This window comes from Eriocheir sinensis, unplaced genomic scaffold, assembly GCF_024679095.1.
Source record: "Eriocheir sinensis breed Jianghai 21 unplaced genomic scaffold, ASM2467909v1 Scaffold700, whole genome shotgun sequence".
NCBI lineage: Eukaryota > Metazoa > Arthropoda > Malacostraca > Decapoda > Varunidae > Eriocheir > Eriocheir sinensis.
Genome location: NW_026112055.1, coordinates 1 through 71075, shown reverse-complemented (window position 1 = coordinate 71075; position 71075 = coordinate 1). Strand labels below are relative to the sequence as shown.

General features: G+C 43.5%; 3 protein-coding genes and 1 long non-coding RNA gene across 5 annotated transcripts; 3 read left to right on the top strand and 1 right to left on the bottom strand.

Moving 5' to 3' along the window:
• The first annotated feature begins 13199 nt into the window (after positions 1-13199).
• LOC126993984 (probable 28S ribosomal protein S26, mitochondrial) lies at positions 13200-25936 on the top strand. The gene is made up of 5 exons (XM_050853210.1): positions 13200-13416; positions 16372-16509; positions 20832-20978; positions 21403-21517; positions 25482-25936. The coding sequence occupies exons 1-5, from the start codon at positions 13322-13324 to the stop codon at positions 25665-25667; spliced, it is 681 nt and encodes a 226-aa protein (XP_050709167.1). The 5' UTR covers positions 13200-13321; the 3' UTR covers positions 25668-25936.
• A 4021-nt stretch (positions 25937-29957) lies between these two features.
• LOC126993982 (serine protease nudel-like) lies at positions 29958-53621 on the top strand. Of its 2 annotated transcripts, none has more exons than XM_050853209.1 (26): positions 29958-30515; positions 31144-31338; positions 31872-32020; positions 33454-33590; positions 33931-34112; positions 34265-34580; positions 35523-35696; positions 35991-36091; positions 37460-37610; positions 38319-38440; positions 38611-38732; positions 39172-39257; positions 39748-40008; positions 40438-40607; positions 40798-40908; positions 41649-41817; positions 42929-43262; positions 43549-43682; positions 44119-44316; positions 44609-44768; positions 45706-45871; positions 46165-46347; positions 47630-47748; positions 48258-48373; positions 51796-51924; positions 52315-53166. In XM_050853209.1, exons 1-26 carry the CDS (start codon positions 30281-30283, stop codon positions 52325-52327), a joined length of 4233 nt encoding a protein of 1410 aa, XP_050709166.1. In that variant the 5' UTR covers positions 29958-30280; the 3' UTR covers positions 52328-53166. The 2 variants fall into 2 exon arrangements, with proteins under 2 accessions (XP_050709166.1, XP_050709165.1); XM_050853208.1 differs by having other exon boundaries at positions 29959-30515; positions 53029-53621.
• On the bottom strand, positions 33403-46156 carry LOC126993983 (uncharacterized). The gene is made up of 8 exons (XR_007748612.1): positions 45995-46156; positions 45672-45846; positions 44583-44728; positions 44089-44312; positions 35985-36069; positions 35470-35613; positions 33998-34127; positions 33403-33549 (listed from the first exon to the last, which is right to left on the bottom strand). It is a non-coding gene; the product is annotated as an uncharacterized LOC126993983 (long non-coding RNA).
• Positions 53622-64110: 10489 nt separating the features above from the next.
• LOC126993985 (fibrinogen C domain-containing protein 1-like) lies at positions 64111-69804 on the top strand. The gene is made up of 5 exons (XM_050853211.1): positions 64111-65114; positions 67442-67570; positions 68255-68367; positions 69001-69165; positions 69465-69804. Exons 1-5 carry the CDS (start codon positions 64425-64427, stop codon positions 69802-69804), a joined length of 1437 nt encoding a protein of 478 aa, XP_050709168.1. The 5' UTR covers positions 64111-64424.
• Positions 69805-71075: the final 1271 nt, after the last annotated feature.

The following is a 71075-nucleotide window of genomic DNA, read 5'->3' as shown; positions in this document are numbered from 1 at the left end:
GGAAGGATGGAAACTGGAGGGGGAAGGGGGCGGGGGGAGGGAAAGGGCCAAGGGAAGGGAAGGAGAGGGAGAGTGAAAGGAAAGGAAAAGGAGGTGAGGAAGGCGAGGAGGGAGTGATGGGAAGGGAGGAGAAGGGGATAAGGGAAGGAAAAAGAGAGAACAAAGGGAAGGAAGGGAAGGAGACGGGACGAGGAGGGAGGGGCGAGGGAGAGGAAGGGAGGAGGAGGAAAGGGAATGGGAAGGAGAAGGGGCGAAGGGAAGGAAGGAAAGGAGGGAAGAAGGGAAGGAGAAGGGGGGAAGGAGTGGAAGAGGAGAGGAATGGGAGGGAGAAGGGGAGGAAGGGAGTGGAAGAGGAGGAGGAAGGAATGGGAGGGAGAAGGTGGGGAAGGGAGTGGAAGAGGAGGAGGGAAGGGAATGGGAGGGAGAAGGGGAGGAAGGGAGTGGAAGAGGAGGAGGGAAGGGAATGGGAGGGAGAAGGGGGGAAGGGAGTGGAAGAGGAGGAGGAGGGAAGGGAAGGGGAGGGAGAAGGAGGGGAAGGGAGTGGAAGAGGAACACAACACAAAGGAACACAAAGGAAGAACAAACAACAGCAGACCTGCTGGTCCTTACGAGGCTGTTTGTGACAAGCTACACTAACTATCTAATCAAAAGTGGAAGATGAAGGACAGCAAGGGCGAAGGCTCCTCCCCACCCCCCATCCCTCCAGCCAAAGCTGGCAGGAAAGGAAAAAGAACCATGCAGCATGGAAAAACTGCATGGAAATTATATAGGAAAGAGGAAAGAACTACCATTACTGCTACCACTTAACGTTATTACGACAACGAGTAATATCTTAGTTGCTGGTTGGATTCAAAATACTTGTCTAACCTATTCTTGAAGGCCGTAACTGGTGTACTATCAACGACATCACAAGGTAGAGAGTTCCAAATATTAACAACTCGATTGAAGAAGAAGTGTTAAGCTTTGTGCGACGAGAATCTTTTACCACTTTTCTTCAAATTGTGATTTCTTCTTGTTCTATTTGATCGATCAATTGTAAAGTAATCTTCCGCATTAATATCACTGAATCCTTTAAACATTTTAAACACGTCTATTAGATCGCCTCGCATTCTTCGTTTTGATAGGCTGAATAAATTTACTTCTTTAAGCCTTTGTTCATATGATAAATTTCTCAACCAAGGAATCATCTTTGTTACTCTTCGTCGAACCCGTTCCAACTTTTCTATGTCTTTTCTGTAATAGGGAGACCAAAACTGTACACAGTACTCTAGACGGGGTCGAACCAACGAATTATACAGTTTTAATATTACTTTTTCCTATTTATTATTAAAGACTCGTCCGATGAAGCCAACCAATTTGTTTGCAGTTTTAACTACCTTTGAACAATGCTGACCGGGCTTTAAATCGCTTGATATAGTGATTCCAAGATCCTTTTCTTTACTTACTGCAGAAAGTTGTTGGCCATTCATTACGTACCGAACGCGATTGTTATTTTTTCCGATATGCAACACTTTACATTTGTCAACGTTAAATTTCATTTGCCATTGATTGGCCCAACGTGCAAGTCGATCTAGATCTGATTGTAAAGCTTCTTCGTCGAGTGTCGCAGTTACTTTACTAGCAATTTTTGTGTCATCAGCAAATTTTGATACTTTGCAAGTGAGCCCATCATCGATATCATTAACATAAATTAAGAAGAGCATGGGGCCAAGCACTGATCCTTGAGGCACGCCGCTTCTGACGTCGAGCCAGTTAGATGTAACACCGTTTAAAACTACTCTCTGTTTCCGCTCAGAGAGCCAGTCCGCAAGCCAATTGTGAATGTTACCCGAGATACCGTGCGCCAATAGTTTGCTGAGCAATCGTTGGTGGGGGACCTTATCAAATGCCTTTTGAAAATCCAGATATATGATATCTACTGATCTGCTTTCATCGAACACCTCAAAAATATAATGAAAAAAATTAAGTAAGTTAAACACGAACGTTTACTACGGAAGCCATGTTGCGAATTATTTATTATATTATTTTCTTCGAAGAATTTCACCATATTGTCGCGAATGATAGTCTCCATTAACTTACAAACAATCGATGTCAGGCTAATTGGTCGATAGTTTCCTGGATGAGACTTGTCCCCCTTTTTGAAAATTGGTGTGACATTTGCAAGTTTCGAATCCGACGGAACTTTTCCAGCTGTTAAAGATTTTTTTAATATGATGGAGAGCGGTTTACAAATTTGATGGTTGATTTCTTTTAAGACCCTAGGGGTAATTTTGTCTGGACCAGTAGCTTTGCTAACTTTAATCTTTTCAATTGTGCGTAAAATGTCACTTTCTACGATGAGCACGCCACTTAACATCTTTTCGGTCCTTCTAACCTCCGGCGGTTGAGGTGATAAACAATCTTCGTCGGTAAATACGAATGCGAAAAAGTTATTTAGGATTGTAGCCATTTCATTTTCATCGTTCGTGTGGTTACCATTATCATTATCAAGCGGTCCGATACTACAAGTGAGTGACTTTTTATTATTTACATAGCTAAAAAATTCTTTAGGATTAGATTTACTCGTTTCCGCTATATATTCTTCAAGATTTTTCTTGCTTCGTTTTATTAATTTCTTGGTTTCGCGGCGAATTCTGTCCAACTCTAGTTTGTCAGCCTCACTCTGAGTTGATATGTATTTACTGTATACGCGTTTTTTAAGAGATAGGCTATTTTGAATTTCGTTATTCCACCATTTGGGTTTCTTCTTTAAAGCTGAACGTCTGTTACGATAGGTATGCATATGCTTATGGCATTGTTCAATATTGTGGTGAAGGCCCCCCAAGATTTATCAATATCTGTTTCCGCCGAGATTTCAGTCCAGTCAGAATTATTTAGAATTGATCGGAGTCTTACGAAATTCGCTCTCTGATAATCAGGCACCTTTTCTTTACTAAGAGTTACTTTACTTTCTTTCATACTGATGCTGAATGTGATTGTTCGGTGATCGCTAGAACTAAAAATTGGACCAACATTTACTTCGTTAACTATCAGCTGTCGTTGAAAAGATAAGGTCAAGTATATTATTTTCCCGAGTCGGTTCTTGAACGTGTTGAAATCACTTTCTAGTAAATTTGTGTACAGGTCGAGCCCTGTATGACAGTTCAGCGGTTCACCCCATCTTTTCACTGGCAAGTTAAAGTCCCCAGCAATTACTGCCTCGCAACTGCTACTTGTTTCTAATAATAATTCACTTAATGCGTGGTCGATATCAAGAGTCTGCCTTGGCGGTCTGTAGATAAGTCCAATTACTATTTTACGAGATTTATTTTTAATTTCAATGAAGACCGTGTCTACATTGGTTATAATATCTGTTTTCACGGATACTGGATGGAGAGAGTTGTGGATATAAAAGATAATGCCTCTACCCTGTCTGTTCTCTCTTTCATGACTAAAGATGGTATAACCCGGTAATCTATATTCCGCAATGAAATCTCTATTTGAAGTGTCTATCCAAGATTCTGTGACTCCGATTATGTGATAATGATTTGTAGCTGCGAGGACTTCTAAGTCTTCAAATTTGTTACGTAGGCTGCGAGCGTTTACATAGCAAGCTTTAATGTGATTCGAGTCGGGGGTTTTGCGGGTTGAGTGCTCCCTTACGGTGGAGCTGCTGGTGTTCTCGCCTCCGCGTTTTTTGGCTTTCGAAGAGCCACTTGGTCACAGAGCAGCCTCCCGAAACGGGCTGCTCCAACAGGGTTTAAGTGGATGCCATCAGCAAGGAACAAGTCTGAATCGTAGTAAAAACTGTTCCACAAGTTAGTGAACTGGACGTTTCCTTGTGAGCAAAGGGACTGAAGTCTGTTGTTTGTACTGAAGGCCTTACTGTAAAAGCTAGATTCGGCACCGACCCTCGGGAGGATTCCTGAGATTATGATGTTACTGGCATCCGTTTTACGTTTATACTGCTTGATCATGCGGCGGCATTTCTCAAGCAGTTCCTCAGAACGGGTTGTCTTTACGTCATTTGTCCCCGCGTGAATGACAAAGAGGGTGTTTCGGTCGGCATTTCTCGTGGCATCATCGCACGCTGCGGTGATGTCGTCCAGTCTGGCACCTGGATAGCAGTAACGTTTTCTCCGGCCGTTTGATGAACGACCACATAACTCAACCAGCTGGCCACGCACCATGGAGTCCCCAACTAGGCGAGTCACAAACTCATCCTCCATGGTGTCTGCCAGCACCTGGAACCTATTGAAGGTAGTGGGGGTCAGTAAATTCTTGGTTGCCTGCTTCGGTTTGGCTCCATTCCTTACAGGTTGGAACCCGACATCCTGTGATGCAGGAAGAGAAGCGTTAAGTGGGGCAGGCTGGAAGGTGTCCTGTGAGGCAGTCTGGGAGTTAGCCTGTGAAGCAGGCTGGGGGTTAGCCTGTGAAGCAGGCTGGGGGTCAGCCTGTGAAGCAGGCTGGGGGTCAGCCTGTGAGGCAGGCTGGCGGTTTGTCCTGTAAGGCAGGCTGGGGGTTAGCCTGTGAGGGTGAGGCAGGCTGGGGGTTAGCCTGTGAGGCAGGCTGGGAGTTAGCCTGTGAGGCAGGCTGGGAGTCAACCTGTGAGGCAGGTAACACGTCCTCCCGTGAAGCAGGAGATTCGTCTGGAGAGGGCACAGTCTCGGTGGAGGGCCTCTCCACCAGCGATGGTGGAGTCACTGCCACATTATTTGAAACAAATTCCTGAAGGGAGGAGGAGGGAAGTGAAAGGGGAGGAGGAGTGAAGGGAAGGGAAGGAGGAGGGAAGGGAAGGGAGTGGAAGAGGAGGAGGGAAGGGAATGGGAGGGAGAGGGGGGGGAAGGGAGTGGAAGAGAAGGAGGGAAGGGAATGGGATTGAGAAGAGGACGAGGGGAGTGAAAGGGAAGGGAATGGGAGGAGAAGGGGGGAAGGGAGTGGAAGAGAAGGAGGGAAGGGAATTGGAGGAGAAGGGGGCGAAGGGAGTGGAAGAGGAGGAGGAAGGGCAGGGAAGGGAAGGAGAAAGGGGTGAAGAGAGAGGAAGAGGAGGAGGGAAGGGAATGGGATGGAGAAGGGGGGGAAGGGAGTGGAAGAGGAGGAGGGAAGGGAATGGGAGGGAAGGGAAGGAGAAGGGGCGAAGGAAGAGGAGGAGGAGGGAAGGGAATGGGAGTGGAAGAAGAGGAGGGAAGGGAATGGGAGGGAGAAGAGGACGAGGGGAGGGAAAGGGAGGGAGAAGGGGGTGAAGGGAGTGGAAGAGGAGGAGGGAAGGGCAGGGAAGGGAAGGAGGAGGGAAGTGAAAGGTGAGGAGGAGGGAAGGTAATGGGAAGGAGAAGGGGGCGAAGGGAATGGAAGAGGAGGAGGGAAAGGCAGGGAAGGGAAGGCGGAGCGTAATAACAATATATATATTTCTCTCTCTTGCTACATTAGACTGATCCGAAACGAGCCAATTATAGCAGGAGCCTCCCCGTGATCCCGCCTAATGACTGATCAAATTCCGGCAATCGCGCGGCCATTTTCAGAACTTTCGATGTTATTATTATTATTTTTTTTTTTTTTTTAGTTTAGTTTGTTTCTAGTTTTTCTTTGAGTTTCCCTTTGATTTTCTCGGGGCTCGGTTTTCTGTTACTTGTCAGGAAAGAGACCACGAGTATGTATTTGCTAGCGAGTAATTAATTATGATAGTATAGAGTTAAGTATTGGTAGTATGCCTTCCCCAAGTAGGCCTACCTGATTTACTATACAACAATAACTACAGCTACTACTACTACTACTACTACTAATAATAATAATAATAATAATAATAATAATAATAATAATAATAATGATAACAATAGTAATAAAAGTGATTTCATATAGGTAAAGTCCCCATTACTGTATTATAACAACTTTTTCGTCGCCTCTGTACCCTTTCCACCACCACTACCACCACCACCACCACTACCACCACATATGCAACCACAAAAAAAAGACACAGCCACACCCACCATCACCAACCCCCTCACACCACCACCACCACCACCGCCGCCGCCAGAGCAGGGACAAGGATGGGGTTCCAGTCAGCAATATAATCCTCGTTAGAGATAACAACCACCACACCGACTCAAGTTCCATCATCAGCGGCCCAGAGGCGACACCGACTGCTGGATATTTCGACGCCGGGGGTGTGAAGTCCGCGGGGGGAGGGGAGGGAAGAGGGAGGAGGGGGACATGGAGGAAGAAGGGGAGAGATGGAGAAAAAGAGGGGAAGATTAATGAAGTGGAAGAGGAGACTAGCGAAGGGAAAGAAAGAGAAGGAAAGAGACAGAGGGTAGGAGAGGAAAAGGGTAGGAAGAGAGAAGAAGGGGGACAAGGAGGAAGAAGGGGAGAGAGGGAGAAAAAGAGGGGAAGATAAAGTGGTAGAGGAGAATAGCGAAGGGAAAGGAAGAGAGGGAAAGAGACAGAGGGTAGGAGAGGAAAAGGGTAAGGAGAGAGAAGAGGGAGGAGAGAGAGGCAGAATAAAGGAGAGATAAATGAATTGGTAAAGGAGAATAGCAAAAAAAGACAAAATAGAAGAGGGAAAGGGGAAATAAAGGGCGTGAATAGGAAAAGGGTGAAGATATGTGGTGGTAATGGAGACTAGCGAAGGGAGAGGAAGAGAGGGAAAGAGATAGAGGGAGGGAGAGAAAAAGAGCAAGGGAGAGGAAGGGAGAAGAGGGGGGAGAGAGAGAAAGGCAGAAAAGAAGGAAAGATAAATAAAGTGATAAACGAGACTAGCAAAGATGACAGTAAAATAAGAGAGAAAGGAGAGAGAAAGAGGGAGGGAGGGAAAAGAAAGGAGAAGGGGAGAGTGGCAAAGGAAGAAAGGATAGAAGAAAGGGGAAAGATAATTGAAGTTGTGAAGGAAACTAGCAAAGAGGATACGAAATGAGGAGATGAAAATGAAAGAGAGAGGGGAGAGAGGGAGAGGGAGAGAGAATAGGAAAAAGGGGGAAAGATAAATGAAATGTTGAACAAGACTAGCGAAGAAGAAAAATAGGAAAAAGAAAAGGAAGAGCACAGGAAGAGGGAGATAGATTGACGGTAGTTTGATATAGAAATAAAGAAGAGAAAGAAAGGAAAAGAGGGTGAGAATGAGAGGGAAAGCAGAAGAAAGGGGAGCAAAGAGGGTAGAAGATAAGGAAGATAGGAAAAGGGAGATGGAAGATAATACGTTGCACTAAAGAAAAATGGGAAGGAATGAAGGAAGGCAGAAAGGAAGGGAGGAAAGAGAAAGGGAGGTGAAGAGGAAATCAGAAAAGAGGGAGAGAATAATATATGTAGGAAGGAGAAAAAGGGAGAAAGAAAGGAAAAAGAGAAAGAGACTAAGAGGGAAATAAAATAACGTAGGGAAAGAAGGAATAAGAGGGTAAAATAATGAATGTAGGAAGGAGGAATTGAAGAGCTTAAGGAGAATGAAGATAAATGTGAGAAAAGATGAAAAGCGGAAAGGAGGAAAGAGAGAAAGGAGGAAAGGAAGTCACGTATATGTGTGTGTGTGTGTGTGTGTGTGTGTGTGTGTGTGTGTGTGTGTGTGTGTGTGTGTGTTCATGTTTCCTCTTATTCATTTGTTTTCTCTCCTCTTCGATGTCTTGTTTCGTTGTCTCTTGTTTGTGCCTTTGTTTGTTTGTTTGTTTTCTTAAGTGGTTGAGTGGCTGTTGTTTTTGTTGTTTGGTTGTCGTTGTTGTTACTGCTCTTTGCTTCTTCTTTTTCTTCTTCTTCTTCTTCTTCTTCTTCGTAACCATTCACTCTTCACCATTACCACCTTTTCCATCCCTATCATCCCTTCTCGTTCTTGTTATTGCTGCTGTTTCTTCTTCTTCTTCTTCTTCTTCTTCTTCTTCTTCTTCTCCTGTTCTTTTATTTCAATTCATCTGGCATCGTCTTTATAACACTTCTTTTTCACTTATTCATTTCGTTGCTGTTTTTGTTTAACCTTCTCCTCCTCTTCTTCTTCTAATTCTTTTTCTTCTTCTTTTTTTCTTTTTTTCTTCTCCTTCTCCTATTCTTTTATTTCAATTCATCTGGTATCGTTTTTATAACACTTATTTTTCACTTATTCATCTGTTGCAGTTTTTGTTTAGCCTTCTCCTCCTCTTCTTCTTCTAATTCTTCTTCTTCTTCTTCTTTTATCTTCTTCTTCTTCATTACCATCACCCCTACCATACTCCCGCCTCGCCTCCCGTCTCCTATATCTTCCTCTTCTTTTTTATTGCTTCATCATCTTCATCTTCATCCTTCCTCTTCTTCTTTTCTTCTGCTTCCTCTTCTTCTTCCTAACCATCACCACCACCACCACCTTCCCACCTCGCCCCTCCCGCCGCCTCCCACCCTCGCTAATAAAGCCTCCCCACCACCTCCTCATCGGGCGCCGGACACACAACAATATCGCCGCGGCAGACTCTTCGTTTCCCTGTTTGCCTGTGAGTTTACGTGCTGTTTGCTCTATGGCGCCTTCGGGGTAAACACACACACACACACACACACACATACACACACACGCGCGCTGTAACATTGAGCAACCTTCGAAGTATTCATTTTAGTGGACCTTTTTTTACGACAGTGGCAGGTCAGTGAATAAACTCTAAGGGGATCAAACCTGCAATTCGCTTATCGTACAAAGATAGGGGAAACTTAGATTAGAGAGATGAATTGATGCCCCACACACACACACACACACACCACACACACACACACACACACACACACACACACACACACACACTTGAAAGAGCTTGAGACATAGAAAAGAGAATGTGTAGGCGAAGAAATGTTGCTCCAGAGTATACTAGTGAAAGGGATGAAAGAGTGAAGATAGGTGTTAACTCTGGCGTTAGGAAGGTTGGACTGTGAACTGCATAGGAAGGAGAAAGTACAAGCGAAAAAGTGTTGTTCCAGAGCGAAGTAGTGAAAGGGATGAAGGAGTAAAAATTGATGTTAACTCTTGCATTAGGAAGTTCCGACAACATAGGAAGGAAGAAATACAGAGGCAGAAATGTTTTTTTTGTTTTCCGGACTGTACTGGTGAAAGATATGAAAGAATAAAGACAGGAGTTAACTCTCGCATTAGGAAGGTTGGAGAGCAAAGGAATGAGCGTAATTAGAAGAAAGCCTTGTTCAGTGAGGCCGCGAGAGAGGTGGCGCCAAGAAGATATAGCAAGTTCAGAGGAGCTATTTTTTTCGGTAAAGGAAAGAGAACAAGAACAAGAACATGAAGTACAAGAACAAGAAAACAGTAATAACAACAAGGGCAGTAAACAACGAAAAAAAAACGCTAATCGCTGTTCCTGCAAAAACAAACAGGAGCGCCCAAAAGAGAGGTCGATTTCGGAAGGAGGAAGGCGCGATTGTAGCGATGAAAGATAACAAAGGAACCAGAGATGGGCAAGTGCGGTACTTTGTGCGGTAATGCGGTAGTACCGCATCACAAAAAAAGTACAGCACTACCGCACTACGCAAAATTTCTGAAAATACCGCACCACCGCGGACCGCACTAAAAAATCCTGCAGTACTTTTTTTGCGGTACTTTGAAAACTATCGAAGATGACATTTGCAGGGCGGCATGCTCACAGAAATGGGTTTTATTGTACAGTGAATTGAACTCAATCAGGCAATCGGTATCAGTCATCAGAATCAGTGATTCAATCATTCTGACTTTTCAGTTATTGTTCAAAATTAAATACTAAATAGACAGACTAAACTACTACACTGCGAGTCTTCTTTAACCCGCGCGGTGCCGGCCATTTCAACCCCGGACCCGTCCGTGGTGCCGGCCGATTTTTCATTGCACTATTTTAAGCATGTTTCCTTTGTTTGGATAGCCAGGATAAGCACTTTAGTATTTTTTATTTTGATTACCGCTACCGCAGTACCGCACACCGCGTACCGCACTGGGAAATAAAAAAATGGGACCGCACTACCGCAACCGCACTACTCCGGAAAAAGTACCGCACTACCACACTACCGCAACCGCACTACTGATTTTTCAGTACCGCTCCCACCTCTGAAAGGAACTAACACACACGCTTTCAGTGACTAATACGTGGTGCAAAAGGTATGTCTACGGGAACAGGTTGTTATAGCAGCGATAATTAAATAAGCAATGAAGACAACAAGGGAACCAACACACACGGTCTTAAAAACTAGTAAAGGGTGAGTCTACGGGAACGGGCGTCGCTATCCCGCACCTAACACAGTATGGCGTCGTTAATTAAATACCTGGAGCGGTGATTAAGGTTCAGCGTCGCCTTTCGCCTACAAATGATGGATATTCTCGTTTTCTTATTGCGTTTCCGCGACTCAAGACCAGCGCTACTTTTAAAGACGTGACTGGAGACTGTTTGTTCTTGTACTTATACTTGTTAATTACTTGTATTGTATCGTCTTTTCTTGTATTTATAGTTATTAATTACGTGTAACTACTGTCTCTGCTCGTACTGATACCTATTCCTTACTTGTTACGAAATGGCTCTTCCTGTACTTGTTAATTACTTGTATTGTATCGTCTCTTCTTGTATTTATAGCAATCAGTTACATGTAAGTACTGTAGCTTCCTGTACTGAGACCTGTTTCTTACTTATAACTGTCTCATTGTATTGATAGCTATTAATTACGTTTAGGTTTCGTAGGTGTGAGCATTTCCTTGGGCAGTTTTGTGACCCTGGTGATAGTTTGACGATGCTTCGGTATCTTGAACGTGAAAAAAAAAAAACTCTAGAGAACATCAATCTCATTTTCGGCCTTTGGGAAGAGTTGATATGAGAGCCGAAAGCGTCTGAGAATACCGAACTGTGTCTTTGGAAGGTAATTGATGGACCTTACAAAATATGCCAGGCTATTTTTTTTTTTTTTTTTTTTAGTTAACCCTTTAAATTACTTGCCGAAAACCGTCTCACTCTAATGCTAATCATGTCAATTTTTTTTCTAGTTCTGTGTGTCTTCTGTGGGTCTTCGGAAGGTAAGTGATGGACTTTACAAAATATGGCAGGCTATTTTTTTTTTCTTTTTTTTAGTAAACCCCTTAAATTACTTGCCGAAAACAGTCTCACTCTAATGCTAATCATGTCAACTTTTTTTCCAATTCTGCGTTCCCTTTCCCTTTGAGAGCACCTTGATGGACTTCCTATAAGAATTACCTAAGGAAAGCGCTGATCACAACCTCCTTACCTTCCCGCCTGTTAGATATGTTTAGTTTTGCCAACAGTTGTGATCGGCAGGCTGCAAGGCTTCCAGTATATCGTGTGACCCCAAGATGATAAAGAAATTCTCAGCTTCCCATCTTTCTGAAGCACTTATCATCTTGTTCCTTTCATCTGACACAAGTCTTCCCCGCACCACAAAGCCAGGCAACTCCCTTCGTTCACCTATTTGATGCTTCGCTAACTTTTTGATGGACATTAACGAACGTTTGATGTGCCTCTGACAAGAACTCCCTGATGCACCGCCCAGGAACCTTCCTCCTTTACAAGCCCATTGTCCCGTAGAGGTTGTTAGCCTACTCTGTCTTACATAACAACTGGAACACGGAAAATGTACCATCCTGACGTAGAATATCAATACAGCAAAGTTTTCATGTGTGTGTGTGTGTGTGTGTGTGTGTGTGTGTGTAAGCGCTTAATTCAATCACGGTCTGATTACGTGCTGAACTCAATGATCGCCAGCCATTACCCTTCCGGACTGAACGCTGAAGCTCATTAGTCAAAGTGGGACCTCACATCTCACCGCAGCCGCCCCCCTCCCCCAACACCCTTGCTACGGGAGACAGTAACCGCTCATTGTCAGCGGGAAAAATCTTTCGGCCTGAGCGGCACTTGAACCTCTGCCTCCCAAGAGTAGCCGGGCAACCACGCACAATTTCCCGCCAAGACTCGTCATCAGCGTCGCCACCGTAACGTTACCACCACGAAACGCCAATTATTTCTCTCCTTGCCTCTCCAGCACATCCATCACAAGCCGCATCACCACCATTCCCGCCACCACACCACTACAATAGGACCTACACGTCATAAACACCAACAATAAAAACTGAACTACTTCATTATACCTCACCACCACAATACATTCAACCAATTACACCACCACCATCACCACCATTTTCATCACCATCACCACTAGTAATAAGTTTTCCACCACCACCACTGATAATAAGCTCAAACACGCATTAACACAGAGCAAAATGGTATATATAGCCTAACCTACCTTTGCACACACGGAGACGAGGAGCACGAGGGAGAGGTGGCTGTGGAGACTGACATGAAGGAGAGGAGGAAGCTGGCTGGCTGGAGACTGACCGAAGCACCATAACAATCGCTCTTCATCCGTCTCTACGCTTCACTCACAACGCAAATAACACTCACAACGTATACACAAACTCTCTCTCATCGCCTGCGAACTCACTACGGGATGCAAAATATAAAGATGATGTAATAAAAGGGAGATTTAAGGCAGCGTCCTCTGGTATTGTACTCCCCATGTGGCCGCAGAGGGAGAGAGAGAGACGGGGGGTGGGAGGATAGAACTCTCTTGGTGCTTCATGACGCTCCGAAGCTACTATAACTCTTCACTTATTTCCTCACCTTCTCCTTTAGTATTATGCTCATACGTATTATATATAAGAGTGTGAGACTCTGTACATTATCCATAACTTCCTTTCATTGCTTGGTAGTGTATGTTTGTTCGTTGGTCTACGAATAATCAAGGTCAGGGTCGCATATTGACTGAAGCTTCGAACAAACACCTGGCGATACCTGGTAAGGGATAGATACACGAAACTATAGGAGTGAAATATTAAACACAAACGGAAGATAACGAGATTTATAACGGAAACTCGACACGTTACTTGTGTTTTCTTTTTAGTATAAATAATGCATTATATTAGAGAGAAAACTAAATATTTGTGGTTAAGCAAAAGGAGGAACACAAGATCAATGGTAAGAAAACACTGAAAGCAAAAAAAAAGAATTACCGAAAAAAAATGGAAACAAAGATAAAAAGAAATTGCAGGAACAGAACACACACTCCGCTACACCAACTATATGAGGAAAACCCAAATAATACCATAGGAAAGTTTTTATTCAGTATAGAAAACACCTAGAATAAAAAAATGTTGTATGAAATCTGTAAAAAAAAAAGAGAGAAATTAAAATAGTGACAGAAGTACCGTTACAAAGGCTGAACATCGCCCATCAACAACAGCAACAACAACTGAATGCCGGCCGACCAAGCCCAAGACCAACACGCGGGCGGCGGGCGGGGAAGGAGGAGCAGCACATCCTAACTAGCCCTGTAAAACACTCCAAAAGAAGAAGACTAGCAGCACAACATCGCCATGAGTTCCTGTCTGCGGAGCTTCGTGGGCGCCCCAAGCCTGTGGTACCCCGTCAGCGAGGCCTCCGTCACCCTCCTCGGCACCCAGGCGGTCAGGTGAGGCGGGGGCGAGGCGCAGGCTGGCACCGCTCTTGTATTTTAATCTCTTTTTCTTCCAGATTTCATACAACTGTTCTTTTTTGTTATCGGCGTTTTCTTTGCTGAATAAAAACCTTCCTTTGTAACGGCACTTCTATCTCTGTTATTGTTCACTGTTGGTTCTAGCTGCTCCTGTATTTTATTTTTTTCTGCTTTTGTGTTTTAATCATTCTGCTTCTGTATTTTAATTGTTCTGCTTTGTATTTTAATTACTCTGCTCCTGTATTTTAATTATTCTGCTCCTGTATTTTAATTATTCTGCTTCTGTGTTTTAATTGTTCTGCTTCTGTATTTTAATTTCTTTATTTTCCTGATTTCATACAAGTTCTTTTTTGTTTTCAGTGTTTTCTTTGCCGAATAAAATCTTTCCTTTGTAACGGCACTTCACGCTGGGTTCTGCTTCTGTATTTAAATCCCTTTTTTTCCAGAGTTCATATAGGTCTAACTGTTTTTTTTTTGTTCTCAGTGTTTTCTTTGCCGAATATAAACTTTCCTTTGTGACGGTACTTGTCACTATTACTGTTCACTGTGGGTTCTGCTCCTGTATTTTAATTATTCGTTTTTTTTCTCCAGATTTCGTGCAGCAGTTCATTTTTATTTTCATTAATTTATATGCTAAATTAATATTCCCTGTGATATTATTTGGATTTTCAGTAAATCTTAAGAATTACCACACCACCCCCTCCACCACTCCAGTCCCCCTTACCCCCCAAAACAAGCCTGGAGACCTATGGGGAATCAGGTTTTTGGGGGGAAGGCAAAATCACTGAAAAATGGGCTTCAAAAGTTTCCCTAAAAAATATCCCTAAAATAGGGAAAATTCCCTGGTCTCAAAAGTAAGGAAAGTCCCTAACGCATACTCTTGTAATCTATTATAACATAACCTAGTAGCCGCTGCAGCTGGTCTGATGACGAGTGTCGGGCGTGTCATTGGATGGTCAGCTTAGTGAACCTCCCCACCACTGCCACCCAAATCCGTCCCGCGCCGTGTAATTTTCGACAGCCCACACCTCATGTCGAATATATTTAAACTTCTCCAACCAAATTTTACATAACTTAACCTCCCCCCTAACCCCCCTCGACTCCCCTTTTAACCAGGGGGGCCTGGACCCCCCCCCCACATTATAACCTCCTAGAAAAAAGACCCTAGAAGTAGACCAACTCTAGGGAGACATATTACATATGGTACAGTACTGACAGTTAACCCGTCCACTTCTGCTAAGTTGATGCTAGATCATTGTTACCAAGTACTTTGGGGTACAAAATAAAACCGATTTGTGACAGCTGTCATCCAGCCCTGACGCTCCTGCTGTCAACTGACCCAGGAGTGACCTATATTGCTACCTATCACCATGGCCTCCATTTTACTCAAATTTTGAGTTGGGCGCGTTGAACAATATCCGGTTTGTTTTCCGACACGTGCTTGTCACAGCTTGATGTGACCGCGAGGCAACAAGCGCACCCCATCTCACATGCCTGAGTCACCACTGTTCAAAAATGGTGGTATTGAAGGGTCACAAGGACACAGTTTTGGGTTATTTGATGCCGCAATGTGGCGCGAGGTGCCTCAACGGCAAATCCTTACCGATCTTGTATCCTCCCTTTTGTTTAATCAGAAATATATGTCTTAATCTGATTTAATGCTTACTGAGACTGTTGTGCTAGTGTTCTTTTGGGTTACACTGTTAATTACTTACTTGATAGGATGACAGATGTATATCCAAGTTTGAGGTATTACTTACTTACTAGATAGGATGACTTACTTACTTACTTGATAGGATGACTGAGGTGTTCATCCGAGTTTGAGGTATTTATCGCAGTTTGTAAAGAAGAGAGGGTGCTGAGAATGTGGAATGAATATAGAATCACCATAAATATTCACGAACAAGGTTACTAATTTGTATACGTTGGATTGACTAATGTTGAAGAAGGGGTAGCCATCTCTTGCGAAATTAAACTTACATTATTGATTAATTTTTGGTCCCTGAATCCAGTGCAGTAAAGAATGACATGGAAAATAGAAGGGTAGGTTAAGTTAGGCTATTAAGTATATTCGGCATGCTGTGTGGGCTGGCAGAAATATGCAGCACAGGACGGGATGGGGCAGCAGTGGGGGTGAGTTCTTTCCATAGGCCGGTGATAACCGGTGGGAGTGGGGCGGCAGCAGGTGCACCTCAGGCATTGAAAAATCAATCATTTAATGATAACTGGAAAATTCAATTATCTCAATAATAAAAAGCATCATATTTTGCCCAGAAATAAAGTCAGTGTCTCAAAATTAGGAGACTACCCTTTCCTCAACAATCTTTGTTGGATCATATGTCAGCATGGGACTCTAATGGCAGTGTATTTCTGAACCTGATGAGATTTACATTTTATTTGACCTTCTTGACCTTGATTTTGTGTATTTCTGAACCTGATGAAATTTACAGATTATTATTTGACCTTGTGGGGGACCCCCAGTCCAAATGTTCCTGAGAGGGAGGCTTTGTTGTCTGCATGGAAGGTTACCTATCATCTAGAAGGGGCATTACTTCATTGGTATTGCTTGTAAATAAACTTGATACTTTGCCGACATCTATTTAATGGCTGCAAAGGCATGGTATCTCTCTATGCCATTTATATCATGATTTACTGGGAGAAATGCTACCCTCACATGGTACAGTTTAAGAAAGAGTTTGTGGTAATCATGTTCACCTTCACCAAAAGAGTTAGAAAATATAGAAAAGATTGTAATTTGATTTAGTTTTGTGTTGTTCAAACAAATCTGACTTTCACTGTCTTAGGAAATGAGTAATTTAAATAATGACTGATTTTTTGACCAACCATTCCTAACCTAATAATGTAACTTAACATAGGTTATGGTAGTTTCTCCCCATACCTCCGATCACATTCTTGCTGCATGCATTTCAGGTGGAGGAAGCCACGATGGGTGCCAGTGGCTCCAAGCAAAAAGTTCAAGATCCCTCCAAGGAAGATCACCCCACCAGAGGAGGTTCATGAGCTGAGGCGGCTCAACAACAACTACAACACACAGATGAGAGCCCTGAGGTAACTTATTTTATCTTCTCTGCTCTATATGAAGTCACAAGCCATGTTCTAAGCCTACTTGTGCTGTTCCTAAGTAAAGTCTAAGTTTCCTTCTCAAAGGAAATCTAAAGCTGTAGTATCTCCACTCAAGTTGAGGGGCTTGAGACACTCTTGCATGTGTTGACTATGTTTTCTTAATGGCAGCTCTTGAGTAAGCCACCGTAAGGAATCAGGGGCTTTTTTGGGGATAGGGTGGAGGCTGCCAACCTCTTTAATACAGTGCATGTGAGACCATGTAAGGCAGGGACATTCACTTCCCTGAGTTGAGATGTGCTGGCCACACATCAGTCTAATGCAAGCTGCTGCTCATTCTAAAACACGCAAAAAAATAATCTAACCCAGGTGGGGCAAATAACTATTTCTGTGGTTAGGAATCCAACCTTGACCAGATTAATGGGAAGCCAACCCTCCAACCAGATAGGCGATTAGGGTATCCCGGGGCCAAGTGGGCCTTGGGTGGCCTTTTGCATCAGGCAGGTAATTACATGGCTGTCTATTCCCATCTTGTATGAATTAATTTGTTTCAGTTCTTACTGAAGTTTATTTAGATTCCTTCATGGAGGGCAGGAGGTATCCTATTTCTGGATGATCCTAAAGGCATCTTTCCACCATAAAAACAGGATACCACTGCTGTGCCACCAGTTTACTTCCAGCTTCTGAAACTCATGAGAAATTAAACTGTCAGTGAAGGGAGGAATAATATAACTGTTGTTGGAAATCAAACCCCCACCAGTGAGATGGGAGACCTTTACACTAACCACTCAGCCAGTAAGGTTACCCAGTGGCCTAGTGGTGATGGCTTTCCATAGCAGGCAGGACAATTACTAGAAATGACATAACTTGGAACCTTAAGAACCACTTACAGCAACTTAATGTTACAACATTTGTCTCAGCCAAAGTATAATGTGTTGGGTTAAGGCAATAGTCTATGGCCACAAGTTTTTTGTAAGATAGGACAGTTATTTTTCAGCAAGAGAAACATATCATGAGCAAATTAAAGTGATTTAAAAGAAGGTTGCTATAATACTGTTACTTTTCAGAGTTTACTGATGAAAGAATGCAGATGCTGGTAAACTCTTGCATTAGGAGTTTGGGCAGCTTAGAGATGAGCTAAAGTAGAAAGTTGTGTGCAGCAAGGTAATGAGAGGAATGGAGGGATGCGGTTATGAAATTTTTAAAAAATGTGAAAATATAGAAGATAGAAAAGAGAGCCACACTGCAGCAGAATTTAAGAGGTAAACTTATTAATAAAGGATATGGGTGAAGAAATTTTTGTACCCCAAGATGAAAGATGAAGGAGGTAGAAATGAGCAAAATGAGATTCTCAAGCAACCATACACCCACTAATGATGGGCCGGGTCAAAGATGAGACGGTGTGGAAGAGATGCAGCACACAGAGTTGGTGTGAAAGAGGAGTTATGGAGAGGGGCGGAGTCGGAGTCAGTGGAGACGGCTACTTTTGGCCAGAGTCAGAGTCGGTAAAAATATCTCCAACTCCAACTCCTTTACATAATCAATTCTCATATAACGTACTTGGCTGCACTGCTAGAACAGTGTTGCCAGTTTATGAAAATTTTCCACAAATTTGTCTGAGAGGCAATTTTTATGCAAGCTCTTGTGGGAAGATAAAAAAAATCATGCAATATGGATTTGTTTTTTTATGGAAATGTGGATTATTAATCTGAATTAATGAGATAAATTACTAGAGCTAGACGATGTCATATAAGACATACCCAACGACACATGCCATACTGGGCGAGGCTGCTGATTACTGTAATTTACTCGTGTATGTCTCCACTCAGCACTGAATCTGTGCTAGGCTGCTCAGAGCTCAGCATTGGGTTGTCTTTTAAGGACAGCCTGTTCATTATGAGGTCTGGATGTCCAATTCATGCTAAACAAAAAAAGGTCAGGCTGAATCTGTGATCGTAGCGTGAATTGTAGTGTAGTGTGAACTGACCAAGTGTAGCTATTGTACTGCAGTGTGGCATGGCGTGGATGGGTGTTATGTTGTATGCCGTGGCTGGGTGATGTGTGGTGTGGCTGAGTGTGATGTGATGTGGCTCTGGGTGTGACTAAGTAGGATGGTGTGTGGTGATGTGATGTTGCTGGGTATGGTGAGATGTGTGTGATATGTGATGTGGTGTGGCTAGGAGCAGCGTGATGTGTGGTGTAGTGTGATAAATGACAAGGTGTGGCTGGGTGTGATGTGCGAGATGGCGTGGCTGGATGCGATGTGAAGTGTGGTGTGACTGGGTGTGATGTGTTGTGGCTGGGTATGGTGTGAAGTGTAGTGTGACTGGGTGTGGTGTGGGTGGGTGTGATGTAAGGTGTGATGTGGTTGGGTATGGTCACTATGGTGTGACTGGGTGTGTTGTGTGGTGTGGCTGGGTATGGTGTGAAGTGTAGTGTGACTGGGTGTGATATGTGGTGTGGTGTAAGGTGTGATGGTTGGGTATGGTGTGAGGTATGGAGTGACCGGATGTCTTATTCACCTATAGCACCGGCAGGCTTTCTTCAGGGGACTGGTGGTTGGCCCAAGCTCGTCATGGCATAGGCAATTTTTATCGTGGCTCTAATATAGGTGTGATGTATCATGGGGTGTGACTGGGTGTGATGTGTGATGTGATGTGACTGGGCGTGGAGGCAGTGGTGCCTTTTAAGGTTAAACCATCAATACAGGCCTTATAATGCAAAGATTTTCCTAGATTGCAACACAAAGCTGCTGTTGTGCACAAATTTTCCCATATATCTGTTATGCCACTGTAAGATATGGTGAACTTGCTTTGCTTTGAAGATTGATAAGGGAGTGGATGGAGGGGGCAGGGGTGCCTCTCAAGGTTAAAGTGTTAATGTAGGCCTTGTAATGCAAGGATTCTCCTAGTCTGCACGACAAAGCTACTGTTGTGCACAAGTTTACCCCGTCCCGATTCGTCCTGCAGGAATCCTTGTAAGCATACTCCACCACGTGCTACCAGTATTTCTTGGGCCATTTTCAGTTCCAATACATCACAGACACCAGAGAAGCACTTTCTACCAATGTCAGCCGATGCATGGCGATTAAAATTAAATGTGGCAGTTTCTAAAAAGAAGTTTGTATCATGTTAACATGCTATTGTTTTTTTTCTTTGCTACTGTATATTGGGTCATTTTTAGTTCCAACACATCACATAGACACCAGGGAAACACTATCTACCCACGAAAGCTGATGCATGGCGATTCGATTGAATAAATGTGGCAGTTTCTAAAAAGAAGTTTGTATCATGTTAACATGCTATGTGGTTGGGTATGGTGTGAGCCATGAGGTGTGGAGTGACTGGGTGTGATGTGTGGTGTAGTTGGGTTTGGTGTGACTGAGTGTGATGTGTGGTGTGGTATTGCTGGGTGTGATGTGTGGTGTAGTGTGGCTGGGTGTGATGTGTGATATGGTGTGGCTGGTTGTGGTGTTAGGTATGGTGTGATGTGTAGTGTGGTGTGGCTGGGTGTGATGTGAGGTGTAGTGTGGCTGGATGTGATGTGTAGTGTGGTGTGACTGGGTGTAATGTGTGGTGTGGTTTGGTATGGTGTGGTGTGGCTTGTTATGTGTGGTCTAGTGTGGCTGGGTGTGGTGTGAGGTGGTGTAGCTGGATGTGATGCATCATGTGATGTGTGGGTTGGTGTGGCTGTATGCAGTGTGTGGTTTGGTGTGGCTGGATGTGGTATGTGGTGTGGTGTGGCTGGGTTTGATTTTCCTACCACAGTACTGAGGGAGCGGGGGAGGGCCAGAGAGTGGGAGTTGCAACCATAAAATTTCCTGGAGCCAGAGTCGGAGTCAATTTTTTTTATGTCCAACTCCGCACCCCTGGTTATGGAATCGGTAGTAAAGTGGTATTGCCATACTTAGAACAGAAATGCTTATGAGCATACATTTGGTATTTTAATTTCAATGCCAGAATCTGCCTGCACTCCAAGACCAGTGCAGTATGACTCTGATAAGTCACTTTATCTATATTGCATAGGACGCTCTTAACCCGATAGCAGCGGGGATCATGTTTCTTAATGGTCCCTCCAAGCGAGAAAAATGAGAAAAAATCACCCCTCAAACAAACCATTTCAAAATATGTATCAAAGCATTTGTGATCAGATTATGTATCATCTATTTTGGGGGGTTTATATCATGGAACAAATTTGGCCCATCGCTGCTACACAGTAAAGCCACAAATTTGGCCCGTCGCTGCTACCGGGTTAAACAGGCATCCCAAGGATCTACTTGAAGGACATAATAGAAGCACTTTCCCTTGCAGGCATCACCTGACACAGGAGAAGAAGCGGACAGCCGATACCTCAGAGTTGGCGATGCAGCAGGTGGCTCAGGAGGAGGAGGAGCACCAGCGCCTCATGGAGTACAACAGACAGGAGAACTTACGGGTGGCAGCACTCAGGGAGGAGAGGTACATGAGTGTGTGTGCGTGTGTGTGTAATTCACCACCATAGCCTGATCATAAGTTGGACTCACAATTGTCAGGAAGTACCCTTTCGACAAGAGCAAGCTCATTATAGTTGATCTCTGGGTACTGCTGTGTGTGTGTGTTTGTGTGTGTGTGCAGTGACCTCTATGTGGTTTCTTTCTGGCTTATACTTGTGTGGTTGTTATTTGGTGTATATAGGAGGAGATTGCCAGTATATACATGTAAATTTCATAAACTGACACTTATCAGCAATGATGATCATAGTTTTCCCCCATGCAGCGTAGACATAGAATATTACTTACCGTACATGTTCCAGCCATTCATAAACACATAGGTAATCCAAATTAATAAAACCAGAACATGAAATTGACAAAGCAGAGTTTGTTCATGGCCCTCTCTCTCACAGAGTTCGCAAGGAGTATGAAGCTGAGTTGGCTCGCGTGGAAGCCTCCAAGGTGAAGCAGGCCCAGAAGGCTGCTGCGGCGGAGGAGGAAGCTCTGCGCATCATTAATGAGACGCAGGTAAGGGGGATGATATTTTCTTTCTTCTTAAAGACAGAATCAACAGGTGTGCTGGAATTCTTAACCCCTTCACTCTAGCGACGTCGGCATCCGACGGCGTCACCATTAGTTCTCTTCTAAACCTCTTAATCCTCTTCTAAACCTCTTAAGAGCAAATGGAAGAGGAATTTAGAGGAGGATTGAGAGGTTTAGAAGAGGATTAATCCTCTTCCATTTCCTCTTGACCCTTTCCATACTGTGATGCCGACGTCTGCGTCACGGATGGAGAGGGTTAATGCACTTTTTCGTAGTCCATTTCAGCAATCATATCAGAAGCAAAGCTCATCATATGGCACCAGCTTCATCATGAATGTTGCTGCTCCTAAAGCCGGTATTTCACGGGAATGATTTTGCTCGGGACCCGACCTTCGGGCGGCAACTTTCGCTGAGCTGCTGAGGGAACATGACATGCACTAATCACATGGGGATACATTTGATGGGCATTGGGCAATCTTGGTCTTGATCTTGACTTTCAGGGACTGTATACCTACTTTCAAGTAGAAATAGATGTTAATTAATTTGTTAGTCATATTATATTTTAATATACAGTACCCTCTCAAGTTTCACGCTTGCTTCATTCCGAAGGTATAGCGCTAAACTCAAGGATCGCGAAACTCGAGGTATTGAAATACATGAAAAAGCGCTTATTGGTTCAGGCCCATGGAAAAAAATTACTTTTTTTTTCGACTTGACTCCCTTGTTATCACAATTTTTTTCGACTTTACTCTCTTGTTATCTCAAAATACGTACCTTGGTAATAGGCAGAAAATGGGAAGTGAGAACAGGTCATTCTGCAGCAGCAGTTGAAAGTGGCTGCCTCCCATAACCATAAAGCCGTTAAAAATATTTACTTTTACTCAAACTCCATTCTTTTTGAGTGGTGTTTGTTACGAAATAAACAGTCTCGTGACCCGTGGCATCTAGCCAAAAGTCGCTTGTTGTCTACTTTAGAAAATTTGACAAGTGATTACTGTATGGATAGCTAATTCAGTCTGCCATGACCTTACAGCACCACCTATGACAAATAAGCCCACCTCAAGATCACTCACCCACCACCATGACCCAGGGCATGCATGGTGGGTTGCTCTATGCTGCCACCACCTCCAATTAGCTCGAATTAGGGGTTTTGAGCCGAGCCCCAAACAGGGTCCGCCATTTGAGCAGACCGACTCGAGGGAGCCCCAAACAGGGTCCGCCATTTGAGCAGACCGACTCGAGGGAGCCCCAAACAGGGTCCGCCATTTGAGCAGACCGACTCGAGGGAGCCCCAAACAGGGTCCGCCATTTGAGCAGACCGACTCGAGGAAGCCCCAAACGGGGTCCGCCGTTTCAGCGGACCGACTCGCGGGAGCCCCAAACGGGGTCTGCCAAAGCTGCCGGGTTAAGGGAGCTGGCCAGGCGAAAAACAAAGAAAATCGGTCAAAAATGAAAAACTGAGAAAAAATTCATCAGCTGTGTATGCCCTTTGAGAATCTAATTACAAAGTTTTTCATTAAAATTCGCATTACTTTTTTTCTTAAGGGCGTATCAAAGCGATGCGTTCGGGGGCTCACTCAGAACACAAATGAAAGCTTCCATTCAAAGATCTGGAAAAAAATGTCAAAAAGTCAAGTTTGCTGGAGCATCAAAAGTCCAATTTGTTTCCCAAATCACCATCCTTCACCATGATTTTGGATATAACAAAGTAAATTTCTTGCAACATCAACATTACCACTCACTCAAAATTCAAGAAATAGATACTAAAAGGAAAAGCATGAGGAAGAAGAAGAGATCCAAGAACATCAAAGAGTAGAAGAAAGAGGTGACATATGCTCCACGAGCATTCTGAAACAAACCTGGCAACAGTGAGTAGCTTGGCAGCTGTAAAACACCTCCTTTGTGAGGTAATACCCTGCCTCAAGCTGAGGCGGCGGGGGGACCAGGAGCCTTACAGACATAATATTTTATGCCTGGACATCAAAATATATGACTGGACATGAAAATATATCTTTTTATATATCATTACAAATAAATGAAAGGATAAATGCCATGATATCACTTCACTATGTTTGAATGTTACGCATTCAAAACTTTACCTGGCTGTATCTCAAAATGTAAGTTATGTACATTTGCACTTCAATTCTCCATCATTTTCAACCAATTTTGATGAAACCAACACCAAAGCCTTGCCTAGACTTGTAAGAATCACACTATAGCAAGTTTTTTCTTGTATATGATGTGACTGAATCATGGTGTATTTATGTCTGAATTTTTAGGGGGAAATTATGACCATGAAAGTTTGAAAATTTATATTCCACAAACTAATGATTATTGATACAATATTTCACTATACTTTCATTGGCCTAAACATGGTTCTTGTACTATATTAATTGTTTCCATGTAAAGCAATTATTATAGTTGAAATAGCCTTTGAAAAAAAAACTTCAAATTTTCCAAAAATGGTCATTGGTAATTTTTTTTTTTTTTTTTTTTTTTTTTTTTTTTTTTTTAGCTAAATCTTATGGGTAGGGTGTCCTTTACGTCTGGTATATAAATCATGAATAAAGAAAAAGGTAAAAAACAGCCGGCCCCCTTGAGAGTGGGTTATTCGACAATTATCCTCCCCGTCCATAAATCTGAGTAACTGCCATTTATAAATTACAATCATGTTTACATCACTATATATCTGGTTTGCTTGTTCCACTCAACTCCACCAGTTTATGCCTGTTTCCTTAAAATGAACCTGAATTTATTCATTTTATAATCATTGCCATATATTTTTACATCAATTTTTATTTTAAATACTTTATCCAAATCACCCTTATTAATCCTATTTTAAATCTTGCAACCAAATGTAAAGTTTTTTCATCAGTGCATTGTGATTGATTGTTTTCATAGAATGTTCTTGAAAAAAACAGAAAAAAGGAACTGCTGATATTTGTTGTTGTTTTTTCATACTGTATGCAGCATCTTAACTCACTAAACACTGTAGTGAAATCCAAATTACAATACACTGTGTAATAATCACGCTAGAGGGTGTGAAATGTAGCCAAGGTGTGAGCTGCTGGCAAAAAATTATACTCCAAGTGGACGGATGCACTGCAATCTATAAGTTGGCGAGGGGCCTGGAGGGGGAGCGGCAAATTGCCACCCCTCTTACCTCCATGTGAAGTGACTTCGTCACTCACTATTGCTGTAACTGCTCACAGTGTATTATCACTGCTGCCATTGCACTTAAGAAAGCTTCACCTTCTGTACCATCCTTTCCTCTTAACTCATCACTGGGTTTTCCTGAATTTTCTCAACAAGTGATTGATGTTGTTTTCATAGCTCAGTTAAGACTAATGACATTATCTCACATTCATGAGGGTCAAATTTCATGCCATACAGCAGTTCAGCTCACAGAAGTCATGAAATTTAAGCTTAACCCCTTCACTCTGGCGACGGCGACATTGGCGTCCGACGGGCGTCCGACGGCGTCACTGAATGGAAAGGGTTAGTCCTCTTCTAAACCTCTAAATCCTCTTCCATTTCCTCTTAATCCTCTTCTAAACCTCTTAAGAGGAAATGGAAGAGGATTAAGAGGAATTTAGAGGAGGATTGAGCGGTTTAGAAGAGGATTAATCTTCTTCCATTTCCTTTTGACCCTTTCCATACTGTGTTGCCGACGTCTGCATCATGGATGGAAAGGGTTAACATTCAAAATTGTGGTACACTGGAGTCTGATTGAATAAACAATGGCCGGCTGAGTGGACCACGATACATTTGCTGGACAGATGCATTCATTGTAACCATCTCTCCACTCTTGCCAGCTGTTTGACCTCTTTTTCCCTAGTTTATTTGTTTACTGGTTATATGCAACACTTACAGGCCTTTGAAGTTTTATACTTCTTTTGGCTTCCATTACTCCACCCACTTGATACCACAGCTCACCCTTTATCCACAGGAATTTGTCAAAACCTTTATTAAGCGTGAAGACTTGGAGAAGGCCATTGAAGAAGCCATGGCTAACCCCAAAGACTACAACTTCGCCATAGACCAAGACGGCCACGTCCTCCGCGGCCACAACACTTGTGTGGAGGATGTGGACGAAAAAGACCGAGAGAAGCTGGAGAGTAGGGTTCTGATATGAGGGAAGGTGCCAGCCAACCACCATGCCCTCACTTGACCTCTTTAATACTTCCTTTGCATTCTGTTTGGTACTTTTGAGGTGATGGTTGGGTTGGATGGTAAGTAAATGGTGTTTATTCAACACCACTGGATGAAAGGTGATGACAGATGGTAGTTTTACATCTCACCTCCCAGATCAATGACTTGTATCAGTTCAAGGATTAATCCTGTGTTCAAAATGTATAAAGTTGTAAAAATGTGACTATTTAGAAAATATATACTGTTTTATTACTTGGTTTATTTATCATACCTCAACTTTATTATAAATAAACTAGAAGTAAGAAAATCACATTGGATTATACCTGCATAATGTAGCTGTCCTACATTAAAAATTATGAAATGTTATGAAAACAATCCCTTGAATAACTTGAAAATGTTCAAACAATCCACCACAGAGACAACGTACTCCACAGGATTGTATGACTCAGATTTTACTGTACTATGTTCCAGATGACATATGAAGCAATTAAACCATGTTGTTCTGAAGTTATAGGTAGGAAACTAGGAATCATTAACATCAAGAACTAGCAATCTCACTGGTCACCTCTCAAGATAAGGTCTCAGGTATGTGTGTGTCTTATAACTCAAGGGTTGGGGCTGGGAATCCTACTCTCTTAGTTTCTTGCTCCAATAAAGGCCTGAGACCTCAAAAGCAGATCCCGTGGCTGCATATATCTGGACGATGGTGACTGGGTTGAATGTTACGAGGAGTAAATGAAAAGTAGAATTGACTAATATGGTGGTTAAGTGGTACCGAACCATTTCACTGTATAATCTTTGCTCCATGTTATTCAGTTTATCAAATGTCTCTTCGTTTCTTGCTTTTGTATTCCTCATTGTATCAGACGCACAGGAAAGATACACATGCTAGACCGGTGACCTAAGGTGTTGGGCAGATATACTGTCATACACACAGCAGTGGCGTAGTTAGGCCTGGGCATTCGGGGCTATAGCCCCGAATGTTTTATGAATAGCCTCAGATCTCAGAGTTGTTGTTGTTGATGTTTTAAGAATAGCCCCAGCCAGGCCAATACAAAATGTTATTTATTGTTAAGCTGTTAGTACTAGAAATTAGATTTGAGAGATCTCATACGGAGATCACACGGTTTGATTCCATCTGGTTCACGATCCTATCATGTATTCGCGGCCATTCGCCAGTCGGCCATCAGTTAGGCAGTGGTGCCACCCAGCCAGCAAAAAATGTGGGCCCCAGGTGGGCAACATATGGGAAAATGTGGGCAATAATATGGGTCTCCAATTAGGCAATCTTAGTGGGCCCCGGATAGGCAAATATGGGCCCCACGTTTGCCCACATGGACCTCAGATGGGAGATGCAACAGGGTATTTGTGTGGGGCCCAAGTGGGCAGAGTGGGCCCCATGTGGCAGCCATATGGGCATGTATGGGCAACATTCCTATAGATGCACAGGAAGATAGTTCCTGCTTCCCCCAGATCCATTGTTGGAGCTCAAATGAAATCCCTGTGTACATCAGTTTATTGCCTTTTGTTGAAAGTAATTTCTTGGTTTCAAATCCTTGAAAGTCACCTTTCAAGGATCTGAAACCAAGAAATTACTTTCAACAAAAGGCAATAAACTGATGTACACAGGGATGTCGTTTGAGCTCCAACAAGGGATCTGTGGGCAGCAGGAACTATCATCCTTTCATCCTGTTGGCTTAAGTACAGTATCCATGCTTATCAACCTGAGGCAAATTTATCAGGCAGATGTGCCAACAAACAAAATACACTATGAGAGCACAGTAAGAAAGCCCGGTCTTGGCAATGACCTTTCTCAGGGGCTCTGGGCTGTTCGGTCAGGCAGCCTTGGAATATGTACACGTACTTAAAACTAATTCCTGGTTTATTGCTTTTTGAAAACTATAAAAACATAAGTTATTTTTCATCCTACTGAAAATAATGCACTGGTTCCAAAGGTCATGAATAGCCAGACAACCAACTAATTCTGAACATTGGTTTGCTGCAAAGTAATAAATGAAAATACTCAATGCAATAAAATCAACACATATGAATAACAGCAGAATATGATTTGTACCTGTCTACTACTTTTGTGCAGATACATAAATTGCTTCTCCTAAGAGCATGAAAGCCCAGCTGTCTCAGGGTCATGCTACTCAAATGTGGTTAATACAAAAACATAACTGGCATAGGTGGGTGTGCAAGTGCTATATAAAACAGCCCATACTGCAGAGAGAGAGAGAGAGAGAGAGAGAGACCAATCAGTAATTTAAATGACGGAAAGAAATGTTCCGTCAGGTGTAAGAACTCTCTCTCTCTCTCTCTCTCTCTCATTTACGTTATATATAATATCTTTTGCTTGGCTGTGCAGGACGCGAAAGTGAGACCTGCGTGAGTCTTCAATGGTGGCGGAAGGGTGAATAGTGCGGCACCATCCTATGAGCCACGTTAATGCCAAGTGAAATGGAAGGTTTACAGAGTCGTTGTCTTTCCCTCAAATCCCAAGCCAATCATAACACCATGCAGTCGTATTATGAATATACGTATTTATATTCCATAAATAGATAACTTACAGACTAATAGTGAGACATCGCCATGCGCAGGTCATCGCTATACTGTAGCTAGATATGTGTAAACAATGGGGGGTTACCCGGGCCAAGCCACAGGGCTCAAGTTTAGAGTTGATGGACAATAATAGCTTAAATTCTTCCCTTTTGATTTTTGTTTAAGCCTTGCACATCATCATCATTATCATTTCATCAACGCCTGCTCCTAGGAGCTCCCACCAGGGGATGGCCACGGCAGAAGAGTTTCCAACTTAAGCCTTACACTAATCTCAGTAATCATTTAGCTGACAATGAAATCACCAAAATATGTCCAGATTAGCAGCCTTTAATCGCCGTGCCAACCTCTGCTGCAAACGTCCTCAAGAGATCCGCCATGCGTTCTAATGCTCCATCGTATTATTTGACGTAATAAAAGTCTTCAGCTGCCTGATTTTCCTCGATCGACGAAGGGAAACAGTAAAAGTGGACTGTTACCATCGTTTCTGCTCATTGATTTTAAAACTGAGCATCGGATAATTCATAACATTTATGTACAATATTTAACATGCTCTAAATGCTCTGAAATCATATAAAAAAAAAGTATATAACAGGTCGAATAATCGCCCTCAGCAATGGCGTACGTAGCATGGATTTTATTTTAGAAGGGGCAGTGCAATAATGGGGTCTCTAAATTCCATACTGTGCTGTTTTTTGTGATGAGTGAAAGACACTTAATTTAATTCATGCAATCTGATGGAAGCATCTGTGCAGGAGATACTTGTAGACACCGAAGCCTCTTCTTCTGCGAAACCCCACAGACAACTGGGTCATTATTCTTAAACATTTCGTCGCCCAAGCACACATTTGACAAGCCTTTCGCAGGGGTTTTGACCCTTTGCATGGGTAGGGTGCGACCCTGGTGGTAGTTCGACCCTTCCTTTATACAATGAATGTGAAAAACACACTCATTAGAACCCGATTAATCTCCTTTTCGGTCTTTGGAAATACTAGTTGATGTGAGAGGCGGGAGCGACTGCATGAGAATATCCGCCAAAGCTTCCCAGCGCCTCGGGGCAGCCGGGAACCTCAACAACACTCGCTGCGCCATTTATAATCAGTTTTCCCAACAAATGGTTTCTCAAGCTGACTACCAGGGGCCGTTGTCCGTGAGGGTGACGACACTTCAGGGGCAGGTCGTGGTGGTGCAGACGTGGGGTACCGCAGCGTCATGCAGTTCAAGTGGACGCTGAGCCGCCTCTGGGGTCTCGACGCTGAGGGCGTGCACCTCGTCTACCGCGACCGGGTCATGGACAACGACCATGCCCTGGGCTCCTATATGACCCACGATGCCACCGTCATCCTCATCCCGCGCCTCAACTCTGGCTTCTACTGACAAAATACACACTAAATACTCTTCCATTCTTCCCTCTCACAACACAACCATGTCACTCGCCTCAACTCAGTGCTAAATACCTACTCTAATTACTCTCACTTCCTTTCCTCTAACACCACATTTCACGACGCAGTTCTAGATTTATTTCATAGTTCTCGTCTCATGCCAACATCTACTCGTCTTACCTCAGCTTCTTATTATATCTCTCAGTTCCTCCTTCTCTGGCAGCCAAAACTCATCCCAAGTGTCAACTCAGGTTACCACTAACTGTAGAATCACTGGCTGAAGATGTCCCTGCTTCGAGGGTTTGAACTAATGTTTCGTAAAGTCAATAGTTCCTTTTTTTCATTCGAGGGATTCAAATAGTAGATTCGAAGCTCTGAATTACTCCTCCGTGTTGTTTCGAAGGATTTAAATAGTAACTCAGAGGCTGTAAATCACTACTCCGTGTTGTTACGAAGGATTTGAATAGTAGCTTCGAGGCTCTGAACCACTACTCCGCTTTGTTTCGAAGGAGTGAAGCAGTAGCTGCAGAGTCGCAGAGTCCCGTGAAGGGGCAGGAGGGAGGTCGTACGTTTTTTCGTCCCGTAAAGGGAACTCGACAAAGAAACCTTACCACAGTGTCACCAGGCCTTAGACCACCATCCACGGGTGTAGAACATGGCCGGAGCAGCGTCATGGCCTTTGTGCTGGTGTTTATTGTTGGTCCACGTGGCGGCGTGTGCAGGCCGCCCCACCAGCCCACTCACCTCACCCAACACAAGGCCCAACAGGCCTTTCCCCTCCCTCGCCGCCTCTTCTTTCTCCTCCGTCAACTCTACCTTCGCCAGTTTTCCGCCTGCCTCCGGAGATCTGAACAGGACTGGAGGCAAAAAGGAGAAGGTGAAGTTCAAAAGTAAGTAGTATTATAATAGATGTTATTGTTCCATTTTTTTGGTGCGTACTGTTGTACCTCTTGTTGGGTCTGTTATTCCAGGGCTAATGACACTTGTCTGTGAGGTAAGGGCAGGTTAGGGCCTGTCAAAGTTGGGGGCATACGCTATACATCTGCGCGTGGCCTCGGTGCTCACCTCCGTCGCCTCGGCCTAGAGCAGGTTGGAATAGCAGGATTGAGTGTGCTCAGAGGGAATGCCAGAACAAAAAGATGGAGACACTGCTGTGGCCACCCCCTGGAGAGAAGTTCCAGTGAAGAAACAGGGTGTCAGAGATATAGATATGTATAGATTCCCAGGTAGCCATTTATCGACCACCCCGAAAGGGAGGATGTACTACAGCTGGGTGAGCTGCACTCTGACTGCCCAGACTGGGATTCAAACCCGGCCCTGCGGATTCGTAGCTAGGGATTCCAACCACTTCACCGTGTAGGTGCATGGCAATGACACAAAAAAAAAAAAAATCACCTACTTTGCAAACAGCTGCATGGGCAACAACTATTGGGATAAGATAAATCAGGAACTAGGCTTCTTATTAGATTGATGTCATCATATAATTTGGAAATAATGTCCGGCCCTTTCCCCCGTCAGAGTACAAGGATGGGATGCGGGCGTGCTGGGAGGGTGTCTGGGGCTACGGGCGTGAGGAGCGGTGTGACAGGAGCGTCCACTGCCCCGACGCCTCAGACGAGAGTGACTGTCCCTGCGTCAGACTCATCCCCAGGAAGTACCTGTGTGACGACTACCTTGACTGCCCAGACCTGTCTGACGAGTTAGGGTGTGGCGGTGAGTCCCGGGGGAGGCTCGTCTTTTAACAACAGCCCGTAATTTTTGTCAGATATTTTTGAGGGGCTAGAGGCCATCATAGGTTCATGAGTATGTGTGTGTGGGGGGGTGCATGCGCAGGAAGGGGGAACTTTTTTTTTTAAATATAAGCACTTTTAGTGGCATTTTTTTGGCCGATATATAGAAAACTTTTGGGGGGAGCTATAACCCCCCTGGCCCCCCCATAAATTATGACCCTGAACAAAATGGTGCCCATCCTTTGTACAGACATCCATTTGTATTACTGTAGAAAAATGATAAACTAGAAAGTTAGTTTTTAGTTAAGATCAAGTTCATGCATCTATTTTTTATAGTCACACAACAAAACTTATTCTAAACAATCACCTTAGTTTGTGATGGGATGCTGTTCAGTGTGACTAACTGTTCTTAGTGAAATATATGAGTAGTAGTGATCATTTTAGGAACAACAGAAAAAGCAAGTGGTTTATGGTTAGCCAAACAAGGTGTTCTTATTGTTACTCCCTCCCTCACAGACTGTAAGGAAATGGAAGTTCAGTGCTCAGTGAATGGGACAAGTGTGTGTGTGCCACCGGGGAAGGTGTGCGACGGAGTGGCTGACTGTGGCAATGGGAAGGACGAGAGGCTGTGCTATAGGCTGGCAGCTTCGCAGGAGGAGCAGCCGGTGGGTGGAGGTTGTATGTAGTAATGTGGACAGGAACACACACAGGGCTGACTAGGCTAAGCCATCTATCAGTTGTTGAAATTTATTTTTTTGTGTAACAAGTTGATTAAAAAAATATTAATCTAAATTACTTCTGTTAGGTTAAAGCATGTATATAATTAGTCTATAAGCCATTGCTCCAGAATGTCTGTTTGGAATGAACTTGGGTTAACTATACAAGCCTATACTGCAATGACCTGGCCAATGCAGAAAGCCACCCAAGGCCTACATAGCCTTGGGGCACCTCCTATGTTGGCCTGGTTAGAGGTGTGGCTCAAAATCAAGTTTGTCCCATGTTTGATTCTCAGCAACAAAGTTTATTTCTCCCATTCTAGACTAGATTAATTTCTGTTGTGTTTCAAAGAGAAGTAATATTTCAGAATCCATTGATTAAACTGGTATGCAGTGGTGAGCCTCCTGGTCCCATGGGAATAAGACACCAGGGAAGTGGGCTATCCTTGGCTGGGTGGACCAGTAAGCAAGGATGGCTCAATGTTCTCTCGGGTAGTAGATGCTTCCAGATATAATGGATAAAAGGAACCACTTAAGTAAGATTGAAAATTCATGAAAACTGATCTAGATTCAGGGGAAAACTGTGTAGCTTTAATGCAATGAGCTGCTTTGTTAATATGGAGATATGTAGCAAAAAAAACTTTGCCCCTACCCACCTGAAACTCAAATCTAGGCCCTCCAAGATGTGAGGCGGACTCTGGCATTGAGTCGCTGGGTACGTACCCAAAGACACAAGGCTGTTTTGAGTCCCTAATTGTCCTAGGATGCTACTAGGCTGCCGCTAGTCAGGTGTGACAAGCTTCTCACTCATTCATAAACAAAGTTAAACTGATGTGGTATGGAGAAATATACCTTTTCTCAACAACCTTCCCTTAATTCACTCTCAAATCTTCTGTGGCATGAAGTGAACCCTCTTCCTTCAAGCCAAAGAATATTCCCTGGTATGAGGCTGCTCAGTCTTTATTTGTCTATTTTTTTCTAACCATTACATAGTGACCTGCCCAGCACTGAAAGCCATCCAAGGCCCACTTGGCTGTGGTTAGACAGGTGGCTCCACATTCAGCTGGTCCTGGGGCCTTGGCAATGGAAGGTTTATTTCCCCTTCTCCAGGCTAGATTGATTTATATTGTTTCAAAGTGAAGTAATATGTTGAAAATTGAGGCATTGCAAGACAACTACCATTTAAAAGTTATTGAATTATTAGTTAGTTGAATGGATGCCCCCAAAAAACAGGCCATCCAGACACTCACAACGACATACTCTTAATCTGCCTTACAAAAAATGCAGTCAACAAAAAATTGCTTCTTCTCCAATGTTTATAACAACCTTCGCCTTCATGAGCAAAAAGTAACCTTGCAAAGTCTGCTCTCGGCCCTCTCCAGAAGTACTTGGCCCTGAGGAGCAGTGGGTACGTGGAGGTGCGGCAGAAGGTTGGCTGGGCGCCCCTGTGCGGCCACATCCAGCAGGACCTGAACGACCTGGTCAATAAAATCTGCAGTGAGCTGGTGGGTGAGGAAAGGTGAGTGCTTACCTGCCCTTAGAAGATTAATCGACTAGTGAAAGGTACAGAGCATAGTAGGTGAGGACAGGCAAGCTTTAACCCACCAGAGAAGATCAGTCATCAACTGATGAAATTTACAGAGCATATATGTCAGTTATACCTTTGGTAGGTGCAGATGGGTGAGTGTTAACATCTTATCCCCATAATCATCAGCTGTGACAAGGTAAATGAATTCTGAGCATGAGGTCATCCTAAGACTTTAATTGAAGACACATGGAGACTTAAAATTAGGCTGCTTATTTAAGTGTTTGACTTTCTTTGATCTTGTCTTTGCTTAACCATTCCCTTCCACAACCAGGGTGGGCCCAGACCAACATGAATTCGTGCCCATGAACAGTACCACAAAAAGGAAGCACTGGGCTCACCTCCACCGGGAACGCTTTGACTTCTCCTCCATGTGTAAAGGCCACTGGGTCCACATCACCTGTGGGGCTGTCACCTGCGACAACTCATCAGGTGGCCGCTTCAGGAGAGAGGCAGGTGAGAAGAGGAGAGCTGGTAAAAATCAAACATGCACATTTGTAGCAATAATAAAAACATCATATAGATGGAAAAAAATGTTACACACACAGAAAAATGAACAAACTAACAAAGTGGACAGACCATATTATCTATTTCTTTTCCTTCACCAGACATTGAAAGAGAAAAGGAAACAGGTGACATTGACTTAGAAGTTGGAGTGAAGGATCTAGAGAGGCACAAGGAAATGAAGCAAGAAGAGAAGGAAGAGGATGAGAAGGAGGAGAGTGGAAAGGAGGCAGCCAACAAGACGAGGGTGAGACAGAAGCGGGATCATGGGATGTGGGATCTGAGGGTGGTGGGGGGCAGCGATGCACCAGCCTCACTCTGGACCTTCCTTGTGGGCATCAAGAGGAATGGAATCTTCTACTGTGGCGGGTCGATCCTCTCCCAGCACTGGGTACTCTCTGCTGCCCACTGCGTCTATGAGTAAGGACACACCCATCTTGCTGTTGTATTTTTTATAGTGAGAAGAGACAGATGAGTAAGCAAGAAAATACCCCTGACAATCTGCTTTTCAGTAATGGAGTTATAGGGTTATATTAAACAAGACAGCTCCTCCGCCACCTTCTCCCTTTATGTCTATTCATTTGACAAGACATAATAAATATAAATGAAGCCAATAGTACAATTTGCCATAATTTGCCTGAAGGTGAATCTTAATATGAGTATTGAATCTCCCACCCAGATGTTATATATTTTATGTAATGTCATTTGTATCCTCAGTGATTCCTACCTTTTCCTATTAATATACCTTTCACTTCTTTTCATAGTACTTTTTATGGCTATATTTTGCAGCTACCAACAACTTCTCTCTCTTAGTTACATGATGAATTAAACTCTCAACTTCCAGCCTGCTTTTGACCACATTCTCATTTTGTACTGCCTACTGTCCCTCTCACCTCACCTAGATCAACTCTATTATGTGGCATTCCTTGAACCATGTCTTCTTATCCTTCACCTGTTATCTCTCCCACCTTGCCCTGGCTAGTTACATGGTGTGGCATTTCTAACTACATTTTGCCCTCCATCACCTGTCCTACCTGCCTTTCACAGATCTATTATAGTCACCTTCATAAACAAACTGCCTAAGTATTTTTTTCAGCAGTTTCCAGAGTTTAGGCAAAATCAGTTTTTCTTCATGTGATGCACCTTCTGGTATAATTGCCTTTGCCATTCTAGGATTGGAATGTTCTAAAATTCACCTAAACTTTTCTACCTATAATAATAGAATTTAGAACAAGGCAGATTTTTCAATTTCCAAACAAATAAAAAAAGTTGCTTGATCAGTTTGTTTATGAAAGTGACGTTATATTACCTGTCTTAACCACACCTTGCCTTCCACTTGCTGTACTGCCTTCCGTTATCAAGGCCCAAGTCAGCTGTGTATGAGGTGCACGCCGGCATGCTGCGCCGCAACTCCTGGTCCCCATATGAACAGTCCTCGCTGGTGACCCACATCCTGAAACACGAAGACTTTGACGCCCACTACATCAGGAACGATTTGGCACTCTACAGACTGCAGACTCCCTTCCACTTCAACAGGTAGAGGGGGGGAATGGGGTAACAACAAGGGATGATGATAGGAGGGTAGTAGATAGACAAATAGGTATAATGACAAAGGAAAACTGAAATAAACATTGAATGACAGAACAAGAGGATGATGAAGTAAGAACAACAGCAAAAAAATGAACTGCCAGACCTTGAATTATAGAAAACGAATGACAAAACAAATTACTCATCATCAAACTATTAAAAACCTTTATTACACTTGCCATACAAAATTTTCCTATATAACAAATCCTCTTGACATGTTAAAGACATATACACTACCTACAGGTGGGTGCGCCCAGTGTGCTTGGCGAACCACCTCTACCCGCAGGAGAAGGACATCTGCACCGTGGCAGGCTGGGGCAACCTGCAGGAGGACGGAGAAGACTGTAAGTGAAAGCACACAAGTTAGACAGTTTGTACGTATTGATATATTGTTTCGGCCACATGCGTCATAATGGCTTCCTTTCTCTTCCATAGGTAAACTCTTTTTCTTGTCATCAGTATTTTCTCTAGTTCCTCTTACTTCTTTTCTTCCTCAGTTTTGTTTTTTCCCTTTCTGTCATCTATGTAATTTTCTTCTTCCATTTCTCCCTTCCATCAATCTCTTGTCTTCTCTGTCCCACAGCATCACCTATCTTTATTCATTTCTACTTCTTCCTTTTTGTTTTCCCAACACTACCTCTGATCTACACAATGTTCTTCCCATGCTTTTTTTCTCACTTCAATCTTTCTTCTTCACCCATCACTTTCCCTTCCATCACTCCTTCCTAACATGTAGTACTCACTGTCATCCTTTGCTGTCTTTATGTTTTTTCTTCTCCCGATATTGTCTCTTGATATTGTCTTCATCTGTTACCTACATGTTTTTCTTCCCATACACTCATTTTTCATGTTCTTTTCCTTACTCCTTATTCTTGTAAAATTTCTATCTACTAAATTTCTTTTCTATTCACTCCTATCCATCTGCATCTCCACTCAATCCATTCTGCCCTCCATATTTCCTTCATTCCTGTCTTCATCTTTCATTTGTTAACTCTTCTGTTGGTTAATCACTTACTAACTGATCTACTCACCTATTAAATCCATTACCCCATTTTCCTCCCCTCACACACCTGTCCACCGCTCCTGTAATATGTATGCTATAATATAACATGGGTTCGTATCCCACCGCTGCCACCACTTTTGTTAGCCTTTTTGTTAGCTGGTTTTTTTAGTGTTTATGTTTAAGGCGCGAACTGTTATCTCACGTCAGGTCCGGTGTACCGTTGCCTGCGTTCTCCAATTGATTGAAGTGGTTGAGACAACACTATAGCCTTTACTTAAGTGAGGTATATTATGTGTTGGCCGAGCGGAGCCGTTAAGTTCACTTTGAGTTCACTTAATTTACTCTCTCTCTCTCTCTCTGGTTGATTAAATAGTTGTATTGGCTTTTTAAATATATTAACAGTCTTACAGACTTGTTACAGTATTTTGTGGACGAGTCATAAGTCGTACGCACACCCCGAGAAGTTCTCTGCTCTCGCTCGCCGCCCGCTAATATCTGCCGGCCTCTCGCCCGGCACAGGAGCGGCCAGCGGCACCAGGCTTGCTGAATCAACACCGTTCCCACAGCAAGGAGCACCTCCTAGGCACAACGTAGCGTCTATGTGTAACGTCTTGGCGCCGCTGGGCCATGGCGTTATGACATACATTCACCCATTCATATGTATGTTTTAATATATACACATTACACTCCTCTCACTCTCTCCTCTCAGCCCAGCAGCTGCAGCAAGTTGACCTCCCCATCCTGGCGACCTGTAAGAGTGAGACGTTCTTCAAGGACACGGAGGTTTTGTGCGCTGGGTACGAGAAGGGGCAGAAGGATGCCTGCCAGGGGGACTCTGGCGGGCCTCTCATGTGTACTGGGTGAGTGAGAGAATAAGGGGAAGACAGGTGGACACACAGGCATAAGGAAGCAGGTGATCAATATACAGTCCAGTATACTTAATAACCTCACAAGTCAGCAGGGTAAAATAAAAGTAGGTAGGCAAGCAGGGGGACACAATTTGCAGATAGGCAGGCATGCAAAGATACAGTGAAGAAGGCACACAAGTTGCAAGGCAGGTAGGTATAGACAGATGGACTTACATGGGGCATACAATCTTACATTTAGACAGACAAACAGACAAGACCTGGTTGATAAATAAACTGACCCATCCCATCATATCTACATCTATACATTTTTTTTTTTTTTTTTTTTTATTTTTTTTTACGTGTACACTTAATGCCCGGCATGCTTTTCTTGAGGGGCCTAGATGGTAGTCGGCCCCAGCCCGTCATGGCGCAGGCAAGTGTTTATAGTGGCGCCATCTTTTCTTGCTTCATGCTGCCCCCCGGAACTCGTTCTTGATTCACTTGGACGGTTTCCTCTGAAGTCCGAGTTGATGGGTGGTCTTCAGGACAGCATGTGGGTAGTTTTAAGCCACTCTGTGGTGACTGAAAAATTCGAGGTGGTAGCGTGGGGATTCGAACCTGCGTCGTCCATCACGCAGCGAATGTGGGCCCAGCACGCTACCACTCGGCCACCGCCTACCCTACATATCACCTTGTCTTTCATTCCATCTCCTCCTGCAGGCCCGAGGAAGGCTGGGTGCAGGCTGGTGTGGTGTCCTTTGGCCGGGGGTGTGCTCGACCGCGTCACCCTGGCGTGTATGTGCGTATTACTTACCACCTCAAGTGGCTCTACTCCAAACTGGGTGAGTTGGACCTACATTGACAACACAGCAGTGGCTTTATCTCTATTTATGTTTCTGTTTCAAGGAAGATACTGTTCTCTTCTCGATCACCACTGAGAATACTAATAATATGCTTTAGATTTTTAGGATACATCTTTTTTTTTTTTTTTTCATTGCCCCTGCACCCCCAGAGTCAATGAGTGAGTTGTCCAGTTTGCCCAGCAGCACACAGACCATTGCTGAGTGTGGGGGAGTGGCCTGCCTGCTGGGGGATGGGCGCTGCCTGCCAATACACCATGTCTGTGACAACAAGGTGGCTCTCTGCTCCTTTATAGCCACTACACTTTGCTGTGTCTTCTGTCCTTTTGTATTCATACTCTCTCGGGTCACTGTGATGGTTCGTTAGCTTCCATATTCCACTCACTCCAGTGATATTTCCTTTGACATAAATGAGAACTATGTTTATATTCTTCCTCCTTTAGCAGCAAACTTTCTTCACACACTAACAAAGCAGAAAATTTTTATACTCTCAATTTGCATCAACAAGTCAAAAGATTTTTCCTCATACTAAAACAAATATGTTCTGTGCTCCTACAATTTTATAGTCTTTCTGCTTAATACAAACCTAAATTAAGAGTAACTGGTGTGAGGTTGGATACTTCAGGAAACTAGAAATGTTCATGTATCATTGTTATCAGAGTTACAAGTATTACCATTATTGTATTCATATAAATTGTCTAAATATTTCTCAGGTTGACTGTATGAATGCCGAGGATGAGCTGGAGTGTGAGCGTAAGGTTGAGACACCCGAGGACAAACCAACCCATGAGGCGTACAAGTGAGTATAAGAAGCAGCCACACACTCATGGGCAGGCGCTCTCCCTCTAGGCAGAATTTAGGGTTGTCTTTGTCCCAGTAAGGCTCCATGTGTGATATTTCTCTTTAATTTAGTCTTTATCATGTGGCACTAATCTTTTCTTCTTTGCATCTTCTCGTCACCTTCCTCATTTTGTCACTTTTGCAAACATTAACCCCTTGACTGTGGATTTCCTACATGAAGACATCACCAAGCTACAGAAATGGAACAAAAAGTGGCTGCTACAATTCAATGAAGAAAAATGTAAAGTCATGCACCTTGGGAGGGGATATCCAGCATACCAATACTACATGGGAAATGCTCCACTATCAACCACAGAGGCAGAGGAAGACCTGGGAGTATGTTACCAGGCTACCAGTGAAAGCCAAATGCGTACCAATCGCAGCGGACGGGTTAAGACTAACACAACAGTCAGTCATTACCAACATTACCTACCTTTTCTCTTACCCAGACAGACGACCACACCTTCCACCACCCCATCTACCACCACCACTCCCTCTACCACCACCACCACCACCACAACTACAACCACCACCACAACACCACCTCCTCCACCTGTCACCACCCCCACCACAACCACAACCTCCACTCTACCTCCCGTCACCACCTCCATCGTGAATGCTGCGGGGGTGAAGGAGGACTGTGTGTTGCCAGCGGAGATAATGGAGAACAAGACCGAGAGTTGTGAGGGGGATGACTTTCTCTGCTCCAGGTATGTAGGTTGTGATTGAAGGCTGATTATAGTGTCTTATTTCTGCTTATGTGTTTGTTATGGTTTTCGCTCCCTGCTGATGTTTAGGCCTATCCCTTTGCCCTTTTTCTGCCTCCCCTGTACGCTTGTTTTTTGTTTCTCGTCTACATATTATACATATATTCACTCCTTTCCCTTTCTTTTCTCTCCCCTCCTATCCTCTGCTCTCTTTTCTTCATCATTCATTTCCTTTACTCTTTCCTCCTATCTTCTCTCCTCTCCCCTCCTCACCTTTCAATTCATTTCCTCTCTTCCCTCTTCTATTTCCTCTTTTCATCTACCCTTGCCCCTCCATTTCTTTCTTTTCCTTTCCTTTTCTCACCTTTTTCTTCCTCTCTTCTCTCTTCCATCCTCTTCATTCTCCTCCCTTATCTTCCTCTCTTCACCTAGAATACCCGAGTGTGTGTCGCGGGAGAGAGTGTGTGACGGGGTGCCCCACTGTGCTGACGGGACAGATGAATTGGGCTGCTACTGTGTGGACCGCCTGTACACTATGGGCAAGGAAGACCTGGTGTGTGATGGCATCTTCGACTGTCATGATCTGAGCGACGAGGACTGTGGTGAGTGGAGGGTGATGCTGCCTCTTACAGTGACTTTTTCATTTGCCTATCCTCTTCTTTTCATTAAACGTTCATATCTTCCTTAATGGGGTTGGATGGGCCATGAGTCTCTCCCACCCTTGACAATCACATACACTTTCCTTCCCCATGTTCATCCCTCTCGATCCCACTGTGTTCTTTTTGCCCCCAGAGCCGTGCGAGAGCCAGTTCGTGTGTCTGATGAGCCGCCAGTGTACGCCCATGGCTCAAGTGTGTGACGGGAAGAAGAACTGTAAATTTGGGGAGGACGAGCTCTTCTGCAGTGAGTGTTATAAAGAGATATTGTTAAAAGATGTACTATTTACTTTCCATTGTCAGTTCCATGTGTAGCTAGCACTCACATTTGTCTTTTCTTTTGTTCCACTAAATTAATGTTTCTTTATATTATGTTTGCCATAAATGCTAACCCATTTTCTTTTATACAGCACCATGAATTCAAGTGTTTTCCATTTTTTGTCTCCTCTCTTTGCCTCTCGTCTCCTTTCTTTTACTTTTCTCTCTATCTCTCATCTCCCTTCTTCCTCTCCTTTCCTCTCCTCTCCTCAAGCCTCATTTCACCACCTCTCCTTTTCTCTCCTCTCCCCTGCTCCTCCCCCCCTCCTATCCTTTCCACTCCTCTCATCTCCCCTCCTCTCCTTCCCTCTCTTCACCTTTCCTCTTACCCTTTTCTCTTCTTGCCTCTCACCTCCCCTCCTCTCCTCTCCTTCCTCTCCACTACAACAATCATTCCGTCACCACAACCATGACCATTACACTGCTCTTCATCTGCACTTCAACTGTAAACATTTTGCAACAACATTTTTTTATTTGCTGTTTGTCATCACCCAACAAATACTGTATCCTCTTTACTGTCAATTTTATCAACTAACAATGTTTTTCCTCATCTGCAGCCCCTTTCACACTTCCCCTCTTCATCCACCTCCTCTTCTTCCTCCTCCTCTATTAACAAGATCTTTTCCTTCTGTGAATGATGCCTAGTAATTGATTCTCCTCCTTGTCCAGTGGCCTTGATCAAGCGACACGAGACGCCCGATTTTGACCGCTTCGGGAACCTGGCAACGCACAAAGAGGGGCGGCTAGTGCTGAGAATGAAGGGTGTGTGGGATACCATCTGTGTGGACACCATCAGCAGGAAGATCGGCCAACAGGTGTGCAACCTGCTGGGCTATGGGTAAGGGTGGGATGTGTGGCAAGAGTGATGTATGAGATTTTTCTTTTTTTTCCTTTCGTTTTTAGTTTTATACCGTAATTCTTTCCTTTCCTTTATTTATTTGTTTTCCTTTTTCACTTTCACATATCTTTTGTCTTTCATTCTTTTTTTCTAGCTTTTTTTATTCACATTTTCTTTATTTTTATCAACTCTTTATTTCTTTCCTTTCCTATTCTTTATTTATTTATCTTTGTTTTCCTTTCTTTCTCTTTCACACAACTTTTATCATTTTCTTTTTCTTTGCCTTTTCTTTTTTTTTTTCATTTTCTTTGTTTTTTTCAGCTAAAGAAAACAAGACAAGGACTAGTAAGAAAAAAGTAATTACGAGATATGGAGAAACAACTTGCTGTGTAGAATATATTGGAAAAACTGAATAGGATATGGGAAAGGAAACTATGCATACTAAAGTGAATAATGTAAGCCATGCAGTGCAGTATTAACCACAACACAGCACTCGTCTAACTATTCATCCAAGAAACTTACACAATTAATCCCAAATATCAAAACCAAATGAATTCAGGCATACAATATTTTTAATTTCTCTCCATTGGTCACTATACGGACATCCTTCTCATACCTGACTTCCCTTTTATTTCTAGGCCAAAAATACCCGACACAGTTCATCACAAGAAACGACACAAAGCCTTCACAATTCCCACATATATATATAAAGTTATGTCTCTGCTGTGAGTCATTTAATGATCTTTCTTTTCTAAGTTTGTCTTATTTTTAAAATCTAGGGTACAAAATTTACACGGTCTGTCACTAAAACTATCCATTGTTTTTATGAATCATTATCACTGGGATCTGTCACCTGCTCAGTAAACCACAACCCTGCACACCATGCCCTTGCCACACACACAGCATACCTCAATCCTGCATCCTCCTCCTCCTTTTCTTCTTCCTTTTTCCATCCTCTTTGCTTATATTCCTACCCCTTTCACACTTCCCCTCTTCATCCACCTCCTCTTCTTCCTCCTCCTCCTTCTCCTCTTTACTTTACTTTGCTTTACTTCCCGAGTCACATTGCAAACAAAGTCCATTCCAAAAGCCATGACAAAACCTTCCACAGGAGACTGGAGGATCTGTTCTATGTTGATGACTACAAACACCTTCCGTCCCCGCTCACACCAATAGCAGGCAAGTCCCACCCCAAAATGCCGCAACACACTGCCAACAACTTTAAGAGGCTCAGGTCGCCAGTCGAAGGAGGCCATAGGCATATTCGATCTGTTAGGGAGCATGATGCTGCCCCTGGGAACACCACAGAGGAGGAAGATATACGAGCAGAAGTTTTGAGGGCGGTGCGTTCAACAAGGGAGACTAAAGGGGAGCAGTGCCGCCAGGTGGTGCTGAGCTGTGAGGAGGAGAAGTGTGGGAAGGCATCTCTCTACTTCTTCAGTAAGGTAAGGAGTTCTTAAGGCCCATATGTTGCTTTGGGCCAGACTTGATAAAAGATAATTTGTTTTAAGGTAAAGTGTGGGAGAGTTAAAACTGTTTTTTTCTTATTAATTTCAAAATGGCTTGAGTTTAATGTGGTATTCATTTATATTTACAACTTAGATGATCATAATGTATATTTTCAAAAACTAACTATGATTCTCTTTTATTTCTTATTTCTCTTCTTTTATTTTCCCAAGTGTGTTTATGGTTTATTTGCTTCCACATATATGTTTCCTTTCCATTTCCAAGCTGACACCTGTGTGGATGTTCGGTGGGTCTCCGTGGTCAGGCAACGTGTATGTGGACGGCCAGTACAGGTGTGGCTGCACACTTGTCCACCCCCACTGGGCCATCACCTCTAGTGCCTGTATGGGCCACATCAGGTAAGCCCAGAAATGGTATAAGGCAGTGTTATGCACGGCAGGTTAAATCTATTTGTTGTGATTCTGTCCGAAATATTAAGGTTTTTGTTTGTTTTATTCACTTGTGTTTATTCTAATTCAGTTTTTAAGAAAGATGAATTGTTTTAATATCTTTCACAAAATGAATCTTGTAGGTTACCTTTCTGCCTCTTCATCACCATGAAAACTTATCTTCATGCCTGCAGCCTTCACTCCCTCCCACACTCCACAACTCTCTCACCTCTTATACCACATCCTCCACCTGTCACACCCTTTCTTTGTCCTTCATTGCTCCTATACACCTCTCAACATTACAACCTCTCTTCAAAACTACCCTAATCTCATCCCTCAATGCCACTCATTCTTCACTTTCACACCTTTTCTTTACCTTGCCATCCTCACTTCCTTCTTCATTCAGTGTGGAGGAGTCGTTGGTGTGGGTGGTGATGGGGTCATGGCGGCGGGTGGGGGGACTGCCGCGGGTGTGGAGTGGCAATGAAGAGGGGCGGCAAGTGGGCGGGACTCGGCTGGTGGGTGTGGGTGAGGTCCTCCTGCTCCGACTCACCTCCAGGATGCCCAAGACCACCTACATCACCCACCTCTGCCTCCCCACTGAGTGAGTAACAAGAAGCATCAGTTTTTCACTCAGGTATTTAGGTCAATTATTCAATCAATATCAGAGTGTAGTTAGTGAAGCAGTCGGTTGATCAGTCAGTCAGTCTTGCATGTTTTCCAGCTGTTTTTTATGTCAACTCTGGCTATGTTAAAGTACATGTAATAATAATAATAATGATAACAATACATCTATCAAAACATTCCTCATTCAACCAAGAACATGCTTAAAACCCCTGTATAGTATTATCAAGACTCTCACACACTCACCTTAGCTCCACCTGTGCCTTCTGCAGGGAGGCGAGCAACTTGGGGCCGTACAGCAGGTGCTCGATAGCGGGGATAGCCGAGGATTACTACAGGGAGAGTGTTGGCATCCCCTTCACCTCCTCAGCCAACTGTCTCCCTCAGCACTTCTGCCCAGAGGTGGAGGATGAGTTCAAGAATATATGCATGGTAAGGCCTGAATGTTTGTCTGTGTGTTTGTTCGTGGATGTTACATTTATTTCAAGGTTCCCTATAATTACCATGTGTGGTGTATAGAGGGTAATGTCAAGGAGATATATTTGGTAAGGTGTGTGTGTGTGTATGTGATTCACCTCTTGGTCTGCTGCGGGTCTCTCTCGAGACAGCCAGCCATTCCCCTACGGAAGGAGCTCAGAGCTCTGTGACCGATCTTTGGGGAGGATTGAGACCACTCACACACAACACACTGCGACGAGGTCACAACTCCTCGCCTTACATCGCATACCTGCTCACTGCTAGGTGAACAGGGGCTACACATGAAAGAAGATAAACTCAACTTATCTTCATCTGGCCGGGGAATCGAACCCCAATCCTTCTGGTTGTGAGGCAGACGCTCTAACCACTGAGCTACCGGGCCGTGTTTAGATGAGTGAATGTGTGCGTGCGTGCGTGCGCATTGAGTGTTAAGATTAGTTTAAAATCCTATGTTTACTGCTTGTAGTTGTGCTTTTCTTTCATATACCTTTTTTTTTTCATCGTGGTTTTAGTTTCTTTTAGTGTATGTTTGGTAAGACTGGTTTCAAGTCTTCTGTTTATTTTTTTGTCTTGGGAGGCATACTAGTCTTAAATGGATGTATGCATGTGTGTTTACAAAAAAGTTAAGTTCCTCTCTTAAATGATTGTTGCTTTCTTTTTGTCTTTTCTCCATTGCAGGAGCCACAGTCAATGGTAATGAATGTGTGTGAAGATTGTGTGTTAAATTCATTTCAAGGTCTCCACTACTCTTGCTACCCAATCTTCATTTTCATCTCTCACACGAGTTACAGCCATGGGGAGAACATATGTATTTGTTGAGTGAGTGTTGATATTAGGTTAAAGGACTCCATTTATCACCTGCCTCCTTCATTTTCTCTCTCATCCATGGCAGGAGGCATGGTCAGGGGTCATTGCATGTCAGCTGACCCAGGGCACCAACCCCACGTGGGCGGGCGTTGGGATGTGGTCGTACCGGAATCCTTCAGGGGAGTGCAGTCCAGCAAAGACTCACCCACTCTTCACCTCTGAGGACCTGAAGGAAATACACAGGATCATGGGTGAGGATGAGGAAGGAGAGGGAGGGAATACCTTGCCTTGCATGGTGAGCTGGGCAAGGCAGTGATATGAGTATATGCATGTGAGGTGTATTATACAGTCAATGATCTGTAGTAACATTTTACCTTTATGATTTACCAAATGAGATGGGGGATCATGAATGAAGAGGAGGAGTATCATGCATGATCCTCGGTTTATACATCCATATTATCTCTTGCTTCATTTTCCCCTTCCTCTCTTCCTGTCTACCCATAATTTTACACTACGTAATTCACATATTATCCACTCCACACAGAGGAAGACCAGGTGCCACTGAGTGTGGGTACGTGCACTGGGCGGCTGTGTGTGACAGGCGTGTGTGTGGAGGCTGCAGGGGAGTGTGACGGTAGACTCGAATGTCCTGACCTGAGTGATGAGAAGCCCTCCTGCCCGCCTCCTGCACCCCACTGCACCACCCTCGATGGTGAAGACGACTGTGGTAAGGGAAGACGAAAGGAATGAGAAAGTGTGTTATCTAGAGGTTCTTCAAATTATTCATGCTGCAACATAGTTATATCTTATGCACTTCCCTTGCAACCCAATGGCAAGCCTTGTCATACTAATGAGAGGTACATGCTTGCCCCTTGCTGTCTGGTATTTAAGTATCTATTGGTAAGAAATTACAATCCAGTGAACAGTCTTGCAACCCACTACTAGGCAGGGATGAAGTATTCGTATTCGAATACATTCAAATACCATATTTGGGTGTATTCGTATTCGAATGATTATTGAAAGAAACATAGTATTCTTATTCATATTCTGACACAAGGGAAAGGTATTTGTATTCTGCGAAATACTTCAAAACTTATCAGAAATAAAACCCGTTGTTCCTTACATCTCCAGCCTCCTGGGAGGATGTGTACGTAATTGCTGTGTATAGTACAGGCTCATGAGCTCATTTATCTGTTGCATAACTTTAGAACAGTGCTTTACCCAGTTACATCAAGAAGGTATTTTTTAGTGAAAAGTATTCATAAATGTATTCATGAATACTTTCAAAAAGTATTTGTATTTGTAACTGAATTAAAAACAATTCAATGTATTCAAATTTGTATTCATTTTGGTGGAATTTTAAGTATTCATATTCTTATTTGAATACACAACTCTTGTATTCACTCCATCCCTGGTACTGGGGCACTTTTTGTATTTTGAATAATGCTGGTCTAGAATGGGAAACAAGGTAGTAAGTGGAAATGAATCTGAGAATATTAGGGAAGATGAGAGGTGGCGTGGGTTAAAGAGGCACCATATAGAAAGGAAAACAAGGAAATAGTGTGAGGAAAGAAAGAAAAAGTCTGGAAAGAAACACGCGCTTCAGAAATATGTCAATAAGAAAATAATGTGAAGTTAAAGACAGCACTGAAGAACAAGAAGGTAGTGCTGAAATGAACTTGGAAGTAATATGGAAAGGGAAAGTGCTTAAAAAATATACCATAGAAGGTAAAAAATAAAGAAGTTAGGGAGGACTGAGATGAACTAAAGAATAGAGGGGAAGACAGGTGGGGTGACAAAACACATGCCAGATAGTAGTACATGGAGAGGACACACGTGAAGGACTTTAATTAGCAATGGAGCAGTAGGTCAGAAAACAGGACTAGTGATAAATTATATCATATGGAAAGTAGAGCAAGGGAACAATGAGAGGAAAGGAAGAGAAAAATCTTTAAAAAATAACTACCACAGTAAAAAAATATATATATATATTTTTCCTCCTCTTGCAGAATGTCCCATGGGGTGGTGGACATGTCAGGACAAGCTTTGCATCCCTGGCAGTGCTGTATGTGACGGAGTAGAGGACTGCACCAGCGGGGATGATGAGACTGACTGTTCCTGCTGCAAGGTGACCAGCTATTACCAACATTATGTATTGTATGGCATGTGCAGTGCATTTGCCTTCACAGTCTCTCGGTGCTTTTAACCCGGTAGCAGCGGGGATCATGTTTCTTAATAGTCCCTCCAAGCGAGAAAAATGAGAAAAAATCATCACTCACACAAACCATTTCATAATATATATCAAAGCATTTGTGATCAGTTTATGTATCATCTATTTTGGGGGGTTTAAATCATGGCACAAATTTTGCCCATTGCTACACGATAAAGCCAAAAATTTGGTCCGTCGCTGGTACACGGTTAAACATACATGATTGATACTTTACAGCATGTTGTCACATTTATACTGTCAAATCAAGCCATCTCCTAATAGTCTCATGGCTTTTACTTTTCAAATACACATTCTCAAACTCTCACCTGCTCTCTTGTCAAGCACACCTCGCACCTTCACCTACATTATTCCACCAAACATGCTTTCTCTCTCCTTACATTTGCCTCCCTCCCCCTCTCTTTGGTCAGGTGTTGTTGTTCCGGGCACCACAGAAGAAGTGTGACGGAGTGTTGAATTGCCCAGACCAGACTGACGAGATGGATTGTGGCTGCCAGACCTCCACGCATTCCTTCAGGTGTTACAGGTGTGTGGGAAGGTTCAGCTGAGCCCCTTTATTCACGCAGGTAGAGGAAGAAATTTACTCTGGATAATCTGGCTGTCACTGTCTTGACGTAGAGGACTTGATAGAAGTATATTTAGTTTTTGTTAATTTGCTGATGAGTTATTTTTGTTTGTAATGATAGTATTTGGACATGTACATATGTTTAACCCGGTAGCAGCGGGGATCATGTTTCTTAATAGTCCCTCTAAGCGAAAAAAATGAAAAAAAATCATCACTCACTCAAACCATATCAAAATATATATCAAAGCATTTGTGATCAGTTTATGTATCATCTATTTTGGGGTGGTTATATCAAGGCACAAATTTGGCCCCTCGCTGCTACTGGGTTAAGTTTGATGATTGTGCAGCTTCCATTATCTTGGTTGTGGAGGACATGAGAAGTGTTTCGTATTTTTTATCAGAGGGATTTTATGGTACTATGTGTAATTATGGTTTCTGGATAGCTTATTTAGTTTTGAGCTGGAGATCAAAGTTTGAAGCTGTGATGCCATTTGAAATTTATGGAAAAGGATTATTTTCAGCACAAATACATGAAGTTTTTCTCATTGAGTTCACCTCTTTTTATTTTCTGATCACGTAGTTAGTCATTTATTTATTCAATCTCTACAGTACCCTCTCGAATTTCGTGCTTGCTTCATTCCGAAGGTATAGCGCTAAACTCGAGGATCGCGAAACTTGAGGTATTGAAATACATGAAAAAGCGCTTATTGGTTCCGGCCCGTGGAAAAAAAAACCCTTTTTTCGACTTGACTCCCTTGTTATCACAATTTTTTCGACTTTACTCTCTTGTTATCTCAAAATACGTACCTTGGTAATAGGCAGAAAATGGGAAGTGAGAACAGGTCGTTCTGAAGCCGCAGTTGAAGGCGGCTGCCTTACAATTGGCTGGCAGTTCTGAATACACGCTTGTGATCCACGTGGTGTCGTCTGCTAATGTAAGGGTGGTTGCTCGCGGTCACCCGTGGTACAGTTGGACAAACCTATAGCTTCTGGTAGTTTTCTGTGTGTTATGGTATAATCTGCTAACTCTTTCTGTTATATATCATCAAATCACTAACATCATGATTGACTTTTCAATGCCTATTGAACGTAAACTGCCGCCCTTAATCAAAATAGCTCGCAGAGAGGTTCAATTTGCTTACTGCTTCCATATTTTCCTCACCGCTCACAAAGACCACAAGCGGACAAAAAAAAACAAATCCAGGCAAATTAACACTTTTAATGCTGTGTATTCCCACAGTGCGCATGCGTGGTGGACAGCAGAATGACTAATTTCAGCGGGAAGATATTTCTTGCAACACCGGCCAGTGTAGTGGACCTTCTTCTTCTTTTGACCTGTAATGCTTTGTATCGCTTCTTAGGTCCTCCTTCTCCACACTTTTATACTTCACAACTTGCACTTAGGGCCGCTTTCAGTCATTTTGTTTGTATTGATTGTTACCAATGGCGGCGATCGCCACTCTAGTATTTCCACGTGAAACTGGCCGATGGGTAGTGATATACATGATGTGATGGTGTCGGAGGTATTGCCTTTACAACGGCACCTCATGGCGGCTGCGGGGTTAGCCTCGCCCCGCACCTTACCACACACACTCAACACCTGTCGCTTCCTCTGCAGCCACCACTACCCCATAGGCCAATTTCACGCGGAAAACTATAGCGTCGATCGCCGCCATTGGTAACGATCAAAACAAACTGTGACTGTGAAAACGGCCCTTATTTACTTCACAGTGCGCACTCATACACTTCACCCTGAACTTAGGTGTTTTTCTGTTCTTTTCTTTCCCTGATTTTGGTTTTCTATGCCCTTTTGCTATTTTCCACTGTTACTTTTCACCGTCGCTGCCATGCATTACAGGTCAAAAGAAGAAGAAGACATCACTGGGAGATCTACAATTTTCATAGACTCGAGAAAAAAGTTTTTTGGACTGTGGTTCCCAGCACGGGGTGTTCTCTTATCTTGTTAATCAAGTAGTAAGCAAAGCAGCTCTGCCAGTCCATTTTACGAGTCTCTTGGTGGGCCATCTTCCACTGCTCCTCACTCCTCAGCCACTGCCGTCGTCTGTTTGTTTACCACCAGCCGTGAGGTACCCACGCTCGTATTCACAACCCTTTTCCATTCATATGGACAACCAACAACTCGCTCCCAGTTGGGCATACGGGCAACCAACAACTCGCTCCCAGTTGGGCATACGGGCAACCATGGTTGCCCATAGCCTCAATGGTTGGACACCGCCTTTTAAGGCAGCACGCATGACGCCGACGGGTAGGTAGACGTGACCCATACATGTCAAAGGAGCGTGAAACTCGTGGCGGTGATGCGTGAAAGTCGTGATGGTAAGAATTTAGGACTAAGCGCTAAACTCGAGGATCACGAAACACGGATAGCGCGAGACTCGAGAGGGTACTGTAGTTGATTAATTAATTAATATACTTATATCTGTATATCTGTTTATATTCTATTAATCTAAGGATGTTTTTTTGTCAGCATTCTTTTGTGTGCCCAACTTAAGGGGGTGGTTATAGGCATCCCTAGCCAACTGTAACCATTTGTGGTTGAGGTTACTCTCTGGTTGATGGTCATATAATGTGAGTGAGGCTGAAGCACACAATGGGCTTCATTTTTCTTGTAGTGTATGGTCCTACCGAGATGTGTGAAACTGAAGAGTAGGTGTTCTATGCCAAACTTGACTATATTAGACCTGTGCCCCCCTCAGGACACACTCATTATCTTAGGCAACTTCAATGCTATTACTGGCACTAACAGGGTTGGCTACGAGTTATGTGTTGGGCCCCATAACAGCTCTCTTCTGAATTTTGCAAGATTCAGGAGGTTGAGAATTACAGGTTTTTGGTACCAAAGACCAGAGGTGCACCACTGAACTTGCTATAGCGATGCCAGAGGAGTAGCTAAGGAGATCAACCACATTCTCGGAAGTAATCACTGGAGGATCCTTCAGAACTGCAGGGTTTTCCAGAGTGCTGAGTTCTTTGGAACTGATCATAGGCTTGTTGTTGCAACACTAAAGCCACTAATCTTCATGTCCGGTCAAGAAGAAAATCAAGATGCAACAATACTGTGTTATATCTCTAGAGGCTGAAGGACCTGGCATTTGCAACCAGTCCTTCAGCCTCTCAAGATGGAACACAGTTTTGTTGCAGCTTGAGATTCTTCTTGACCTGACATGAAGGTTTAGTGTCGCAGCTGCCAGGCAAGGGGGCCTGGATGGTCCCCGTCTCATCCTGGCCCGGTGGGACCTCCAGACTTGGCATTCATATTGCTGGGTGGGTGAGGCGATCTCGACGTTCCCCCAAGTGTATGCCCCCATTGATTGATGCTTTTGAGTCAGCCATCTTCATTTATTGTTGCCCTCCTTCCCCAGATCAAGGCCACAGAAATGTGTTGGGAAGGACAGCGTGTGTAACGGAGAGGAAGACTGTCCCGAGGGTGAAGACGAGGACCATTGTATCACACTTGTTCCTCACCTCAGGCTGGAGGAGGATGTGTTGGGGTGAGTCTCAAAAGACGTATTGAAGTACATGATTATATATATATATATATATATATATATATATATATATATATATATATATATATATATATATATATATATATATATTTCTCTGAACAGCGAGTAGCAGGCTTTTTTTAATTATTTTTTTATTTTTTTGTGCCCTTGAGCTGTCTCCTTTGTAAAAAATATATATATATATATATATATATATATATATATATATATATATATATATATATATATATATATATATTTTTTTTTTTTTATTTATTTATTTATTTATTTTTTTTTTTTTTGTGAGGCATTGCAGCATCAGTCATGTGTTAACAGCATGAGCCTACTTATTCTTCATCTACTATAATGAGCTCTTTTTTCTTAATCTTGCAGCCACTTATTATAGTAGGCTACATGAAGGGCACAACACCCCCTATCCAGCACCACCAGCGTGCACTACACTGCTCTGGAGGATGTGGCGTGTTTAGATAAATCAATCTGCATTTTCCTTATGTCACAGTTTATCTATAGTCTGGTTATACCAACATGTTCATGAGACTTCTTTATAGTAAGAAATGGTTTATATCAGAAGTAAGTCAATATTTGCTGCAAATATTATCTAGATGTAAAAGTGGTATATACACTTTAGACTCCTTATCTCGCTTATACTCGTCATTATTTCTTTACTTTTTGTTTTATGAAGTTCTGACAAGCATATTTAGAATCTATAATTACTGCTGCACTCAATGGCATTGACTAAAATTACCTATTTTTTATAAGAGGTGAGCTAGAATAAATGATATAAACACATGTAACATCAGGAGCATGTGAGAGTGACTGTCATGTCCACGAGAGCCGGGAGAGGAAGCCAGCCAGTCAGGCATTGTGTTACAAATACTGCTAAGCTGCCAGAGGAACAGTTGGTTGAAATAAATTAGTACTGTAGCAACATTATACAGTAGTAGTGGCAATAAAATTAGTGATCGCTAATGAGGAGTCATAGGACAGGAGAGAAGGATGAAAGGGAAGTACAGTAATAAATAAAAGTATGAAAAAGAGTGAGGAAGGCACACAGACATAGTTGCATTGGTTTCTTGATCCTCACAGGCAGCCAAAAAACTACCACCAAGGTTTCTTGATGGTCCGTGTCTCGGGCAAGTGGTTCACCTATGACTACGCCTCATGGGAGAGCTACCTGTCGCACCTCATCTGCCTTCAGTTGGGCTACTTGCAGGCGGCCGAGACGAAAGTGAAGCGCCTGATGGAGGAAGTTATCTTAAAGGCTGCGCGTGGAGAGAACGTGGCTGATGATGAGGAGGAGGAGGAGAAACAGGAGGGAGAAAGCCATGGAGAGAAACCAATGGAGGTGGTGTGGATACAGTGCATGAAATAGTTAATATTTCCCTTTTTCTTCTTCCTCTTCCTCCTCCTCCTGTGTTTTCATCTCTGCTTCCTTCTTTTCCTTTTTCTCCTGTTTATGCACATTTGCCTCCAGTGCTTCTTCGTCTGCCTCCTTCTCTTGCAATTCGCCTTTGAGTTGTATTCGTTGATAAAGTGTACAGTTTGTATATATGCAGAGTGTGGCGCAGCCTTTATTCTTCCTATTCCCCTGCCCTTCTTTTTCGCCTCACCATCGTGTCTACATATAGTCCTTGTCACCCACATCTTTGTGCAATCAACACATTAAATAAGATCCTTGACCAATGCTCTTTTACTCCCATGTTTTTGTCTTTTACTATTAACAACTACAGGAAACCCAAAATTTCCTTCTCCAAGTTTACAATGCAGAAAATTTATCAAAGATACTTAACCTTAACTCAAATTGTCTTCATGTAAAACTAGTAGTAGGGTACCTTATACCCTATCTTATAATAAAAAAAAAGTATTTAGTTTTTTTTTTATTAAACAGCAACACATTCCAAGTTAAGGTAACTACTATCAATTAACATAATCCAATAATAATTACTAATTGCTTTAGGTGAGGTAGAAAATGATTTTAGCAAGTTATGACCCATTTTTTGTTATGAAGGAGGGTCTTAATTCTATTGAAATTTAAGAAGTAGAATAATGCAGAGTAGATCGAGGCATCAACCTAAGAGTGAAGAGAACAGTTTGTTATGGAATGTTAAACAATAGAAAGAGTGGGAGAGAGAACTGAGCCATGTGGAACAGAACAACTGTCTGCCACAGCAGAGATAGATCGGCCGGATAAGAAACTGGAGATAAACGTACAGAGAAGGGTAGAATCCGTAGGAGCTATATGGTAGTTTAGAATGCAAAGATTTGTACCAGATTCTTTCAAAAGCTTTCGAGATATATAAGGGGACGGCAAAAGTTTAATCGAAACAGCAAAGAGGATGATCAGGAGACGGTTAAGAAGTGGTATATAGAACGCTTCTTGCAGAACCCACACTGGCGGTCAGAAAGAAGTGGACAGATGCTTAAGAATTTTAATGTTAATGGTTGTTTCAAAAGCTTTAGAAAGACAGGAGAGTAAATTAAGCTATAAGACGGTAGTTTGAGGGGATCCTGGTCGTTTCGGCCGTGAGCCATTTAGGCCGTAACGTCCAATATTAAACTGGCAAACAGTCGAAATAACATGCAGCCTAAACAGTAACCTCTCGAGTTCCGCGCTATCCGAGTTTCGCGATCCTCGAGTTTAGCGCTTAGTCCTAAATTCTTACCATCACGACTTTCGCGCATTACCGCCACGAGTTTCGCGTTGCTTTGACATGTTCGGGTCACGTCTACCTACCGTCGGCGTCATGCGTGCTGCCTTATAAGGCGGTGCCCAACCATTGGGGCTATGGCAACCGCGGTTGCCCGTATGCCCAACCGGGAGCGAGTTGTTGGTTGTCCGTATGAATGGAAAACGGTTGTGAGTACGAGCGTGGGTACGTGGGTACCGAACGGCTGCATGTAAACAAACAGACGACGGCAGTGGCTGAGGAGTGAGGAGCAGTGGAAGATGGCCCACCAAAAATGGACTGGCAGAGCTGCTTTGCTTACTACTTGATTAACAAGATAAGAGAACACCCCGTGCTGGGGAACCACAGTCCAAAAACCTATTTTCTCGAATCTATGAAAATTGTATATCTCCCGGTGTTGTTTTCCTCTTCTTCTTTTTCTTTTGACCGGTAATGCTTCTTGGCGGCGACGGAAAAAAGTAACAGTGGAAAATAGCAAAAGGGCATAGAAAACCAAAATCAGGGAAAGAAAAGAACAGAAAAACACCTAAGTTCAGGGTGAAGGGTATAAGTGCGCACTGTGAAGTAAATAAGGGCCGCTTTCAGTCACCTTGTTTTCATCGTTACCAATGGCGGCGATCGACGCTGTAGTTTTCCACGTGAAACTGGCCTATGGGGTAGTGGTGGCTGCAGAGAAAGCGACAGGTGTTGAGTGTGTGTGGTGAGGTGCGGGGCGAGGCTAGCCCCGCAGCCGCCATGAGGTGCCGTTGTAAAGGCAATACCTCCGACACCATCACATCACATCACTACCCATCGGCCAGTTTCACATGGAAATACTAGAGCGGCGATCCCCGCGACTGATAACGATCAATACAAACAAAATGACTGTGAAAGTGGCCCTAAGTGCATGTAGTGAAGTATAAAAGTGTGGAGAAGGAGGACATAAGAAGCGATACAAAACATTACAGTAGGTCAAAAGAAGAAGAAGGTCCACTACACTGGCCCGTGTTTCGAGAAATATCTCCCCGATGAAATTAGTCATTCTGCTGTCCACCACGCATGCGCACTGTGGGAATATACCGCATTAAAAGTGCTAATTTGCCTGGATTTGTTTTTTTTTGTCCGTTTGTGGTCTTTGTGAGCGGTGAGGGAAATATGGAAGCAGTAAGCAAATTGAACCTCTCCGCGAGCTATTTTGCGGCGGCGGCAGCGGTTTACGTTCAATAGGCATTAACAAGTCAATCATTATATTAGTGATTTAATGATTTATAACAGAAAGATTATACCATAACACACAGAAAACTACCAGAAGCTATAGGTTTGTCCAACTGTACCACGGGTGACCGCGAGCAACCACCCTTACTTTAGCAGACGACACCACGTGGATCACAAGCGTGTATTCAGAACTGCCAGCCAATTGTAAGGCAGCCGCCTTCAACTGCGGCTTCAGAACGACCTGTTCTCACTTACCATTTTCTGCCTATTACCAAGGTACGTATTTTGAGATAACAAGAGAGTAAAGTCGAAAAAATTGTGATAACAAGGGAGTCAAGTCGATCTTGACTTCAACAGTCTTTATCCCACTGTAATGCAAGAGAAGTTGCCATGTGCGGATATGAGAAAACTAGATGAGACAAAAATGCAGTCGATTTTGAGCGTGGGCTTGGTCAATCAAGCAACCGATGGCGATTTTGGATATCTCATTCTGTGCGATACTGAGGCTGTCTCACGTGAAGTCGGTGAGAAAACGGATGACCTCCCACTGATCATCAGAAGACACAATATCACCAACAGAGATATATCGTCAGTCACACGCGAATGGTATGAAGAAGAAAACCGTCCAGCACCGTGTAAGAACATAACACTGGTTGGAACACATGCTGCTCAGGAGAAAATGCTGTTTGCTCTGCCCCTCCTTACACTACTTATTTAACTAGGCCTGGTTGTTAAAAAAAAGTGCATGCTATTTATACGTTTAAGCAAAAGCACTTTCTTGCGGACTTCATTCAGGATAACATAGAAGCCCGCAAAAGTGCTACTTGCCCTATCAAGAAAAATGCAATCAAGTGTATTTCAAACAGCATTTTTGGTCGATTCCTGATGAACGTGGCCAAATATAGTGAAGACATAGATATTGTCACCAACCGCGAAAAGTTTTTGAAGCTGGCCCGAAATCCTTACTTTAAACGCGTTGTACCTCTCAATGATGGCCATGTAGTTGTAACTCGCCATAGGAAACATTCACGGGTGAATCATCCAAACTACATTGGCTACTACATCCTAGAGCTGTCCAAGCTGCGACTATATGATTTCTATTACAATGTGTTGAAGGCTCATTACGGAGATCGGGCGAAACTAGTGTATTGTGACACTGATTCCTAATAACAGAAATTGAAACTCCTGATCTATTAACAGAGTACTCGCAGGAACCCTTCAAAAGCTATATAGACACGAGTAACTTTAGCCCCTCACATTCCTTGTACAGCACAGACAGCAAAGGAAAGCTTGGATTTCTAAAGTCTGAAGTGGGGGAAAAAACCATCTCAGAATTTGTAGGTGTAAAACCAAAGTGCTACTCCATCCTCTTGGCAGACGGTGACCGGTTGAGTTCAGCTAAGGGCGTTCCAAAGTTCATAAAGAAGAAAATTACTCATCAGCGATACAAAGACGCCCTATTCCAGAAGCAAACATTTACCTTTGACTATCAGGGATTCACAGTGCGCAATGGACGAATGAGTACAGTAAAATATCCCAAGAGAGGGATATCTGTAGTTGAGGACAAAAGATACTACATTAGCACCTTGGAGTCACGATCTTACGGTCATCCCGATAATTATATAGGGGTAGAGGAGGAAGAGAATCACTGTCAAACGAAGAAAATTTGGAGGAAGGCGATGAAAGAGGCACAACAGAAGCGAGACTATATTCTGTTCAGAGCATGAAGTCGGTTCAGGGTGGAGCTGGTATCGTCGTTTACCTCTTCCCATGCTGCCAAATCAGCCTTCGTATACATGCGTCTCTCTCTTATTACCCATCCATGTGCTATTTGAAAGCGATATTTTATATATTCTGTATATAGTAAAGGAAGCTACATAGTACAATGAGTGTCGATGTTTAGGATTATAACAAGGATTTGTATAAATTCTATGACATGTGGCAGAGATTTTTTCCCATGTTGCCACGTTGTGGTGTTGGTAGTGGTGGTGGTGGTGGTGGTGGTCGGTGTGTCCCCCTAGGTCCCTCCCCCGGGTCGAGAGGGAGAGGGAGAGAGAGATAAACAGGTGGGTTGTGGATGGGTTGGCCGGGAGAGAGTGCTAATCTGATAATTGGCGGTCGAACTGGCAGAGCTGCACTCATGGGAATTCTGGAATCTGCCACACCTTGAACCGACTTCATGCTCCAAACAGACTATAGCCGAGGTAATGGGTGGGCAAGAGATCGGTGAAATGGGAGAACAAGAAGAAGAAACCTATGAATTGTGGGAAGAACGGGATGTGCTGGCTGAGCAATATTTTCTCTCGAAAAAACAGGTAGAGACGGATGATGACATGTTAATGCTAGCCGCGGAACAGGAAGAAATAAATCAAATGCTCTCATCATCCCCCCTTGAATATATGCTAGAAGATACAGACTTTTCAGAATAAATTGTAGTTGTTTATAAAATAAGGACTGGTGTGAATGTTGTAGATACTGTTTATAGTGTAAGAATTTGCCTGCTACTTTAATGTAAAATATAAAATATATGTAAACATATTCTGTATATAGGACTAATGTTGGAGCCTATGATATTATAAAATTGCACATGATGAATCTGGAATCATAATTTGACCAAATTCCAATAAAGATTGAGCTTGTTTGACTTGTTTGACTTTATCAAAAAAACGGATGAAAAAAAAACAATAATTGTCTTAAAATTTATACGATTTGTGGAAACATATGAATAAAACGCTTTTGTTTCGATCCGGCTCATACATAAAGGACTGCCGATAATGTTCGCGGCTGCGGCGGCGGCGGGGGCAGCGGGCGCTGCGGGCGCTGCGACGACAGAATGCGACAGGACTGCGCGCGGGGCTCGGGACGGGGCGGGGCGGGGCGGGGGCAGCACGGGGTAGTGGCGGTGACGAGTGACGATCTGTGTGTGGAGCCAGACCACTGATTTAAGCATGGTATACAAACCCCCCGATAAAGGAATTAGAAAATTATTTATGCTTAGAATAGCTTCATGGAGAGTAATACACTTCAGTATGAGAAATCAATAAAGTCAATACTTACTTTTTATGGACACGTGTTAAATGTTTGATGACATACGGGCATTAAAAACTTGCTGTAAGCGAGTCTCATCACGTGTTCATCATTCCTCGAATATTCGGTCTTGGAAAATATCCATGCATATTTTTTCAAGAGTTTCTCTTACACCCAGGTGTGAAACATTGTTGGCAAAGTACATGGCATAAGCCCCGCACACATCGCTTCACGTGCTTTGAAGTCGAAATGCATTTTTATACATACTGAGCCCGGGGTAATCAATATATTTAAAATGATCAGAGTATAATTTTGGATCGAGAGTATAACTATCTAGGAACACTACCATGCCCGGTTCATAGTAGAGACAAATCCAGTGTCCCATTTCTCTTTTAGAATAACTTGGTAGCGTATTGACAATGCACACTATAGGTTTTCTATATCGAGGTATAGAGTTTACCTCGTCTCCCAATAACACGCCTAAAAACAAGGCTTGCTTTCCTATGTGCCCCCTCAATCCTTCCATGTTGTTCATCGCACAGCCGCTTCAAGCGCGCACATCACACTGCAGCCGTCTTTCAGAGTTAACTGTTATTATACCCACTGTTTCGCCAAACCGTATCAACAGACGGTTCTCGTTTTCTCCCTTGCTTAGATTCAAGCTAAGTCCAAGCCCCCCATTCATTTCAACGGGAAAATTATCATTCAGGTTTTCAGCACGCAAATCAAATGTGCAAATCATTGCCCCCTTGCCGAAAATATTCTTTCCGATTAAATGGTCTTTGTGAAAACCAAGTGCATCCAAAGTACGATGGTAGAGCTCAGCATAGTCATGAGGGAATTTACTAAGAATATTATACATGGTTCTACCATTAACACTTCAGCTTATTTGACTTATATCGCCATGGCTCAAATACAATGGATTTAGCGTATAGTCGCCAGAATGAGCTTCCATGCTCGTTATAATAAGTGAGAGGTTTTTTTCCGGAATAACATTACCCCACGGTTGATCATACGTTCCTGAGGTTTGGTCTTTGGCTAGCACATAGGTTTTCAAGAGGGTTTTGGTAAATGTCGATTTTAAAAGATTCCCTGTGGCGAGAGACACGTTCAAAGCATGAAGTGCATTAGGATAAGGAAACAGTCGCGTATAAAACAGCTTGGCTGAATCTATATGCAGACGAATGTTATCGCCAGTTGGAGAATTTAGCAGCCATGCATTACTAGATAGTTCCATTTGGAGTCTAACCGAAATACCATCGAGCAAGTAACTGTCTAAAGAACTTATATCCAGAAGAAGCGGGGTACAGAGTTGTATACCGTGAGTCTTAACCCACTTCATAATGGTCTTGCGTTGCGCGCTGGCATTGTCAAAGTATTCTGCTGTTACTTTGGAAATAAACCCATTCTCTGGGATGGTAATATTAGCATTGGCTCCAATTGTATTCAATTTGTTGGGCGACAAAGTATTCAGCATTTTAACGTATGACGTGTACCCATAAAGTACATTATTGTCAACAGCTACATCTCCCAAAAAAACATTGCACTGATTTGAATAGGCTGTGCGCGGTATTATTTGTAAATTCAACATGTTGAGCGTCATCGAGAGGAGTAGTATTGTCTGGCTTAGTTAAGCGTAAAGAGGTGTGCAACACCAATTTCCCCAAATCAATAAAACTGCCAAGTGTTCCAGGAATGAGAAATTCTATATATCTATCGGATAATTTCATATTGAATCCAAGGTTAGTAGGTAAAACATCAGCATCATAACGGGAGGCAATCGTTGTTTCCAATAATCTCATTTTGTTGGGGAGGGGAAACAATTCATTGACACCGGCGGCATATTGCCCCAGGGGAGAACGTGGGTCCCCGACACCAACCGCGCTGGTGATGCTCGCCATACTGCTCTTAGTTCAACAATGATTACAACCCGGTAAAGATGTCCTTTTTATAACACCTTTTCCTCCCGACTCGCTTGACTTTCTTTTTCCCGCTTCCTCTAGTCAATTTCATTGCAGCTTGCTTTAAGGAATTAATTCCATGCTTTTTTATAGAGCTTTTCAAGTTGCTTCCCTGTGAAATATCATCTAGAACATTGTTTCCAAATGTTCGAGCTGAAGGCACAATGACATTTTTCACTAGGAAAGGGAAAGCTCTTTTAGCGAGTCCTGCTAAAACCGAGGATAAAACCCCGCCTCTGGGATAGCTTGGTTCATAAGAAAGTGTGACTATATCATCAATACCACTCCCTCGGGATGATATCTGTTTGCCATTCGAAAACAGGATATAATATTCTGCTACGGAAGGAGGGATGAATGTAACCCGCATGGTGGCGGCAAAGAGACTGTCTTTTCAAATGGACAACATTCCTATTACTACAGCAAAATGTACTCAAAGATTCAACGCGATCGGATATGAAGTAAACATGTAACAGGGTATCCTTCTTCGAAATGCATAGGGCGACCTTTTTGATCTGTGAGTTTAATAAAAGTCGAATCAATTACTTTGGATTTAAGGGACTTATATATAGTTGGATGCACGCCTTTTGTTAGACCTCCGGAGAGCGAAAAGGCATCAAGAATATTTACATTTTTCCCTGCATACCTAGAGGGAGTGACAAGGTCAGTGTAAACGAGAACACACTACGTCACCATTTCTCAACAGAGGGGCATGACCCTGTCGCGGAACAAGAACGGGAGTTTTTTGTTCTTCATGTGTACCCAAGGAAGAAAACACAGCATAACCTAAGTTGGGGACAAAACCGAGAACCTGGGCCAGTCGCGTATCAAAGGAAACCTTAATAAATACAACTAGTGGATGATAACCATTGTAGCAGAACAAAGTTAAATGATCATTTGTTGGGCTAAATGCAAGACCCTCTCTAGAATACGCTAGTAAATGGTAGTTGTATCCATCGACCATCTCCTTTAACAATGTCGTTATTATACCGTTAACACACATCAGCAAATACCCAGTGTCATTATACAAGATATGAGCATTAATAGCCTCTGACAGTGTGCATCTTTCAATAGCTTCTGAATCTGGCGTTGGTCTTATACCACCTTCAAGATGTATACTACACTCTGGTTCACCCGGTTTAACAATGTAATACCGACGGGGAAGCAACACGTTCAGTAGACCGACTTCATATTCCACGTCCTTGTCTGATGTTAGAGTTTGTATATTATTAGTAAAGATAGTGCTGGAATTGGGGTAAATTTCCCCATCCGCAATGCTGGTAACATATATATGATGTGACTCCATTTAGACTTAGAGTAAGCAAGACACTAGCAAAAATATAATAATTATTTCATTATATAGAGGTAGACATGACGAGATGCCAATTACATATTGAAGGTAAATCGTACTAAACATATTACATTGTTATTTATTGACATATTTTACATTTAGTGATGTACATAATTATTGGAAAATTGTCTGGAGCTATAGTTATTTAGGATCCACGTCGACTACAGCACCGTCCCGTTTTCTTTTCCATTCGTCAGCCACAGCGTCGTCCTCTGTATCCACCAGTTTTCTCTTCCTGTTTCGCTCGGGAGACACAGATAGATTTAATTTTGTTTCGGGCTCATCGCAGGTCCACCATCTGTCCAGGATGACGCACGATATATTATGTAGTTGGAGTTCAGCCGCAGCCTCTTAAAGATGCGGTTGGTAGTCAGCTTTCCACAACACGTAAAGAATTCCAGCGCTTGCAATATTGTAGGGGAAGACGACACTTGTCATGTTGCTTTTAATCACCCATTTTTTCAGTTTTGTGATGGATTCTTTAAACCAGCGGAGACGGTTATCATAACTGTCTTCCTTTACCCCACGAATGAAATTTTGATCTCTTGACGTCTGAAGATATCTTTGGTTTATAGGGTTATTTTCCAGTTCGCGGCCAGGAGCATATTGGGTTAGGATACACGCCACATAAGGACGATTTTCACACGGAGGATAGCGAATATGCAGACTACCGGGAATACCACGATCTTCCCAGCGACACCTGTTCAGTTGATAGATCGGGCTTCTTTCGCGGTAGAGATTACTGTGCGGGTATAATCCATGTAGGCGTCCAGTAAACCCCCTCTTTTCGTTGCAGGAACTGCAGTTGAGGGAAGAAACGATGATGGTCTTGTTGTTGCGGTAGATGTCATCGCCAGGAGAACCGTTTTTGAAGTTGAACACGTTGGCGTCCGACATGGCGTCCTTTATACAAGATAGTCAACATACTGAAGTGTTCAAGTACAATTTTTCTATGCAGATATATTAATTTTTGTGGCGTCAGGAAGGTTTTTCGTCGCGACGCATGAAATAAGTCAGATTCGGCGAATTTTCGTCGCGACTTCCGGTCAAGCTCGAGCAAAAACTACTGAAGCTAGGAAGGCGTGCTTGGTGGCAAACGAAAGCTCTATTAATAAAAATTAATAACCAGAAGAAAGAAAATTGGAAAGCACTAAATAAATAAAAGTTATAAGCAAAAAACTAGGACGTGTCCAAATAGCGGCAAAAGGGCCGAAAAACAGGCTATTTTGTGACGGTTTGACGACAAACTTGGAATCGAGCTATCAAAAAATCCTTCAAGGTTGTCAAACTTCATTGCCAAGAGGGGCTACATGCCAAATTACAGCCTTCTAGAGGCAATAGCAATGGCACACTAGACAAAAACGGCAAAGTGTCTGGAGTTCGTCAAAATCGCTCTCAAAAGGGTTTACATTTCGGGCTCTAGCGACGAAACTACTGGGAGTAGGGAAATGTTATGCATCATAGTGGAAAGCACATTGGTAGGGCTAAACTATTTGTTAAATACGTTTTTTTGAAATTCTCAAAAAATGAGTGGGTTTCAAGGTTGGGAACTCAAAAATAGTTTTTTTTTCAGTCGTTTTTTTGCGAATTTATTCGATTTTTTACACTTTTGAGTCGGATTTTGAGCCCGGTCGCCTGTTATATAATATAGCCCTTTCATTTTGCCGTCGATTGATACCAAAAACATTTCTGTAGCCCTAGAAATAAGGGAGTTATGGCGATTCGCACTAAAGCGGTTGATTTTCCAAAATTCGCGGCTAATGACAAAGGCGCCGCAAAATCAAGAGTCCGCCGTCCATTACTTGAGATGTCACTGCCTCATTGCATGCCTTCGCCTCACGCTGGTGGAATCTTACCTCTCCATTAGCTAGGCTTCCCCTCACTCCCTGCCTCACGCTTCCTCTACCCTCTCCCCTCCTCCTCGGTCACAGCACCACTCCCTGACCTTGACAGATTTGGCTTGGCATGTTCAGTCCCCTCAGCGCTGTCCTGCAGGCAAGACGAGCTTCGACCCTCGTCTCCACTCCCATAAATTCTCTTTGCCTTCCGGCGTCTGTCACAAGCTCCCTCTTTCCTTCCGCGGTTCTGGCCAAGCACCCTCTCCAATTAACCTATCAGACTTTAGAATATTTTTCCTTCTTCAAGTTTCAAAGCCATATACAGAATTACATCTAAAGTGGCAGTGACGTGAAAGTTATAAGGAAACTGTTGTCTCGCTGCGTGAGACAAGGGACGGAAGACAAAGGCGTGTCTCCTCCAGGCGGGATGCACCCAAGCGGCCACCCGCGACTCGTGGGTGTGGTGGCGGTGGTGATCCTGTGTGCTGGGTCGCCGCTGACCTCCGCCCTGCAGCCGTTCGACTATGTGTCCACGGAGCTGGACGACCCCTTGCAGCCCGTGTGGGACAGATTGGACGACTTGCCGCGCTTGGTAAGTGACACCGTCCAGAGTGGCCTCCGATCGCAGTTCTCGCTGTTCGCGATGCAGAACAACAGGAAGCTTGACACGAAGCTGCAGCAGGCCGTGAATAACAGCCTGATTGCTGCCACCTCAGCCCTCAACACCAGCCTCGTTCAAGCGTTCCAAGAATCTATAGGGCAAGAAATCTCGGAGATGGTGAGGAAGATTGAAGGTCACATTGACAATAAGGTGGGCGGACTGGAAACGAGTTTGAAGGCATATATCGACGAGAAGCTCTCTAACGCTGCAGCCCCCGGGGCGGGCGGCGGTGGCGGAAACACAGGCTTGCAGAGCGGCGCCTCCCTGTCTGAAACACTGCAGGCCAACACCGCAACCCTAGAAAACATCAACACCCACGTGCTTAAGATCAACGAAAAGATTGGCGGCGGCTCGGAGAGTGAGGACTCGTGCGTCACACTGGTGGACAAGGTGTCGGAACTGATGGCCGCTTCAGCAGATGGGGGCGGAGGGGTCTGCAGCGGCCTGGACCGGCAGGTGTGTGTGTGTCTGTGTGTGTGTAGTAGTAGTAATAGTAGTTGTAGTAGTGGAAGTAGATAGTTGTAGTATAAGTGGTGTAGAAGTAGTATAGTCTGTTTTTGTTTTATTTTGCCTGTGTCAGTAACTGTAGCCTAGCTGGTGTTAGAACATTAATTGACACTCATGATGCTGGTGATCGTACAAACAATGGTAGTGAAATTATTTAAGGCACTGGTAATGATATTAAAGGTAAAACAATATCGAGATGATGGTGGTGTAAGGTTGTGGTGGTGGTGGCTCGAAATGCTGGAAGGGATAGAGATAGTGGACAGTTGGTGATGAGGCGAGGTTGTAGAGAAGGGAGAGGTAGTGATCTTGATGGTGATGATGGTGGCTCAAGGTGATGGTGGTGGAATCATGATGATACTGATGCTGTATAGTGGTAGTGATGCTATTGGAGCGAGGAAGTGATTGTGATGATGCTGAGATTGTGTAGTGATAGAGGCGGTGGTGATGATGCTTAACACAGTGGAGTTGTGGTGGTGAAAGTGGTATGTGCGAGGTAGTGGTGGTGATGCTGATAATTGTGTAGTGATGATGGTGGTGGTGGCGGTGGACGGCAGAGCGAAGAGCTGAGTGTTGCGACGAGCCGGAAAGTTCCGCGTATTTCCACGAATAACCTTCGCAACAGTGGCATCGTTGTTCACACCCGTCCCTTGACATTTGGGCGTGTGGTGTAAGGCTGGGTGTCGGTTTCCTAATGTTGTGGTCAGTGGCGTGTGTTTTCTTTCTTTCTTAAGGCAATATTAAAAAAAACAATGTAGTAGCAGGACTAGCATGAGCAATAACGATAGAAGCCGCAGTAAAAGTACCTATCAGCAGTATCAAGTGTTGTAGTATTATAGTGATGGTAGTAGTATATATTAGTTGTCGAGGTTATAACGAGAGAGAGAGAGAGAGAGAGAGAGAGAGAGAGAGAGAGAGAGAGAGAGAGAGAGAGAGAGAGAGAGAGAGAGAGAGGAAGTGGTGGAAATATGGGGCCTAGTACGATGAAGAATAGCCTTGTTTCCCCTCGTACGATGAAGAATAGCCTTGTTTCCCCTCGTACGATGAAGAATAGCCTTGTTTCCTCTCGTACGATGAAAAATAGCCTTGTTTCCCCTCGTACGATGAAGAATAGCGTTGTTTCCCCTCGTACGATGAAGAATAGCCTTGTTTCCCCTTGTACGATGAAGAATAGCCTTGTTTCCTCTCGTACGATGAAGAATAGCCTTGTTTCCTCTCGTACGATGAAGAATAGCCTTGTTTCCCCTCGCACGATGAAGAATAGCCTTGTTTCCCCTCGTCCGATGAAGAATAGCCTTGTTTCCCCTCGTACGATGAAGAATAGCCTTGTTTCCCCTCGTCCGATGAAGAATAGCCTTGTTTCCCCTCGTACGATGAAGAATAGCCTTGTTTCCACTCGTACGATGAAAAATAGCCTTGTTTCCTCTCGTATGATGAAGAATAGCCTTGTTTCCCCTCGTACGATGAAGAATAGCCTTGTTTCCCGTCGTACGATGAAGAATAGCCTTGTTTCCCCTCGTACGATGAAGAATAGCCTTGTTTCCCCTCGTACGATGAAGAATAGCCTTGTTTCCCCTCGTACGATGAAGAATAGCCTTGTTTCCCCTCGTACGATGAAGAATAGCCTTGTTTCCCCTCTTACGATGAAGAATAGCCTTGTTTCCCCTCGTACGATGGAGAATAGCCTTGTTTCCCCTCGTACGATGAAGAATAGCCTTGTTTCCCTTCGTACGATGAAGAATAGCCTTGTTTCCCCTCGTACGATGAAGAATAGCCTTGTTTCTCCTCTTACGATGAAGAATAGCCTTTTCTTCCATTTTACGACGAAGACATTTTTTTCCTTCTTTCACGATGAAGACATTTTTTCCTTTTTTCACGGTGACATTTTTTCCTTCTTTCACGATGAAGACATTTTTTCCTTCTTTCATGGTGAAGACATTTTATTCCTTCTCACGATGAAAAAAAAAAATCCTTCTTTCACGATGAAGACTTTTTTTCTATCTCAATGAATTTTTTCCCCTTTTTTCACGAAGACATTTTTTCTTCTTTCACGATGAAGTTGATAATTTTTTCCTGCTGTATATATATGCGTATGTGTATATATGTGTGTGTGTGTGTGTGTGTGTGTGTGTGTGTGTTTTCTTTATTTTTCACTATCAAGGATTGAGATTATGGGGATAAACAGAAATTAATAAAAAAAAGAACTATCCCAACAAAGTGTTCCTCCTTAGACAGAAAATATCAAAGAAAATAACATCAATGTTTCCTTCCTGCGCCAGACGGTCACGGCCCTCACTCAGCTCACCCAGGCCTCCACCTTCCTGCCGCGGGACTGCTCCGACAAACACTGGCAACAGCCCGAGGACCCCAGCGGCGTGTACCAGACCTTCCCGACAATGGACCCCAAGGTAGAGAGAGAGAGAGAGAGAGAGAGAGAGAGAGAGAGAACTTTATACTTTAAGCCCAAAATAATGGTATAGAAGACTTTTTTTTCAAATACCCCAATTCCCCTTCCCTCCAGGCCCCGCATCCCCTTTCTAGAACATTCCCTTCACGTTCCTTCCATTCCCCATGTAGTCCATCATACCACAAGACAATATAATGGTATAGAGGACTCCTTTATGCAAGACTCCCCAAACCTCTACTCTCTCCAGCTCCTGTTTGTCCTTACTCGAGTATTAACCCACGTTCCCTCCTTTTCCCATGTAGTCCATCATAAACCATGACCTCAATTTTCTTAAACTCTCCGCTCTCCCCCATACAGGCCATCACACAGTTATTCATCCAACCACCCGCATCATCAGTATGCACCAGCAGCCATTGATTAATATTATAGTCCGCAACACGTTAAGAGGCCTTTCCCAACTCCTCCTATCTCTCCATGTTATATCCATCGTTCTCACCATGCCCCTTTGCACATGCACTTATGAGCTTTGTCTTTAGAACTTTCTGAGGCGTCAAGTTTCTGAAGCGTATAAATATTTACCAAAAGCACTCCTTCCCACACTCATCCTTCCTCTGATAGGTGTATATCTCCACTCTCAATTGTTTCGTTCTCATTATTTGTTGTCCTTCACCCACACACCCCACAGGCTCCGGTCAACACCTACTGCGACATGGGACAGCCCGGCGCCAAGGAAACAGGAGGGTGGACGGTCATCCTGAGGCGGCGCAACTCCACCTGGGGTTTGGTTAATTTCAACAGGTGAGTGGCAGGAAGGAGGTCGAAGGTATAACAGGGAAGAGGTGAAGGTTTGAACCCTAAGAAGTATCAGAGGAGATCGAAGGTTTGAACCTTGAAGAATTATTATGTATGGAGAAGATCAAAGGAAGATCATGTATGCAGATCAAAGATGTTTCATGGATAAGATCGAATGTTTGAAGGCCATAAGAATGAGCAAATATCCACGGTTTTAACCTCTGAGAAGAAGCGAGGAGGCAATCAAGGTTTGAGCCTCATGAAAAATATAGTAGGGAGGTGAAACACCCTTAAAAGAGGCATGGGGGAAAAAAAGTCTACAACACCCTTAAATATGCTTTTATTTTAATCAACCCAGTGTTGTCGGGGCTTTTAAGCAGGTGGGAAGGTAAGGTGGCCGGGTCAGGTAACCTCTGGAAACCTTCGCCTTTAGCTCCTTCAGGCGTTCTCACGGTTAGTGTTGTCCTGACAGTGTAGTCTATTATACTTCTTTCCGCATTTTGTAAACACAGGAAAGAGAGAGAGAAAAAGTAGGTTGAGTTGGACCACGTTACAGCTGAGAGAGAGAGAGAGAGAGAGAGCGAGAGAGAGAGAGAGAGAGAGGTTGAGTTGCATCATGTTTCAGTCTCACCGTTTCAGAACCTGGGATGAGTACCGCGATGGCTTCGGGAACCCGGGGGAGAGTGAGTGGTGGTTCGGTTTGGCGCCGCTGCACGCCCTCACCTACCGCCAGCCCTACGAGGTGGATCTCCTACTCCACGACATCGAGCGGGGTACCTTCCGTGCCAACTACAACTCCTTCAGGTAACGCTGGGAACACACGCAGCGTAAAGATGTGCAGGAATGTGGAGAGAGAGAGAGAGAGTGTAGGAGGAGGGTGGGGGGGTCACGAATACAAAAGGATCCTTCAGCCTTATTAAGAACAAACGACCCCATTCCACTCCAACCAAGGCCTCATTTGCATCTCCGCCATCCGCTCTCTGAAATAAGTATAATATTCTCCCTCTTATTAGTGTCTTACAAGCTCCCCCCTTACCCCCTATCACCCATGCCACCTACTTCTCCCATCCCTCTCACGCAAGACCTCATCTCTCCTTCTTCAGGGTTGAGGACGAGGCACATAATTTCACACTTAACCTGAACGGCTTCACGGAAATCTGTCCCACGACGCTCTCATCGCTACACCACGGCTCGTCCTTCTCCACGTGGGACAGGGACAACGATGTGTGGCATAGCGGAGTTATGCCCAGGTCAACGGTGGCGGCTGGTGGTTCAACGCTTGCCACCACCACACTCACGGCACCCTTCCCGACCTCCAATAACCGTTCCGCCCGAACCATCCGCTGGCTTGAGAACGACGATTGGCTGGTGCTGGATGACGTCACCATGAAGATACGGCCTATCAACTACGATCAGAGGTTCAATGCACATCACTTGGGGTGAAGACTGTGTTTGTAGCTTGTTCATAGCGTGTGTGAGGTAGCGTTACCAGATTGTCGATCAGTTTCAGACCCAAAACTACCGTAAACTCACACATAAAATGATATTCAATTTAGTTTATTGTTAAAACCGTTGATAATATATTACCTATTTTGGCAATAGCTATGGGACCAGAAAATACAATGTAGTTAGCACGATAATCTGGTGACGATGGTGTGAGGATGGTCGGTCTGGCCCAGTCAGTGCGCTTAACGAGAAATGATATTGCTCTCTTTAAAAACTTAAGATACGGTCTCCTTGACGCACCGCCTCCCCAGTAACCCCGAGACGTCAAGTGCTCGGCACGTGGCTTGTTTATGGGGTTTGAAAGTCCTAGTCTGTCCTTATGTTTGTCTGTTCGTCTGTCTATATCTGTATATCCTGTTCCTTTCCAGTAAGAGGAAGTGAGGGAGGTTCTTCGCGTGGCTAACCATTGTTACTGGATTGGTTGTTTATTGTCTCAAAAAAGATATGACAAAGGAAAAAGGAGATGCGTGACATTCCATACCCCCTACCAGAAGTTATATAGCTGTGGTTTTGAGAGGGTTGGTATACTTTTAGGTATGCATTCAAATATTCCTTGAGTGTGACGAGACGGATTTGCTGTATGTTTTAGTTTTTCGAAATTCTATTGATTTTCAGAACATTTATTCGACTGCTTCGGGAAATAGATTTTGAACATCGGACGTGGGAAAATGTAGTATTGTTTACCTCACGGCTCACCAGAGTTCAGTGTGTGTGTGTGTGTGTGTGTGTGTGTGTTGAGGCACTGAAGGACAAGGAGGGCACAGTGGGGCCCACACTCCCTCGTCTGGCACTCCTGACACGACGCACATGGCCCAGGATAGCCCTTCCCTCTCATACCCACTCTGTGGCTCTCTTTTACTCTCACTCAAAATTCGTTTCTGCTCGCCCTCGCGCCCTCCCCCCCCCCCTCTCTCTCTCTCTCTCTCTCTCTCTCTCTCTCTCTCTCTCTCTCTCTCTCTCTCTCTCTCTCTCTCTCTCTCTCTCTTCCTAGCGCAACACATCCGACGAAGAAAGGCTTTCGACCCTTAACATGTTCTCTCTTGAGAAACGTCGCCTCCGAGGAAAACTGATCGAATGTTTTAAAATACTTAATGGTTTCACGAATGTAGACAGATCAACATTGTTTATGATCGATGACACTTAAGTCACACTTTGCGCACGAGGAACAATGGCGTAAAACTCAGATGTAGACAAGTAAATTCAGACTG

Bases quoted from the DNA above. Each gene is read 5' to 3' on its own strand.
- LOC126993984 (XM_050853210.1), top strand. From the start codon at position 13,322: ATGAGTTCCTGTCTGCGGAGCTTCGTGGGCGCCCCAAGCCTGTGGTAC. The intron at 13,417-16,371 runs GTGAGGCGGGGG...CATGCATTTCAG, and splicing joins CTCGGCACCCAGGCGGTCAG to GTGGAGGAAGCCACGATGGG. The intron at 21,518-25,481 runs GTAAGGGGGATG...CTTTATCCACAG, and splicing joins GCATCATTAATGAGACGCAG to GAATTTGTCAAAACCTTTAT.
- LOC126993985 (XM_050853211.1), top strand. From the start codon at position 64,425: ATGCACCCAAGCGGCCACCCGCGACTCGTGGGTGTGGTGGCGGTGGTG. The intron at 65,115-67,441 runs GTGTGTGTGTGT...TTCCTGCGCCAG, and splicing joins GCAGCGGCCTGGACCGGCAG to ACGGTCACGGCCCTCACTCA. The intron at 69,166-69,464 runs GTAACGCTGGGA...CTCCTTCTTCAG, and splicing joins GCCAACTACAACTCCTTCAG to GGTTGAGGACGAGGCACATA.
- LOC126993982 (XM_050853208.1), top strand. From the start codon at position 30,281: ATGGCCGGAGCAGCGTCATGGCCTTTGTGCTGGTGTTTATTGTTGGTC. The intron at 47,749-48,257 runs GTGACCAGCTAT...CTCTTTGGTCAG, and splicing joins CTGACTGTTCCTGCTGCAAG to GTGTTGTTGTTCCGGGCACC. The intron at 48,374-51,795 runs GTGTGTGGGAAG...CTCCTTCCCCAG, and splicing joins CATTCCTTCAGGTGTTACAG to ATCAAGGCCACAGAAATGTG.